General features: G+C 43.9%; 1 long non-coding RNA gene across 3 annotated transcripts; it reads left to right on the plus strand.

Moving 5' to 3' along the window:
• The first annotated feature begins 13807 nt into the window (after positions 1-13807).
• LOC138755091 (uncharacterized) lies at positions 13808-55366 on the plus strand. Of its 3 annotated transcripts, none has more exons than XR_011352021.1 (5): positions 13808-14176; positions 17315-17466; positions 18916-20031; positions 23388-23469; positions 55122-55366. It is a non-coding gene; the product is annotated as an uncharacterized lncRNA (long non-coding RNA). The 3 variants fall into 3 exon arrangements; XR_011352020.1 differs by lacking the exon at positions 55122-55366 and adding an exon at positions 23618-23790; XR_011352019.1 differs by lacking the exon at positions 55122-55366 and having other exon boundaries at positions 23388-23790.
• The last annotated feature ends 16723 nt before the right edge of the window (positions 55367-72089 follow it).

A 72089-nucleotide genomic window follows, 5' to 3' on the forward strand; every position in this document is an offset into this window, starting at 1 on the left:
ACTGCCGCCAGTGTGATATCAATAAGAACTATTTAAAGATAGTTATGTAAATAAACTAGTGTACAAGTTCAGTTACTTAAGTTGCACTGGAAAGAAAATGATAAAGAACACCAAATTTTTCTTTATCTTGAGAAGGAGGGATGTTATTTAGTCAGGATAATGTGAACTATTTTGTAACTGCGTAGGAATACACCCTTCTCACTGTAGTAACTGAGTGCACCACTGTAGGGTGTATGTATATGTATATGTGAGTGTGTGAACAGTTTCCTGAGATGGTGGAAGACATCAGTAAGTAACGTCTCTTCTGAAATTTGAATCTTGCATTTCTAAGCTATTTAATAAATCTCCCAAGTAACACCAATTTTCCACAACCATTACTTCTGCTGAAGCCTGTTTCAGGCTAACATCCACGTTCTCAACATAAAGGTTTAGCATGTTAATGTGACAACTCTGTGACCAAATCAGAGGCAGTATGAACTAGAATTAGAAAAATGTAGAGTTTTTGTAATGAATGTTTTGATAATATTTGAAGTTAACATAGAATTATATATCTTTGGTAAGGTAGTGGGGTTGGTTACAGGGGTACACACACCACAACAACACGAACAAGATCAGATTTGATGGGCCGAACGGCCTACCTCCATTCCTTTCTCTTGTGAAGTTGTTTGTTTTGAAATGTCCAATATAGCAGACAAGCCAATAATAGAATTAAAATGGTTCACCATGGATGTCAGGACAATGTGTGCTTGAAGGGAACAGTATCAGATACATTCAGCCTTGTGCTGCAAACCCCAGAACCTTTTGATTGACAGGTGCCAGGCTTTGCAAAATCAAATGTTTGAACAAGAGAGGATTTGCAAAATGGACGGAAGCTGTGCAATGTCAGGTCACATGGGAAGAAAGACATGAGAAAGAAGACTGGAGGGGTTGAGAAGAAGACCCTGTGGGACACACAGGATGAAAACAGTAATCTCTCGAAAGGGAAAGTCAGGTCTGTACTATATTCTCCTTATTAAAGGAGATATCCTGGAAAGACAGGAGTAAAACAGTAATCTCTAGAAAGAAAGGGAGACACAGTAGTGGAATAGAAAAAGGAGAGTCCCTGGGGACACACTGGTGTTAGACCCTGTGAAGCAGAGTTGAATTACAGTAACAGAATAGGTGCTGTTATGTGACTCCTAATCAAAGAGGACTATAGAAATGTGGATTTCAGAAGAGAGACCACTTCTCGACTACTCTTTTGAAGATAAAGGGGTGCAGCCTCATTAAAAGAAATCCAGAACTCTTAAGAAGCTAAGACGGAGTTGAAGATTACATTTATACCCTTTTCCACTGGGACCATGTCCCAGGAATTGAGGTATCGGGGCCACAAGACTCACACCAGCAGGTTCAGGAACAGCTGCTACCCCTCCACCATCAGACTCCTCAATAACAAACTCAATCAGGGACTCATTTAAGGACTCTTCCTTTTGCATTTTTTCTCTCTGTTGCACAGTCAGTTTGTTTACATTTCTTTATTTGTTTACATGCATACCTATTTTCTTGAGAACAGTTTGTTGCACTGCCAATGAGTGGTAATTCTGCCTCACCGGCAAGAAAAAGGATCTCAGGGTTGTATGTGGTATCATGCACGTATTCCGACAGTAAATCTGAGCTTTAAACTTCATTCAAATAAGAATCATTACAGTATGTGTACTATTGTAATTTTTCAATGTGACTACTTGTTAAAGGCAGCTAGAAACATATGGGAGTGAGTAGAGCCCCATGGATCTTGGGACATGCTTCTGCACATACACTCACACTCACATACACGTGAGCACACATGCACACCCAGATAAACAAATAAATGAAAACGCCTGGTTTAAGCAGGCCAAATTAGGAATTTTTTGAAGATGTCATATGGAATTAGTTTATGCTGAGGTCCTCAGGGTGATTTGCATCATTGCACTGGGCTAAGTAATGCAATGACAACAGATGGGCAAAACAAATTTAGATCGTGTCCTCTTTCCATCCGCTCAGAAATCAATAGGGGATTAGGCCGTTAATTCATTTTGTGTAGGATTTACTGCAAAAATAATAATGAGTTATTTAGCCAGTAAATAACCATTTCCTTAATCCTTCTCAAAGCCTTAGAAAGTAATTGTGGTGCAGTATTTTTGGATCTATGATTTTCCAGTTAGTTTCACTATCAAAGAATATTTTTCAAATTAAAAATCTGTTAGTGTTAATGATCTGAATGTCGAATCTTATGTTCATGTGGAGAAAGTGAGAAAGTTAGACCCGCTGGATGTGTACAACCTCAATAAATAATCTGAACTAGACCTTGTCAGAGTGGGCTAGTCAAATGTAATCCACAGAAGTTGAAGAAGAAATGGGTTGCCATCTAAAACTTGCATTCATTATTATATTAGTCATCTTGGTTTAAATGACAAGAATTTGACTTTGCTCCTGTATTCTTCTCTCTTGTAAAGATTATTCCAAAGATGATATTCCAACATACTGTATTAAATGAGGTAAAGCATGACAATCTGCCAACACTGTGGTTGAAGTAAAAAACACACAAAGCTGGAGAAACTCTTAAGACCAAGCAGCATTCTTTATATAGCAAAGGTAAAAGTACATCACTGACGTTTGGGGTTTGAGCCCTTCCTCAAGGTATGGAAAAATGTTGGCAGGTGTTTGAACAAAAGAGTGGGGGGGTTGGGGGTTGGGAAGGTGTAGTCGTAAAAGCTGGAGGTGATGGGTGGAGAAGGGAGGGAGGGGACAGCTAAGATCAAGGGGAGGAGGGATGACTGGGTGAAGGGGGTAAGGGAGGGAGAAGAATTGAAAAGGGGAAGGGAAGGGCAGACGAGGAAGAGGAGAGCAGGTGAGTAGAAACCATAGAAGTGGATGTTAGTGCCATCTGGATGGAGAGTGCCCAGATGGAAAATTAGATGTTGTTCCTTCAATTTATGGGTGGTCTTGGTGGGTCAGTGCATAAGGTCATGGACAGACATGTGAGGATAACACAAAACTGAAATTGTTGGGTACTGGGAGGTCTCTGTTACTGTAGCGGATGGAGCAAAGGTGCTCAGCGAAGCGATCTCCCAATCTATGCCCAGTCTCTCCGAGGTAGAGAAGGCCACAAAGGGAGCACCGGATGCAGTAAATCAGTCCTGTAGATACACAAGTGAAGTGCTGCTTCACTTGCAAGACCGAGGTGAGGGAAGAGGAGTGGGCACAAAGGAGATCTTCCTTCCCGGGACTGAGCTGGTTTGGCCTGTGTTGATCATCTGCCCCAGGGCAGTCTTAACTCCATTGGCGATGGCTTTGGACAGGATTTTGTAGTCTACATTTAGCAATGAAATAGATCTCCAATTCCTGATAACCTCCTTCTCCCCTTCTGTTTGAAGATGACGGTAATGATTCCCTTTCTCAGAGAGTATGACATGATACCTGTCTATATTTCCAGCAGGTCTGGAACATTCAATCCCACAGAGCCATGTACAACTTAGCTGGAAAGCCATTACTTCCAGGAGTCTTAGAGGACCCCAAAACCCAGAACCAATAGATATGCACCATGACAAAGGATAACTTAAGCAAAAGTTGCTTTTAATGATTTTTGAACATGAAAATAGAATCAAACTTTAACTTATCTCTATTGACTCACTTAACCTACTTAACCCCCTTCTAATTCTAAGCGCATGTGTGTGTAATGTGTGTGTAAGTTCAGCAAAGTTCTTTGGCTCACAGTCCAATCTCACAGGTTGTGGGCAATTCTTGTGCTGTGCACAGAAGTTAACATTAATAAAGTTCACCAGGCTTTGGTGCTTAAAAGGCAAATAGTTACCACTTAGGAGAAAGACTTTTCTCATTCCAGGACAGCCACTCCAGTGTCTTGTTGATGAAACTTGCCCCCTTCAGGGTTCTCCAGATGATAACCTCTTTCTTTCAGGTCATCACAGAGTTCCTTTCTATTTCACCTATTCCAAGGGAAACATCAGACAGCCAGTCCTCTCCCTTTGACCAGGCCGTCTTCCAAAGCTTGCCAGCTTGTCCCTTTGGGACTGATGTCTGTTTCTCTCTCTCTCTTACCCCTCCTCTCTGAGAACAAAGCCTCTTTTTTTTCTGCTCTCTGCCTGATAAGATCACATGACCTTCCAGACAATAAATGCTCTTTTCCAGATAAAGCTGCTACTGCCTGTTGTTACATTTGTTGCCTTTTGCAAACAGTCCATCCTGAGTCTCTGAGCACTCTTGCAAAAGCTCCTGCAAAAATTCTGTTTGAAAGTGTTTGTGTGTGATCTGCTCTAACAAACCTTTCCCAATTTACCTCCCAAACAGCTCTATATACTCTGTAACAGACCCAAAGGAATGGATGGGGTCCGTCAATTCCCCCAGAGTAATTGGCTGATCCAGGAATTCCTGCTTGCTGTCGTTTAAAACCTCTTTGATAGACAACTGGAAGTTTTGGGAAGCCTTTCTGTCTGTAGCCTCAGTGTCATATTGACTGCCATAAAGAGATCTGCTGATCCTCTGAATGCCCATTTACGAGGATTTGACTGAGCTGTCCTCTTCCTTAAGGCCGTGGGTCACACAGAGCTCCCCCAGTGAACCTTTTGGAATAAGTATGAGCACATCTCATCCTGCTCCACTGCGCGGACTCTGGATCGGAAGATGATCTTGGAGTACTCAGAAGTGAATAGCCTTGGAGTTCCCCCACCCCCCCTCACATCCACTCCTGTCGATTGTAGAAGAATGAGTTGCTGCAGGTCAGTCTGGAGTCAGCTCAGTTCCTGCTATCTCTGGCTCGCTCTCTGAACACTGTTGATGTTCTCCTTGGTCATTTCCCATCAGGTGACTGCGGAGTCAAAGAAGGGTTTCATGGTTCTCCAACCTTCTTTACTCCATCATTATGCTGAGTTGGTGAAAGTTGCGGTGGTGCAGGACATGATCAATTTAATCCCCATTTCAGTGAATTAATTTATAGCCTATCATTTTCAAATCTTATACAGATCTATTTTGGATGGTTTTTAGATTTAGAGTTAGATTTCAGAATTTAAAAAATATTATTAACATAATGCCAAAATTTTTTAGAGAATTTTCTCATGGATCCACCTATTCCCATCTCTCGTGCAATGGTGAAGTGGCCGAGACAGGCTGGGGTGATGACACAGCTGGCTGCTTTTGCTTGATCGATCTCCTCACAGAATGGTTCCCTATATTGCAAGTGATCAAGTTGCTTTTCAAATTGCATGGCAATTCTGATGAGAAAACGTCCCGAGATCAAATAGATAAATTTTGACCTCACCTCTGTTTTGTATACCATAATCCTGTCAGCTATACTCAAAGATTCTCTCTTTACCATACCTTTGGTATAGTTCTGTGGGTCCTCATGGTCTATCTTTGTAGATCAGCCATGATCTAAATGAATGGTGGTGCTGACTCGATGGACTGAATGGCCTACTCCAGTACCTATTGTCTATAGGTTCTAAATATCACAGATTACCTGAAGGACGCATACTTGGAAATCTACTCTATTTTTATTTTTCGAATGCATTTTTAGAGCTCCTTCTCCACGTAAATTGAAACAACTGAAGAATACTACTGAGCTGTATGATATGGTGAAGTCACCTGAACCCACTAAGTATAACTATCCCTGTTGTGCATTTGCCCAATAATAAGAACTGTTATTCTTGCTTGATAGGCTCTTTGTAACCAGGCTCAAATCCAACTCATTAATTTCAATGTTCTAACAATCATCTAAATTTACCAACAACATCTATATTGCCAGAAGTAAATCTCAAAAATCTGTAGATGCCATGGTTGAAGTAAAAACACGAAATGCTGGAGAAACTCAGCAGGTCAAACAGGGTCCTTTATGTAGCAGAGTTAAAAAAAAATACATAATCAACATTTTGGGCAAAGTATCCTTACCTTTGCTTCATAAAGGACCCTCTTTGACCTGCTGTGCTTCTCCAGCATTTCATGTTTCTGTGTATATATTGCCGATCAGTGAAGTGACCAGACTCCTAGCATTTTTAAGCTAAATTTCCCGATTTAGATGTTCTTTTACTGCATTATTTGGGCTAAAATCGGGCCTCCCGCCCTCTTTCACACACAGCAAACTAACAAATAAAATGGAAGCCGAGCAAATCCTCTAAAATCAGCAACTGGGAGTCACTTAGGCAAATTAAATAGCAGTGGGAAGGTAAAGCCAGCCTGCTTACTCAATAAAATTGCTATAAAATTTGAAACGGCAATTTGATCGGCTGCAAATGGGGAGACATTCTGCAAACAAAAGAGGTGCACAATTTATGGAACAGATGGCTGTGCTGTCGTCCCTGAACTGTCTGAAAACTTCGCGATTGTGAAGGTGGGTCAAAGCAGGCAACTCAAGTCAAGCATCCGTGCACCGCACTGAGAATTGTGACATTTATAATCATCCAGATCCCCCCAGTTTATTAGTTAACTCCTCTGCTTAATCCAACTCATAGTCCTTTACCATAAGTTAATGATTTACTGTGAGTGTTGCCTCAGATGTTTCTGAAGCATACTTCCAGGATCAATGTTACAGTATGCTAAGCATGCAGTAAAAGGTAGAAATAGATGATATTTGAAATAGGTAAATCTTGTAGCGGGTGATTTAAGAATGAATATTTTTCGAATGTAATTTCTCTTCCATAAATAATACAACCTTAATGCTTCTTTAAAAGCAATCAGAATAACATCTGGCATTTTGTCTTCCTTGCACCACTGCGGATAACATTCTCATTTCTATTACCATTTTAACTCTGGCATAACTGCTATCCACCTCATCAAATTCCGGTAAAAATATATTTTTGGGTCATATTCTCAGCATTTGTCAAGTCGAGTTTATTGTCCTCTGATTGTACAAGTACGACCTGATGAAATGGAGTTCTCCAGTCCTCAGTGCAAAACACCAGACACACCACCATATAACACTCATACAGACAAACAGTATACATCCAGAGCAAGCATTTCATCTATACAAATAAATATTGTTTCATGAATACAAGAGCCTCAGATGGTTAGTGGGAGCAGTTCCTTTGGTCATTCAGCATTCTCACTGCCCATGGGAAGAAGCTGTTCCTCAGCCTGGTGGTGCTGGCTCTGATCCTCCTCTCTCTCTCTCTTTCCTGAAGGGAGCAGCTGAGAGATGCTGTGTGCGGGGTGGAAGGGGTCCTCAATGATTCTGCGTGCCCTCTTCAGAGAATGATCCCGATGGATCGCGTTGGTGGGGGAGGGGAGACCCCAGTGATCCTCCTTCAAATTTTATGGTCCTGAGGGTTGACTGCCGATCCATTTCTCTGCAGAAATGACCAATAGTTAATCTGAACATTTGTGAGGATTTATGTAAAACTCTCATTGCCCCACCCTCAATCACACATAAGGGGTACTCCAAGAAATGAGTGTAATGTTTAAATAGATTGAATGCTAAAATGCATTGCACATAGGTTTTACTCAAGGGTCGTGAATTAAGTGTAATCTTAACCTCTGTGGTCAGGTTCTCCCAGTCTTCTTTAGCAAGAGTAATACTGTTTCTTTGACCATTTTTCCTGTCATGTTTTTGTAACTAATATTTAAAATGTCTACTCCAATTGCAGTCCCCCATTTTGATCTCCTTCTGAGACTGAAAAAGAAGCAAAGACTTTTGATATTCCAACGGTACCCAGAGCCAGATTTACCTGCAGAAATGTTCAGCTCTTGGACTATCAGGGGAGCAATGAACCAAGCTGTGTTGCTCACAAGCCCATCATTGTCTGGAGAATTTCTAATTGGCTGCAGTGAGCAGATTAACTCTCTCATGATCCAAATGTTCACAGGTTCCTTTTATTGTCATGTAATAATTCATTAAAAATGTAATGTTCATGGTATACGTCAACTTTTGTCTGCTGTAAGGCAAACAAGGAGTGCCATGAGCATTGCCTGGTGCTCCTAACAATAGGAGAAAGAGAATCAAAAGAGAGTCCTTTCAGAGACACCGGGTGCTCGTGGATTTGCATCCAGCGCACCCGGAGCCTCTGCATCTGCACAGTCTCCTATTCAAACTATTGGCAACCCGAGCTCCCGATCCAAATCTCCAATACGATCAGGCTCATCGGCTTCTGAGGCCCTTCAGGTGCCCTTCTTGCCCTGGTTCATGAACCAACAGCCCGTAAACTGCAGCCTGCGTGAATCCTTCGACCATCCCGCAGGGACCTCTCTTTCCTTCTCAACGAGAAGTTGTTTTCCCCACTTTGGGTCCCCTGTGCCGGTCCGCTGTTCCCCCGGAGTTCGCAACTCCTCATGGCTCGCTGCCCAGCATTGTACATTGCGACACGGAAGTCACGTCGAGAGAGCAGTCGCATGCTGAGTCGTTTCACGATGATGGACTCAGCACCGAGTCCAGAACTTGCATTTGAATGTGCTGAGACATTCCACTTTCAGCTTTGGCTGGAGCCAGCAACATGTCCCTATTCATTTTCATATGTTGATCTACCTGGATTGAAAAGATAAGTGCAGTGGCTATGTTATATTCTTTATCTTACTTAAGTTTGTTTTTATTTTTATTTAATTTCACTCACAAAGTATTTTATGTAAATGTTTTTAAACCTGTTTTTTTTACCAACATAAATCCTTCTGAACTGTTGTTTGTAAATGCTTCCAATTATTACCCATCAGAAGCCGACCCTAGGGGAGGCATTTTTGATTCATGGGAGAGCATGAAGTGTAGCTGTGGGAGTAGTGTGGGCCAGCAGGCAGCAAGATCACACAATCCTGGCCATTGACACAGAATCATTCAGCCCTTTGCCCCAACCTGCCCATGCCAACCAAAATGTCCCATCCACGCTAGTCTCACCTGCCTGTGTTTGGGCCCTCTCAACCCATCCTATCCAAGTATATGTCCAAATGTTTCTCAAAGGTTGCAATAGTACCTGCCTCGACCACCTCCTCCGCTGACCTTCTCCACACTCTCACTGCCCTCTGTGTATATGAAAAAAAGGTTCCCATTGAATCTCTCCCCTCACCTTCAACCTATGGCCTCTGGTTCTTAATTCCCCCTACATTAACCAGATCTATTCCTCTTATTGTCTTTGTAGGTCTTGCTACTCGAAGGCCAATGTGGTCGTTATGTTGTTTTGTGAACTCTGAGCTCCAGGCAACGGCCCCCTGTGAGGATGATACAAGTAATGGTTGTCATGGTTTCGACACCGTTGAGCTGCATGGTATCATAAATAACATTAATTCTCATCAGTCCTTTTGGATTTTAGTAGCTATAATCCAAAGTGCAAACATGACTGCTGTGGCAGCTCACACCAGAGGAGACATAATTTGTCTTTCAAAACATTGGATGGTGTCATGCCTGTGGTGTTAACTAAACCATTGCAAGAGGAGGAGAAAGTAACTCATTCCCAGCAGAACATATAAAAAGGCAAATTTTCCCCTTGCCCTCACCCACCAGCCTTTGTATCCAACATATTATCACTGCCATTTACACCAGCTGACATATATTCCCTCTCCACCTTCCACAAGGACTGCTCCCTCCATGACGCCCCCCATCTACTCCTCCCTTCCCTACTGATCACTCCCTTGGCACTTACCCCTGTGATTGCAGATTCTCCATTTGCCCCCACACCTCCTCCCTCACCCCCATTCAGAGCCCCAGGTGAAGCAACACTTGTGAATTTGCAGGGGTCATCTGCTGCATCCAGTGATTCCAATGTGGTCTCCACTACATTGGAGAGACTGGTTGCAGACTGGGAAATCGCTTCATTGACCACCCAGCTCAGTCCGCAGCAATAGCGTGGACCTCCAATTTCAATTCCCCGCCTACTTCACTTGCTGAAATGTCTGTTCATAGTCTCATGCACTGCCGGACTGAGACCACCAGCAAAGTGGAGAAATAACACCTCATATTCCATTAGGGCACCCTCCTACCTGATGGCATAAACATCGACTTCTCCAGTTATTCCTCCTTCCTCTCTCTCTCTCTCTCTCTCTCTCTCTCTCTCTCTCTCTCTCTCTCTCTCTCTCTAGGCACTTTCAAGCAGGGAAAACACCCATCTGTTTAGGTGGAGGTTCTTTGCCCTTAGGGTTAAAGATGTACCTCTCTGAATGCGCTGTAGCTGGATCCAAGGTGCCGATTCGAACCCTTCTCAGGGAAGGATAATCAGTGGAGTGCAGCGCTCCACCGCCTGACCTGAATGTACAACCGCTGCAAGCGGCTGGTTAGGGGTGGGCTGATTATGCCGTCAGTCTGAGACCAATCTCCCCACTCTTCCTCCAAGGCAGGGATGGCGGGCGGGACTCAGCGGGGTCATGGGAGCTGTCAGGGGGTGGCCGGTGCAAGGTGTGACAGCCATACTGGGCCACTTTGGCCTTTGGGGCCATTCTCTGCGGCTCAAAACATGGCAGAACTATGGCTGTCGTCCCTACCCATAATCCCCCATGCAGCTGGAACTGTTCTGGGAACCACAGAGCAATTCCATCTGTGGGGAATTATGAGTAGGGAAGGCGACCATTGCTCTGCCGCGTATTTATGACAGGTGGTGCTACGGCATCAGTCGCCCCACCTCCTTCAGCTCCGGAGGGCACTATGAGGCGCCTCTGGATATGAATGGGACGCTGGAGCAGCCTTTTAGGGCCGCTGTCTGAAAGGTAAGTTTTTAGTTTTCGGTTCGTTCTTGTAGCTGGCCTCCAGGTGGAGGCCTGACATAAAATGGCCTTCTCTCTCTCTCTCTCCCTCTCTCTCTCTCTCTCTCTCTCTCTCTGTCTCTGTCTCTCTCTCTCTCTCTCTCTCTCTTTCCCTCTCTTCCCTTTTCCCTTTGTCTCCTCTCATAGACCCAAAACCAATTCTCGTCATTCCTTTCTCCTGTCTTGTCATATCCATTTAATACCTTGGTCTGTTGATCTGTGCCCCCTTCCCATTTCTTGCCTTTTTCCTCAGCCTTCTCGACAGATGCCCGTCTCTTGTTTTTACTCATACATTGAAGGGCTCAGGCCAGAAACGTCAGTAATTTTTATATACCTCCCATGGACGCTGCGAGACCGGCTGATTTCCTCCAGTATCTCTGTTTTCACCAATGAGAATATCTTCCTATTGAACTTTACAGCACCCAGGGAGGTGATCTTGCTCACATGTTTTGTCTCATGTTTCTGTAAATTTGTTATCCTCAAATACTGTATCTCTCTAAGTCTCCCTTGAAGTTATTTAAGAAATTAGCTTAGAGAATCTTTCAAGGCTGAGCCATTTCTGCATGCAGGAAGAATTATTTTGCAGTCCTTGGAATGTGACTTCATTTGACATGCCCTCTCTGGGCTAGGAGAGAAATCCATGAAATTATCTGGAACCAGAACCAAATACCACTACATATCAATAATTTGTTTGGGGCTGCAGTGCAATTCCACTTCCATATGCTTTTTTAGTAAGGCTGGTGTGTGTATACTTTGTGTTGGGTCACTTGACTGGATCTGCGTTCATCGACCATTTGGCACATTGAATCAATTAACATAGGAATTTGATTCCTCCACTAATTTTCCCTATAACCTATTCTCCCTACATTTCCATGTTTCATCAGTCAATTGCACATTGGAACCAATAAAGCTTCTCACTTGCATGAGATGTAAGTAACAATCTGCCACTTGGAGGAAATATACTGGGAGAATGCATGATAAGCAACCAATGGACGATGCATGGACAGGATGGGTCTTGAGGAATATGGGTCAAACACAAGTAGGGGGAGTGGGACATTTTGGTCTTAGTGGGTGGATCAAGCTGAAAGGCTGGTTTGCATGCTTTATGTGCCTATAATCCCATACAGACAGCACCCAAGGTCAGGATTGCTGGCTGTCAGCAAAAGTAATTTCTGGGTGGGCTTGAACAGCTGAATGAATGAATTGACTGCACCACAATCAGATTTGCACACCTCCAGCTGCAGAGAAGTCAAGCCCATTTGTGTTCCTGGCCTGATTCAGTCAATAACACTTCTGCCTGAGTCTAAAAGTTGTGGGAATTCGTTTTGTTCCAGTGATCTGAAAATGTGTATTCTCTGCTGTCATTTTCGTGAAACTGCAAGGGATGACACTGGAAGAATTATTTTTAATGTTTCAAATTTAGTGATACAGCACAGAGACAGGTGCTCTCCAGACCATGAGCCCATATTGCCCAAACACCCCACTGTGACTAATTAACCTACGACCCCACACATCTTTAGAACATGGAAGGAAACCCGAGCTCCCGGTAGAAACCCAGGCAGGCACAGGGAGAAGGTATAGTGATGGATTCGAACCCGGGTGACTGGAGCTTTAATATCATTCCGCTATCCACTCCGCTAGCCATCTTTCAATAGGCCAAAGCTCTCTTATTCCTTCCACATAGAAGCAAACAATCTCAACTCAGAAGTGAAGGAAAGTAGGTTTGTTTGAAACATTCCCACTAAAACACTATGCATTCCTTGCAAAAAAGGCTATTGAGTTTATGCCAGTCATAATCCCATTAATCCCACTACCTCACTTATTTCTCCGTATTCTCTCTCCGATGCCCTTTTAACTGCCTCTTCTCTCTCCTACCACTTGGTTGCTCTGTGGGCAATTGTCTGCAGTGGTGAATTAGCCTACTAAACAGCACATCACTGGGATGTGCGAATAAACCGGAACACCCAGGGTAAACCTCTTGGTCTCAGGGACAAAGGATAGCACTGGAGGTCATGTTTGAACTTGGGCAACCTGACTAGCGAGGCAACAGGTCTATCCACCATGCTTCTGGATCAGATCTAAGCATTGAGGTTAGGGTTATTAAACCATTCCAACTATACCATGATCAACATATTATAATATTTGGCATGGTTGGCATAGCGGTCAGCACAATGCCTTTACGGTGCCAGGGACTGGGACTGGACCGGGGTTCAAATCCCCCACTGTCTGTATGGGTTCTCCCCGTGTCTGCATGGATTTTCCCCAAGGGGCCCTGGTTTCCTCCAACCCTCCAAAAACGTACTGGGCTGTATGTTAATTCGGTGTAAAATTGGTGGCACAGACTCACAGGGCCGAATTGGCCTGTTAGAGTGCTGTATATCTAATTTAAAAAAAATTAACAATGAGGGACTGTTTCACAGTCAGGAGTAATGAGTGAGATGTGTGCCCTTATTGTATGTGAGAGATCCCATGACAACATTTCAGCAGATGGACTGGGAAGCTAGGGCAGTGGAAGTTATTTTCCACAGATCTTGGTCATTATGTTCATCAATACTTCGTTTACAGCTATTTTCCAGAATGAATCCAGTAAATATGTAGCTATTTGATTATCTGTAAGCACCGTGGAACATCCCGGTCGCATGAAAGGTAAAAAATATAAATACAAATCTTTACATTTTTCTTTCACAAGTATTATATACAGAAGGGTAGCAAGGTTAGCACATCAGTTAATGCAACACTAATACAGCGCCAGCAACTCGGGTTCGAATCTAGCGCTGTCTGTAACAAGTTTGTTCGTTCTCCTCGCATCAGTGTGGGCTTTCTCTGGGTGCTCCGGATTCCTCCCATACTTCAAAATATACAGGGATTGTAGGTTAATTGGGTTATTAACTGGGGTCCTTAGTTTTGCTAATGTTGAGTGTGTGGTGGCGCACATCCTCAGGGCGAACCGGCCCTGCTTGTATCACCACATGGCGGGGCAGCCATGGGGAAATGGTTTCTCTCTGACTCCAGCATCACTTCCAGCGTGCACCCTGGACAGTGATTATGATGTCACAATGCATCAGGTGACTGAGCTCCTGCTGCCCTTATAGGGGCGTGCTGAATTTGAATAAGAACAGTCATTAACAACCCTCTCCGTGGTGGTTGTGTTTCTTCCATTGCTCACACCACCACTGTGGTGACCCTGACGAGCCCAGACGTTTTCCTGGACTCAAAACACCATGGATTCAGCAGAGGTTAATGCTGTCAAAATGTGATCCAGGGCAAACATAAACCCAACTGAAACAGCAGGAGCTAATTATTTAGGAGTGGACATACCTCGAACTGATTCTGCTCCAGATCGTAGCAACATTCCACAAGTTAGCACTGTTTCTCCTGGAGTTGAGCAAATGGATTTCTTGACCTATGCAATAGAATTACCAAGAGAGAATCGAAGTGAAATGATGGTGCATTTGGGCGGCACGGTTAGTGTAGCGGTTAGTGCAATGCTAGCAACCCGGTAAGTAGTTTGTAAGTTCTCCCTGTGGGCTGCGTGGGTTTCCTCCGGGTACTCAGGTTTCCTCCCACCATTCAAAATGTTCTGGGGTCGTAGATCAATTCGGTGTAATTGGGTGGCATGGGCTTGTGGGCCAGTGGGACTGTTATCCTGCTGCATGCCTATGTCTGAAATCGAGCAATCAAGGATCAACTGGACGGACTCTTTGCTTAGCTGTTCCGCAGAAGAGCCCCTGCAGCAGGAATTCTGCCACGCTCACCAACGTAAGCATCTCCCAAAGGCATTTAGTGCTGGTAGTGTGAGCAATAAAAATAACGATGAATTTATATGAAAGCCATGAGATATGTATGCAATGACACAACTGTAGGCTTCCTGTTTGCCTTTAATGATGATGAGAATAACTAGTGAGGAAAATGTGGACAATCTCTCCTCCCTTTGCTAAACTGTTCATCACCTTGAACGTGAGCAAGATAGAGGAGACAGGTTCAAAATAACTAATTTTGCCAAACAATAATATAAAAACTGAAAAGAAATCACCCGCCAGCTGAAATAAAAATAATATCAGAAAAATTCAATCTCTGGTTTATTGCCAAGCCTGCTTGATTTCCCCCATCAATCTTTAAATTAATTTTTAAAATTCAGTTTAAATTTCAGTTTAGACAGACAGCCCTTTTGGCCCATGAGCCCCTGCTGCCCAATTACATCCAAATGACCCTACAACCCACCCAATACGTTTTGAATGGTGGGAGGAAACCGGAGCCCCTGGGGTAAACTCACGCAGACACAGGGAGAACGTACAAGCTCCTCAGAGACAGTGTGGGATTCGAACCCCTGTCCTGATCGCTGGCGCTCTAAAAGCATTGCACGAACCACTACGCTAACCATAACATCCGACCAGGAACACAGAAGGCTGTAGACAGCAGCAAACAGAGCCAGGACCACCATGGGCATGGACCTCCCATCCATTGCAGACATCTATGTAAGGTGCTGTCACAGGAAGGTGCTACAGAAGCCTGAACTCCAGCATCTAGGTTCCATAGAACATTACAGCACAGAAAACAGGTCCTATGCCCCTTCCAGTCTGTGCCGAACTATTAAACTGTCTAGTCCCACTGACCTGCATCCAGTCCATAGCCCTCCATACCCCTCCCATCCATACACCTGTCCAAATACCTCTTAAATGTTAAAATTGAGCTCACATTCACCATTTCAGCTGCCAGCTTGTTCCTTCTTTGGCTTGGCTTCGCGGACGAAGATTTATGGAGGAGGTAAAAAAGTCCACGTCAGCTGCAGGCTCGTTTGTGGCTGACCAGTCCGATGCGGGACAGGCAGACACGATTGCAGCGGTTGCAAGGGAAAATTGGTTGGTTGGGGTTGGGTGTTGGGTTTTTCCTCCTTTGCCTTTTGTCAGTGAGGTGGGCTCTGCGGTCTTCTTCAAAGGAGGCTGCTGCCCGCCAAACTGTGAGGCGCCAAGATGCATGGTTTGAGGCGTTATCAGCCCACTGGCGGTGGTCAATGTGGCAGGCACCAAGAGATTTCTTTAGGCAGTCCTTGTACCTTTTCTTTGGTGCACCTCTGTCACGGTGGCCAGTGGAGAGCTCGCCATATAATACGATCTTGGGAAGGCGATGGTCCTCCATTCTGGAGACGTGACCCATCCAGCGCAGCTGGATCTTCAGCAGCGTGGACTCGATGCTGTCGACCTCTGCCATCTCGAGTACCTCGACGTTAGGGGTGTGAGCGCTCCAATGGATGTTGAGGATGGAGCGGAGACAACGCTGGTGGAAGCGTTCTAGGAGCCGTAGGTGGTGCCGGTAGAGGACCCATGATTCGGAGCCGAACAGGAGTGTGGGTATGACAACGGCTCTGTATACGCTTATCTTTGTGAGGTTTTTCAGTTGGTTGTTTTTCCAGACTCTTTTGTGTAGTCTTCCAAAGGCGCTATTTGCCTTGGCGAGTCTGTTGTCTATCTCATTGTCGATCCTTGCATCTGATGAAATGGTGCAGCCGAGATAGGTAAACTGGTTGACCGTTTTGAGTTTTGTGTGCCCGATGGAGATGTGGGGGGGCTGGTAGTCATGGTGGGGAGCTGGCTGATGGAGGACCTCAGTTTTCTTCAGGCTGACTTCCAGGCCAAACATTTTGGCAGTTTCCGCAAAGCAGGACGTCAAGCGCTGAAGAGCTGGCTCTGAATGGGCAACTAAAGCGGCATCATCTGCAAAGAGTAGTTCACGGACAACTCTCTGTGCGGAGAAGTTCCCCAAAGTGTTCTTCCTAAGTTTTTCTCGGTTCACCCTTAAACCATATCCTCTGGTTTGTATCTCATCTTACCTCAGTGGAAAAAGCCTACTCGCATTTAATCTGTCTACACCCCTCATAGCTCTATAAAATCTCCCCTCATTCTTCTAAGCTTCAGGGAATAAAGTCTGAACTTGTTTAACCTTTCCCCATAACTCAGTTGCTCAAGTGCACTGGGAAGTATACTAACGGTTGGACATGGCCCGGTTGGCAATTCAAGTGACCAGAAATGCAGAAGGCTGCACACAGTAACAAACTTAGCCAGGTCCATCATCCCATCTCCTATCTATGGAAGACACCTATGAGAGGTGCTGCCAGAGGAAGAAATAACGGAATCCCGAAGTCCAGCATCTCTAAGTTCAAGAATAGTTTTCATCCAATGGTTGTCAGGCTCTTCAAACTCTCCTTACGACCTGAACCATGAACTACTCCAAGTCCACAAACTGATCAGTCGGCATTATTGAAACACTGTAAATGAATATTTGTTATCTGTGATGTGAAACAAGAATGTCCGCAGACGCTGTGATGGTAGTTTACACAAAATTGCTGGAGAAACCCAGCAGGTCACATCGTGTTCTTTATATAGCAAAGATACACAGCCAATGTTTTGGGCCTGATACCATGCTCATACCTTGAGGAAGGGTTCAGTTTATGTATCTTCATCTTTGTTGTATATAGATCACTGCATGACCTGCAGAGTTTCTCCAGCAATTTTGTGTAAACTGCTGTATATTTTCATGTAATTGTCAAATTTCTTGGACCACTTTTTGGGGCAAAAAAGAGGGGGGATTGACTTTTACGTGGGTTAAACTTTTGACCTCATGAACATTTGTGTCATTCAAGGTGTCATGAGCTCGGATGGCTGGGGCAGCGTGGTCTGGGCGCCAGTAGTTCTGATGGTGGACGGCTGGGATGAGAATCCGCAGTTGGGAGTTTGGATGGGCAAGTGCCGGGGTGAAGATCCATGGTTGGGAGCTTGATGGGTGGGCGCTGAGGTGAGGATCTGCAGTTGGGAGTTCAGATGTGTCCACGGACGGAAGTTCAGATGGGTGGGCAGTGGGGGTGAGGATCCATGGTTGGGAGTTCAGATGAGCAGGCAGTGGGGGGAGAGGGGATCTGCAGTTGGGAGTTCAGATGGGTAGGCAATGGGGTGAGGGGGGAGAGGATCTGCAGTTGGGAGTTCAGATGGGCAGGCAATGGGAAAGGGGGAGAGGATCTATGGTTGGGAGTTCAAATGGGCAAGCAATGGGGAGGGGGGAGAGGATCTACAGTTAGGAATTAAGATGGGCGGGCAGTAGGGAGGGGGATGAGGATCTATGGTTGGGAATTTGGATGGACAGGCAGTGGGGGGGGGGAGAGTGAGGAGCCATGGTTGGGAGTTCAGGTGGGTGGGGATTGGGGGGGTGATCCATGGTTGGTTCAGATGGGCGGGCAGTGGGGAGGGGGGGAGAGGATCTACTGTTGGGAGTTCAGATGGGTAGGCAGTGGGGTGAGGGGGGAGAGGATTTGCAGTTGGAAGTTCAGATGGACAGGCAGTGAGAAGGGGGGGAGAGGATCTACGGTTGGGAGTTCAGATGGGCTGGCAGTGGGGAGGGGGGAGAGAATCTACAGTTAGGAATTAAGATGGGTGGGCAGTGGAGAGGTGGGTGAGGATCTACAGTTAGGAAAGGTGGGCAGGCAGTGGGGGGGGAGGAGTGAGGAGCCATGGTTGGGAGTTCAGATGGCTGGGGAGTGGGGGGGGGTGAGGATCCATGGTTGGGAGTTCAGATGGGTGGGCAATGGGAAGGGGGGTGTGAAGATCCATGGTTGGGAGTTCCGATGGGTGGGTAGTGGGTGGGGGGGGTAAGGATCCATGGTTGGGAATTCAGATGGGCAGGTAGTGGGGAGGGAGGGTGAGGATCCATGGTTGGGAGTTCAGATGGGTGGGCAGTGGGGAGGGGGTCGGTGAGGATTCATGGTTGGGAGTTCAGATAGGTGGGCAGTGGTAGGGGGGGCTGCAGATCCATGGTTGGGAGTTCAGATGGGCGGATAGTGGGGAGGGAGGGAGAGAATCCATGGTTGGGAGTTCAGATGGGTGGGCAGTGTGGAGGGGGGTGAGGATCCATGGTTGGGAGTTCAGATGGGCAGGTAGTGGGGAGGGAATGTGAGGATCCATGGTTGGGAGTTCAGATGGGCGGGCAATGGCGAGGTGGGGTGAGGATCCATGGTTGGGAGTTCAGATGGTTGGGCAGTGAGAAGGGGGGGAATGAGGATCCATGGTTGGGAGTTCAGGTGGGCGGGCAGTGGGGAGGGTGGGTGAGGATCCATGGTTTCGAGTTGAGATGGGCTGGCAGTGGGGAGGGGGGAGAGGATCTGCGGTTGGGAGTTCAGATGGGCAGGCAGTGGGGGCATTTAAATGCAAAGGCATTTAAAAATGTTGTTGTGAATTTTTTTGTCAACTACAGAGCACCAAAATACATCCAGCTGATTGGAAACATGCTTCAAGCAGACAAAACCATGAAGAGCAACATGTCTCTGAAAATTAATTTTTCTGCATTTGAACTTGGACTTCTTCCCTGCTGATCTTGGTGCAGTCAGTGACGAACACGGTGAAAGGTTTCTCCAGGACATTGCGACCATGGAAAAGCAGTATCAGGGCAACTGGTGTCCGACCGACTATTTTTTGGGACTGACACAAGAGGTTCAGATGCTGAATACAAACAAAAATCAGTGGAAAAACTCTTTTAGGTCATTTAATCACATCTTCATGTGATTAAATATGCTAAATTCAATAAAAGTTACCATAACGTTTCTTCAACTTTCCATGTGATACAAGAAATCTGAATTTATCTGTGTTCAGCTTGAAGTTGTCTATCATAATCCTCAATTTTATTTCAGGAAGCAAACCTTTTGAAAAATTCTTGTCTAGTGCATTATCAGAAGGCAGTGCATGGGAGCGCATGGAAGATCCACAGACAGCTGTGCGACACTGGCGTCACGAGGCGCATGTGACAAAGGATCAAGACCATCACAGATCAAAAGTCAACATTGCGAATTACAGTCAATGACCCCCCACTTACAGACAGACTGAACATCTTCTATGCACAATTCAATGAGAAGAACAGCTTGACGCCAAAGAAAGTTCCCTGTCCCCCTCAAGAATGGGCCCTCAACATAGTTGCAGTCGAGGTGAGGAGATTCCTATCCAAGACGAACCCACGTAAGGCAGTGGGACCAGACAACATACCGAAGGACTGCGCAGACCAATTGATGGAGGTCTTTACGGACATCCTCTGCACGTTACTGCAGCAGTCCGTTGTTCCCAGGGTTTCAAGACAACCACCATGATCCGGTACCAAAGATGACAGTAACAGGCTTGAATAACTTCCACCTTGTGGAACTGACCTCAACTATTATGAAACGTCTTGAGCGTCTGGTGGTGACACATATCTTAGCGCACCTCCGAGAGACAATGGATCCATTTCAAATTACCTAGTAGCAAATATACCACTGTCGACAGTGGTATGATAACTAGATAACTTGTTGAATGTTGCTACGATCTGGAGCAGAATCAGTTCGAGGTATGTCCACTCCTAAGTGTAAATAATTAGCTCCTGCTGTTTCAGTTGGGTTTATGTTTGCCCTGGGTCAGATTTTCCATGCACAAAACGTCCCCAGGGGATGACAAAATTAATTGGCAGCAAGAGTGTCTGAAAAATTGCAGCTCATATTTATTCAGAGAGCAACTCTGTATTATCGACCCAGGTGTGACGGGCCCAGAGGACCCCAAACCCCAGCAGCAATAGATATGCACCACGAAAAAGGGTTACTTAAACAAAAGTTGCTTTCAATTATTTTTGAACATGAAAATTGAATCAAACTTTAACTTATCACTGTTGACTTAACTAACCTAACATAACCCCCTTTTAATTCTAAGCACACGTGTATGTAATGTGTGTGTAAGTTCAGCAAAGTTCTTTGGTTCATAGTCCAATCTCACTGGTTGCAGGCAATTCTTGTACTGTGCACAGAAATTAACACTGATAAAGTGCACCAGGCTTTGGAGCTTAACAGGTAAATGGTTACCACTCAGAATGGTTCTTGTTGGTCTTCAGAGAGAGAGTTTTTCTTGTTCCAGGACATACACAACTTGTCCCCTTCAGGGTTCTCCAGATGATAACCTCTTTCTTTCAGGTCAGCATAGAGTTCCTTTCTGTTTCACCTATTCCAAGGGAAACACTGGACAGCCAGTCCTCTCCTTGGGCCAGGCTGTCTTCCAAAGCTTGCCAGCTTGTCCCTCTGGAACCAATGTCTGTGTGTCTCCCCTCTCTCTGAGAACAAAGCTTGCTTTTTTTCCTGCACTCTGCCTGCAAAGATCACATGACCTTCCTGACAGCAAGTTCTGTTTTCCAGGCAAAGCTGCCCTGCCTGTTGTTACATTTGTTGCCCTTTTTGCAAATAACAGTCCATCATGAGTCCGAGTACTCGCTCCTGCAAAAATTCTGTGTTTTAAAGTGTTTGTGTGTGATCTGCTTTAACAAACCTTTCCCAATTTATCTTCCAAACACCTCTATATACTTGGTCATAGCTGAACAACCAAAGCAATTCTCACACTAACCATCCAAGACCCTAATCTTTGCTAAGCAATATCTATCTATCTATCTATCTATCTATCTATCCATCTATCCATCTATCCATCTATCCATCCATCTATCTATCTATCTATCTATCTATCTATCTATCTATTTATCTGTTTATCTATTGATGTGTCATTTTCCTGCACATGAATTGTTTGTCTGTATGTGTGCTACGTCTGGCTGTGTGCCTACATGTTTTTCATCAAGGATTGAAGCACGCTGTTCCATCAGATTGCACTTATGAAATCAAGTAATAATAAACTTGAACTTGGATTATTTGAACCATTGATGAGGATTGTAAATCACTGATCCTTGCACACTGTGGTGTCACCCCCTGCCTCTTCAAATAATGAGACATTTCATACTTGTTCTCTGTTTTCTGTCTTTCGAAGAAACCTTAATCCATACTATATTACTCTTTATCTTCTGAGCCTTGATCCTCTGCATCAACTTATTCTATGACACCTTATTAAATGCCTTCTGAAAATCTAGCTGCAGACGTCCATTGCTTTCTCACTATCTATTCTGTTGGTTACACACTCAAATACCACTGATAGATTTGTCAAAGATGAGCTTCTTTCATTAAACTGTGTGGATTCTGCCAAATCATACTGTCATTTTCTTGAGGTTTATTCAGCTGTTGTCAGAATTACTTGCCAATCCTCTAGCTCTTTGAGATTTCACTTATCTTGCCAATTATTTTCCAAGAACCATCATATTTCAACAGAAATAGGGATTAGGGATTGCCTTTGTTTTTCGAATAGTGCATCCTTGGAGGGGGGGGAGGGGGTGAGGGGGGGGGGGGAAAGACTGTTTTTCTCCGAACTCCTTTCTTTCTGTACATTTTTCATTTTATTTGTTATTTTGTTAGGCTGAGGCCCTCACTGACAAGGTGACCACTTATTTTCATCCCTAATTTCCTTTCCCAGCCAAGGTACGCCCAGATGTCTGTTCCAGAATTTAGACCTAGCCACATTGAAGGAACAGTGAAATACATGCATTTCTTTGTTACAATAGTTTGCAACACGGAGAGAGGAATTAGTAAGTGGTGATATTCCAAAGCACAAGTCCTTCTTGGTAGAGTCATTGAGTCATAAAGTGTAGAAGCAGGCCCTTTGGCCCAACTTGTACATGCTGACCAAAATTGATCATCCCATTTGCCTGAGTTTAGAATGAAACACGAAAGTCTGCAGGTGCAGTGATTGAAGTTAAAGACTCGATGCTGGAGAAATTTTGGAGCTTAAATAGTGGACTTTATATAGCAGTATAGTAGAGACTGGATGCAGACTGGGAGATTGCTTCACAGAGCATCTTCACTCTTTCTGTATTAGTGACCAGCCATTTCAATTCTGTTTTGAACAGGGCAATACTCTGAATTCTCTACCCAAACCCAAATATTGTCTGCCTGTAATATTTCCATACTTTTTAACTTGTGTATTGGGGAGGGTTGTGGGTGTCACATGACAGCACTGTCCTCTACCTGGTCGGAGAACACACCAGCTGCCACTCAAGGTTCCGCCCCACCCATTGGTCCCATGAAAATTACCTGGACATTCCAGCCTGTCTGTACTTGGCCTTGGGCTATTGGCTGTTGCGATTGGATTTAGCTCCCCCATTTGTCTCTGCTAACAAACTGGGCTGGGCCATCCAGCTCTATAAAGGTGTCATGTGTTCTTTGTTCTTTCTCTTTGCCAGTTTGGGGCCATCCTGCTTCACTCCAGGCCTAGAAATGTGGAAAGGTGCTGGGGAAACTGTTGGCAAGATGTGCACTATTTAAAAGGGTTGGGGCTGTTTAATTAGTGTCCCTTGTAGCATAGAGCCGTGCCTGCACTGGAGGGGCATTGTAGTGATTTTTCCTTGATCATTGTATGTACCAGTTCAGTGTGTGTTGCATCTGTTACCATTTCCCACACTTGCCTTCTGTAAATAAAATCCTTCCCTACCAAAACTGTGTGTCCAGAGTCTGAAGGTGAACATCCATCTTGAGCCATTTGTTCAATATACTTTGGCTTGGGGTTAGTATGGGTTCTTTTTACCGTATTATGAAATGTCTGGACTTGCATCTTCATGGATTCTGATTAAAACATAGACTGCACTTAGTTTATAAAATATTAAGCTGTTAAACATATTCAGGCAACATAAATAGAGTGACGCATTGAAGAATAAAAATATGTCCTAGGTTAGAGTCAACAATTTCCCCTTTAGCTCCCAAAGACTATTCAATTTCAGTCAAAGTTTTTATGACACTTTCAGGGGACTTGATTGCCAATTTAAATTTTATATTTTGTTGTGTAATTTAGATGCCAGCTGCTGCGCTCAGAAACCAGTTCAGGAATCTAATGTTTGATGCACAACATTAATCACGATTGAATGAAAGTCATTGTAAGTATTAATTTGCTGCATCTTTTCCTGCCTAATGTTAATCTTCAAGGATGTAATGTGCTGGAAGAAAAGAAGTTGCTTCAATATTTGAATCTAGTCAATGTCAAGTAAACACCCAGCAATGTGATCGCCCTTCTCTCAATCCCAGGTTCTTCTTGTTTGGCCTCATCGTATGCTCTCTAAGTACGACCGTGATGCTCCAATTCCTCTTTCCCATCCCATTCCATTACATCTGAAGCTCCGATGGTGCTGAAAATCAAGTGGTGACTTCAGTCTTTCCCATGTTCCCACACACCTTGATGAAGGGCTCAAGCCTGAAATGTTGATGTATCTTCACGTTTGCTACATAAAGGCACTGTATGACCTGCTGAGTTTCTCCAGCATTTGTTTTTTTTTACTCCTTTCCACAATCTGTTATTGAAATATCATACTTCCATGTTCTCTCACTCGAGTACTCCACTCCAATCCACTTCTTCCTTAGTGCCTGCAACCCTTGACATCTCTATGCCAAGCATGGGCACCGCCACCTTGGATACGGGGCTCCAAGGATTTGATGGATGAACAGATCTCCACCAACCCCTTTTTTTCTACCTGCACAGGAGACTATTGGGCAGGATGGCCTGGCAGTAGGCGCCTGTGGAGAAGCGTGGGAAAGGTGTGATCCCACTCCTTATCCCATGCCTGCAACAGAGTAACGATCAGTTGATTTTTAAGGAAATCGAGGGGAAAATGGAGTGTGTGCTGGGAAGTGATATTCTTCAGCTGGGTGGAGCAGCCAATGGCTACTTCCTGCTTCTGATACCTGTAATATATGCACAGGGTAAATTCATTGTTGCTGCACGCCAACATGGATGGTTCCATTAAAGACCATGAGCCAGAGGCAAATGATGTGAATGACTTTTACATGAGCCACACCGATTTCCATTGGGATCACAGGATCAGAAAATATTCTTCAGAATCAAAATTTATTGTCACGAACAAGTCACAAAATTTGTTGCTTTGTGGGAGCATCACCGTGCAAACACACAGATAGACTACAACAATAAAATGACAAAGTAAGGCAGTGTCATGGGAAAACTCACAATTTCTAATGCAGCAATTCAGTTCAGGTGCAGTTAATTGATAAAAATCAATCATGAGACCAAATTCCACTCAACACAATGTAATTATTGTAATTATCTGCACAATTAATTGAGGATTATTCACAGTTCAGATAATTATTAAAGCGAGCATGTAGATTTCAGTGAGAAATGCATGCTTGAAGAAAACCCAAGGAAGAAATTACTCAACATTTCAAAACAAAACACATTATTCAATGATATATACAAGTATGGCATTTCCTGCAGTTACAGGGGTAGGTACCAAGGGGGCAATGAGTGGGAAGGGATAAGTGGACAAGGGAGATATGGACAGAGTAGTCATTTGCACCCACACCCCCTTCCTGACCTTCATTCAGGGCCTCAACACACCTTCCATTCGAAGCAAAAGTTGTGAATCTGCAGGGGTCATCTACCGTATCCGGTGCCCCCATACGTCAGAGAGACTGGACGCGGGCTGGGAGACTGCTTTGCTGAGCGTCTTTGCTCTATACGCTGCAATAGTGGAGACCACCTAGTGTCCAACTATTTCATTTCCGTGCCGATGTGTCTGTCCATGCTCGCGCGTACTGCCAAAAACGAGGACACCAGCAAATGGTAGGGCAAAACATCTAATGGGCACTTTCGAACCAGATGATTACTCTGGTTTCAGTTAGACCATTCCCCTGTCTCTCTATTCCTATCTCTCTGTCTTTCGTCCAGCTCCCCAACCCCTTCCCTCTCCATTCAAATAACTAGCCTATTATTTCTCAACATTTTTTTTCTTTTCTGCCCTCCCACCCATATCTATCTATGACCTCTTGCCTGTTGTCCTACGCTCCTCCCCCTGCCCATTTACATCTTCTCCACTCTTCTTTTTATTCACGTGCCTATCTGATTTGTTTTTTTGCTTTTACCTTGACAAAGGGATCAGCCAATAAATATTGGTTTCACATCTGTGCCTCCTGTGGACGCAGCAGGACCTGCTGAATTTCTCCAGCACCTTTGTATTAAAGGATTTCAGATGTTGAGAAAATAGAGGATTGCTGGGAAACTAATCTGACACCAGCCATAGGTTTCAAATGGCCGGTCATCATTTCATATGGGAAGTTAGACAGGAAAGTCTGCAGACGTTGGGATTGTAGTGTAATACACAAAGGTTCTGGAGAAACTCAGCAGGTCACGTACCATCTGTAATCACAGCACCTATGGCATTGGGATAACAAGGTGTAGGATTAGGGTTTTTCATCCCACTTATCAAGTATATGTTCTGGTACCTTCTTCCCTATTTTATCTAGCTCTATCTTGGTCCAATCTGGTTTTTCCCTTGTTTGATAAAAATCTGATAATAATCTTAATTGTGCTTCTCTATGATAATTTTTAAAGTTTGGTAGCTGCAAACCACCTTGTTTGTACCACTCTGTTAATTTATCTAGCGCTATCCTCGGTTTCCCCCCTTTCCATAAGAATAACAATTCCCTTCCAATTCTAAGCTCACATGTATGTAACGTGTGTGTAAGCTCAGAAAATTTATTTGATCCATAGTTCAATCTCACTTTTCACTCCTCCAAGTTCACCTTGTTGTATGCGAGATCAAGGAGCTTGGCTGTTTCAAGAAACTTCTGAAGATTGGCATCACGGTCCTGCAGTTTGTGGCTGCAGATAGTGAAGTTATCGAGGTATGGGAAAGTGGCTAGCAACTCGTACCGATCCACCATGCGGTCCATCTCCAATTGGAAGACCGAGACGCCATTTGTCACACTGAAGAGGACCCACATGAAGTGGTAGAGGTGGTCATCTGCCTTGTATGCTGTTTTCTGGCAGTCCTCTGGGTGGATATGGACTGGTGGTTGATGGTTGAAAAGACCTGATACTGGGCAATTTCGTTTTCCATGTCGGTGATGTGTGGGAGAGGGCATGCATCCAATTGCACGTATCTGTTAATGGTCTGACTGTAGTCGATGACCATCCTATCCTTTTCTCCATTCTGTACTAGCACTGCTTGCGCTCTTCATGGACTGGTGCTGGCTTCAATGATCCCCCTCCTTGAGAAAGCACTCTACCTCTGCCCGAAGGAAGGCCCTGTCCCTTGCACTGTACCGCCTAACTTTAGTGATGACAGGCTTTCAGTCGGGAGTGAGGTTGGCAAATAACGAGGGGGGGGGTAACTTTAAGTGTGGAGAGCCTGCAGGTCATGTATGGTGAATGGTTGGGTTGTTGGCTGTATATGATGGGGGTTGTAGGGGGTGGGTGGTGCGCACCCATAAATTGTCAATGCAATGAGAGGTAGATGAGGCCCATTAAACTCTATCATCACAGTTATCTGAAAATCCTATCCCAATAGCACAGAGATGCAACATTAGCATCCGTCTAAGGTCTTCGTATTCAGTACCCCACACGGTTCGACTCACGACTCAGAAGCCCCGGACGACTGCTGTGTTTGACTTGGATGCTAAGGAGACCTTCTGGTTCACCAGCAATTCTGTAAGGGAAAGGCGCCGCACTGTGTCTGGGTGTATGAAGCCCTCCATGCTCCCACCATCAAATAAGCAGCTCATCTCCTGGCCATTTACCTGAATATCCATCATCAACCTGGTGAGTCGATATGAGCTGTCTTGGTCGAGTGTGCTGGAGGCCAGTATCGGGTTGCTGCACATTGCTGCTGTGGAAGACTGGTGTCTGAGATGGCAGCCCCCCATGGCCCGCATGTGATGCTGCTGGGTCCTGAAGATGGCACCCAATATGGCGGCCCCCACGGATCACATCAGGGTGCTGCTGACCCCAGGTGATGACGGTGTCCAGGTCAGTGGCCCCCACGATCTGCATGTGGCGCTGCTAGGAAGAGGTTTCAACTTGCACAATGGCATGGTGGCCCTTCTTCCCATAGCTGGAGCAGGTTGAATCCTTTGCTGGGCAGCATTTCCTCTAATTATTGCCTAGGCCACAGAAGTAGCACCTTGGGTGCTCTCGTGGCTGTGGTCAGGTTGCCACAGGAACAAAAGTGACGGGAGATGGTTGTGGAGCACCACTTCGACGGTAGTCATTAGCGGAGCAAAGGGAGTGGTGGCGTGTCCCAAGATGGTAGCACCCAGGGTAACCACAAGGAGGCCGCATTGTTGGTCGAGTAAGCCTTCATGTTCTGGAGAGCCACCTCCAGCATACCTGCCAGCTCAACTGCTCTCTGCAGACTGAGGTCCCCTTGTTCTAAGCGTTTCTGTTGGATGTTGTTTGACCTGATCCCCGTTACATAGGCATCTTGGATCAGGTCCTCTGTGGCACACATGGACTTGCATTCACTGTCCCTGCCGAGTGCTTCCAGGGCCTGAAGCTATTCAGTGTTGGACTCGCTGGGTCATTGTTTGTGGATCACTAGAAGGTGTCTGGTGTAGATGAAATTGATGTACTGACCTTTGAGTATGTTCATGGCTTCCTGCTACATTGTGGCATTGCTGATCATGAAGTACATCAGGGTGCTGACCTGGGAGTGCAGCACTTGTAGCTTATCGGTCTCTGATCACTCAGTAGTAGAGGAAGCCTGCAGGAATGCTTCAAAACAGCGCAGCCAGAGCTCAAAGCTGGTGGATGCCTCAGGTGATTGAGCGTCGATCTCCAGCTTTTCTGGCTTCAGGATCTGCTCCGTTGTGTAAAAAAAAACTTAAGTGAATAAAATCGATGCACCATCAATTACTCAAAAAACTGTTGTTGAGAAACCAATAGGCTTTATTCACTTAAGAACAAAGGCACATCCTGTTTGACTATCCTGCACTGAGGAGGGGGATGTGGAACAGTTACCTTTATGCAGGAGCCTGTGGAGAGGGACCACAGGTACAATCAGCCAATGGGTGTGTCCGACCAGACAATTATATGCAACAGTAGTTTACCACAGTCCACCTTTAAAAAAGTTTGATCTGAAGGTAAAGTTCCTGTAATTTCTTCCATAAACATTTTCCTTTATAACCTGAACTGTATCTTATTTGATTGGCTGAATGTTTTGTTTTGAGTCTTTTTCTTCTTTCTTTGGCTTGGCTTTGCGGACAAATATATATGGAGGGGTAATGTCCACGTCAGCTGCAGGCTTGTTTGTGGCTGACAAGTCCGATGTGGGACAGGCAGACACGGTTGCAGCGGTTGCAAGGGAAAATTGGTGGGTTGGGGTTGGGTGTTGGGTTTTTCCTCCTTTGTCTTTTGATAGTGAGGTGGGCTCTGCGGTCTTCTTCAAAGGAGGTTGTTGCCCGCTGAACTGTGAGGCGCCAAGATGCACGATTTGAGGCGATATCAGCCCACTGGTGATGGTCAATGTGGCAGGCACCAAGAGCTTTCTTTAGGCAGTCCTTGTACCTCTTCTTTGATGCACCTCTGTCTCGGTGGCCAGTGGAGAGCTCGCCATATAACACGATCTTGGGAAGGCGATGGTCTTCCATTCTGGAGACGTGACCTACCCAGTGCAGTTTGATCTTCAGCAGCGTGGATTCGATGCTGTCGGCCTCTGCCATCTTGAGTACTTCGATGTTGGAGATGAAGTCGCTCCAATGAATGTTGAGGATGGAGCGGAGACAACGCTGGTGGAAGCGTTCGAGGAGCCGTAGGTGATGCCGGTAAAGGACCCATGATTCGGAGCCAAACAGTACAATCAAACAAAAAACCTGAACAACTCCAAACAAACAGAAGTTGGCCAGTATATATATCTATGGTCTGCTAGTGACTTGGCATAAGCAGAGGTGAACACTGATAGACCCAAATCTTAATGCTTGAACTTTCATGCTGTCATCTCCCACATTGCCAGCATTTGAAGTACGTTTTGGCACACAGCTAAGTGTGCTGTGAAGGCCAGTGCTGGAGGTTGTAAAATTAAACAAAATGGAATTGGTCTATGCCTGAAGGAGATGACCACACCTTGTAGTGTTTTTTTTAATTATTTCCATCTTTTAAGAATAATGGAAATGGAAGGAAGGGCACAAAATATTTTCCCCATTTGCTCAAACTTAATTTCTGTAAGGTAAAACTGCAGGGAATTTAATGATTCACCCATACAAGATTTTGGTTAACCCCACTTGGAGAAGTGGTTCAAGGGGAGGTATGGGAGCTCCATCAACTATGGCAGAGGTGAAGCCAAATTTCCTGCAGAAGGATTTTTCAGAAATCCTAGAGTAGAAAGTGCCATCTTCAGAAAAGGTACAGGAGAAATAGAGAGAAGGGAATAGTGTCATTAATGGAGACATGGTGTAATGAGGTGTAGTTGAAATATCTAAGAAAGTCCATACCTTTGACAATGGATATCATTGGATAGTTTCTTTCTGGATATGGAGCCAGAAGTGTCAGAACATAAGAAATAGGAGCAGGAGTTGGCCATCTGGCCCATTGAACCAGCTCTGCCATTCAATAAGTTCAAGGCTGATCTGATCATTGACTCAATTCCATCTTGCTGCCTTTTCCCCATATCCCTTAATTCCTTTTTTAATGTAAAAATCTATCTAACCTAAATATGTTTAATGACATAGCCTCAACTGCTTCCCTGGGTAGATTGACTACTCTCTGGGAAGAGGTTTTCCTCATCTCCATCTTAAATCTACTCCCCTGATTCTGGTCTCACCAACCAGTGAAAACAATTTTCCTGCCTCTATCTTATTTATCCCTTTCATAATTTTATGTTTCTATAAGATCTCCTCTCATTTTTCTGAATTCAAGTGAGTATAATCCCTGACAATTTAATCTCTCCTCATAGGTCAACCCACTAATCTCCAGGATCAACCTGGTGACCCTACTCTGGACTGCCTTCAAGGCCAATATATCCTTCCTCAAGTATGGAGACTAGAACTATACACAGTACTCCAGGTGCAGCTTCACCAGTACCTTGTATAGTTGCAGCATGACCTCCTTGCTCTTGAATTCAATTCCTCTAGCGATGAAGGCCAACATTCCATTTGCCTTCTTAAGTCAACTTTTTGCGATTCACGCACGAGCACTTCCCAAGTCCTTCTGCACTACGGCATGTTGCAGTTCTTTCCCATTTAAATAATAAGCAGCTCTTCTATTTTTTGTACCAGTGGATGATCTCGCATTTACTAACATTGTACTCCATCTGCCAGACCTTTCCCACTCTCTTAACTTAACTCTATCCTTCTGCAGCCTCTCCACATCCTCTGTAAAATTTGCTTTTCCTCTCAATTTAGTATCACCCGCAAACTTGGCTACATGACACTCTGTCCCCAATCCCAAATCATCAATGTAAATGATGAACAGCTGCGGGTCCAGCACCGACCCCTGCAGCCCCCCACTTACCACCATCTGCCAATCAGAAAAACACCCATTTATCCCAATTCTCTGCCTTCTGTCAGTTAACCAATCCTCAATCCATGCCAATATACTTCCCCCTACTCCATTCATCTGTATCTTATTGATAAATCTCTTGTGTGGCACCTTATCAAATGCCTTCTGGAAATCCAAATATACAACATCAACCTGTTCCCCTCTATCTACTGCACCCATTAATTCTCAAATAACTCCATCAAATTTGTCAAACAAGTCCTGCACTTTCTGAACCCATGCTGCATTTACCTGATGGAACTCCTTCATTCTAAATGTCTTGCTGTTTCATCAAGCATATTCCCGACTACAGACCTTAAGCTAACTGGCCGATAGTTACCTGTCTTCTGACTACATCCCTTTTTAAAAAGTGGTGTGATATTTGCTGTCTCCCAATCTGCTGGGACCTGCCCAGAATCTAGAAAACTTTGGTAAATGATGACGAGTGCATTGACTATAACTCCCGTCATTTCCTTCAGTATCCTGGGATGCATCCCATCAGGACCATCAGGCCACTTTCAGGCCCATTAGTTTGCTCATCACCATCTCTTTTGAAACAATTATTTTATCGAGGCCCTCACCTCCCGTCACATCCCTAACACCACTGTTTGGCATTCTGGACATGTCTTCCACCATCAAAACCGACACAAAATACCTGTTCAATGCCTTGGCCATTTCCTCATTACTCAATATCAATTTCCCTCCCTCATCTTCCAACGGACCTATGTTGACTCTAGCCACCCTCTTCCGTTTTATATATTTATACATTTTTTTTACTATATTCTTATATTTTGTGCTAATTTACCTTCATAATCCTTCTTCTTCCCTTTCCTTATTTCTTGTTTAATTGTCCTTTGTTGCCTTTTAAACAGTGGAGGGAGGGGGGGAGTCCATGTGAATGAGGGCAGGGAGGAGGTTGATGATAAAGGTAATAAAATTGACAATTTCTGCAGGAGACCATGCCAATACAGCAGAGAAAGATTTTAGGAGGGGTACTAGATGAGGTTTGATATAGGGACTATTCCAGGCAGCCAACAAAAAGACATCCAATGCAAGAGGCCAAGGCTGCACCTTTGATTTGCAGCAAGGGGGAAAAATTGAAAAGGAAGTTTTTGAGGTTGATGCACTGCATGAGGACTGAGAGCACAGAAAGCGGAAAGGGGATGGGTGAGGAAGGAGCTGGTATATGGGCTTTGGTGAAGGAGCCTTGGGGTAGGGAGGGGAGAAAAAGGCTGAGGGTGGTCAGTTGACACAAAATACAAAAAAATGGCAGAACTAGTCATGTGGGGGTGGTAGGGTTACGAGAGAGGGGGAGAGACAGGAGGATGATAAGTTGTCCTTTATCCCATAGAAATTTATATACTCAACCATTCATCACTCAAATGCTGGCTCAAGTATTGGACTGTGGGAAATGTGACGAATCTTTGAGAAAGGGGCTGCAGTTCTTGTCAAGTTAAACTCTTTCTGGGCTCAGGGCAGGTTTGACTTAAAAGAGGTCATCATTAAGTCATTTTCATGTCCATAGATCCCTCAAGGTTGCCACACAATTAATTGGAAGTTACATTTTACTTAAAATCATAAATGCTGTAATTATAAATGAACAAGTTAAACCAATGGTTTTCAAACTGCCCCCTGAACTCCCATTCCACTTTAAGTAATCCCTATGCCATAAGTGCTCTGTGATTGGTAAGGGATTGCTTAAGGTGGTGTTGGACGCTACCAATTACCCCAATAATTACGGAGACAAAGACTGAGGGGAGTGATAGGCTTTATTATACAAGAGACTGCTGGCCCGAGTCCAGGCTAGGGAAAATGAGGAGAGGGAGAGAAGGCTCCACCTTTATGGCCTGGGTCACATGGGGGAGACCAGGGAGGAGTCAAGGACAAGATGTCACCAGGAGGGTGGGCTAGCCAGTACACACAACCTTATCACCACATTTTTAAAATAGAACCCACTGGGAACACACAGAGAACTGGGGGTAGCGAACAACAATAACAATAAAGGTTGACGGAAAATGGACGCTCCCTCCGACTAGAGGTTTAGTCTCATGGGCGACCTCCTTCTGCTGAACCGCCAAGGGACCGGCATGTCCATGCAGCGCTCCTCCGGAGAGGGGGCTGTCGGGGGAGAGTCCACGGCAGAAACCGTCGGGGTCGGGGTGCTGGTGGGGGACTCCCGGGTTATTGGGGGGCGGTTCTGCTGCCTCTGGGTGGGGGGGGGAAGTCTGCAAGGAAGGCAGCGAATCAGGTGGATCTGACTCCAGGGTCGTGCTTTGGTGCAGCACGATCAGATCTCGCCAGGACTTGTATCTCGTGGCCATCTGGTACCTCACAAATGCATATTGGGGGTTGGCATGTATGAGCTGCACTGCTTCCACCAGTGGGTCCACCTTATGGCCCCTGACATGCCTCCATAGTAAAGCCGGCCCTGGGGTTGCCAACCAGGGAGGGATGGATGAACCATTTGCCAATCTCCTAGGGAAAGCAAAGAGGCGTTCATGCGGAGTGGTGTTAATAGCAGTGCATAGCAACGACCGGATGGCATGGAGAACCTCAGGCAGAATGTCCTGCCAGCGGGAAACTGGCATATTTTTGGGCTTGAGGGCCAGGAGCACCACCTTCCAGCTGGTGCCATTCTCCCTTTCCACCTGGCCATTACCCCTGGGGTTATAGCTGGTGGTCCTGCTGATGGCTATGCCTCTGGCCAGGAAGTACTGTTGCAGCTCCTCACTCACGAACGAGGTCCCCCGGTCACTATGAATATAGTCGGAGTACCTGAACAGGGTGAAGATGCTGCACAGTGCCTTGATAACTGTCACCGAGGTCATATCTGAGCAGGGGATAGCAAAGGGGAACCTGGAGAATTTGTTCACCACCATCAGGAAGTAGGCGTTCCTATTTGAGGTTGGGAGGGGGCCCTTGAAATCAAAGGGGCATGTGGCCTTAATGAGGTGTGCCTTTTCTGGCTGGTAGAACTGTGGCTTACACTCGGCGCAGATCTGGCATCGTCTGATCGTGGACCAGAGGAGTGGTACAGCCTCGTGACTCTGGGATGGCACAGATTATTGTGTAGGGTCTGGAGACGGTTGAGATGCACATCCCTCAGGATAGGGTGTCCGGGGTTGGGGGATCATTGAGTTTACCCAGCCGATACAAGATATCATAATTATAGGTGGACAACTCAATAATCCACCTCAGAATCTTATCGTTTTTGATCTTACCCTACTGTCTAGCTCTGAACATGAAGGACACTGCCCTCTGGTCAGTCAGCAGGGTAAACCTCCTACCAGCCAGGTAGTGTTGCCAGTGGCGCACCGCCTCAACGATTTCTTGTGCTTCCTTCTCAACGGAGGAGTGCACAAGTTCAGGACCATGCAGGGTGCGGAAGAAAAATGCTACAAGTCTGCCTGCCTGGTTAAGTGTGGCAGCCAATGTGAAGTTGGAGGCATTGCTCTTCTCCTGGAAGGGGACGGATTCATGCACAGCATGCATCGTGGCCTTTGCGATGTCTCCTCAGATCTGATGAAACACAGCCTGTGCTTCCACCGATAATGGGAAGGTTGTGGATTTAATCAGGGGGTGGGCTTTATCAGCGTAATTGGGCACCCATTGTGCATAGTAGGAAAACTGCCTCAGGCACCTCTTCAGCACCTTTAGGGTGTTTGGGACTGGGAGCTCCATTAGTGGTCGCATGCAGTCAGGGTCCGGGGCGATGTCACCATGTGCCACGACACATCCAAGAAGGGCCAGGAGATCTGTATTAAAAATGCACTTGTCCTTATTGTATGTCAAGTTGAGGAAATTGGCCGTACACAAGAACTTGGCGAGATTAGCATCGTGGTCCTGCTGATCGTGGCCGCAGATTGTGACATTGTCAAGATATGGGAATGTTGCCGTCAGCTTGTGCTCCTCCACTTTCCGGTCCATAACCCTCTGAAAAGCAGAGACATCGTTAGTCACACCAAAAGGCACCCGCAGGAAGTGGAATAGTTTGCCTTCGGCCTTGAATCCTGTGAAGATTCCATCGCTCGGACAGAGGGGAAGTTGATAGTAAGCCGACTTGAGGTCAATGGTTGAAAAAACTCCGTATTGCATGACCTTATTGACCAAGTCGGCTATCTGGGATAGCGGGAACGCGTCCAACTGGGTGAAGCGGTTGATGTTTGACTGTAGTCGATTACCATCTGGAGCTTGCCCGCCCTTCTGACCACGAGGACCTGCGCCCTCCAGGGACTGGTGCTAGGGGCTATGATCCCCTCCACCAGGAGTCACTGAACCTCTGCCTGGATGAAATGCATATCCTCCGTGCTAGAGTGCCTATGCTTGGTGGCGATCAATTTGCAGTGAGGTTCACGAATAGTGACAGAGGGGCCACTCATAAGGTGGTGAGACCACATGTCGATGCCGGAGACCGGGTGCTTGTTTGGGGGTGGGAGTCCGAGAGCTGGGAGTTATGGACGGTCAGCGCCATACCAAGCTGGTCATTGGCCTGACAGGAAGGGAGAGTCTGCGCACCACATCGGGGTGAATAAAACTTTCAGTACTGCCGCAATTGAAAAGGCAGTTCGTCTTTTGTCCATTCACCTCAATCTGCATCATCGGGTTCGAGATTGGGTGAGGGCTGGCTTGGTTCAGCGTTACTGATGCCAGGACAGGCATTTCTCCATCGTCGTCGTCGGTGGGAGGCCTGCCCAAGATGGCCTCCTCCATGTTGACTATGCAGTACTCATTGGAGAAGGAGGAGGAAGTGGAGTCGTGGTGGGTGGAGGTGATGTCAGCAGCGCAGTAGGCCGTGGTGTAGAGGTTGGGAGCAGTAGCCGATAAGATGGCACCCCACTCACCATGCATGCTGTCAGCAACGGAAGCTCCTCCGGCATACACGCAGCATTGCTCCCGGACAGGGGTCGGGACCTGCAGACCTTTAGATAATGGCCATTCTTCCCGCAGCCCGAGCACGTGGCTCCTCTTGTAGGTCAGAGGCATCTCGTGTGCCTAGCCTGCCCGCAGAAGTGGCATCTTGATGATGTAGACAGCATTATTGCTGCCACGGTCAGGTCGGTAACGCCCAATGCTGGTTCCCAGGATAACGGCCCTCGTGGCGGAACGTACACGGTTGACCTGCTTCTGCCCACGATTGGCCCCATGTGGCGCTGGGCCGAGACTAAAGTCCTGATCAGATTGATTGCCTTTTTAAGCGGGAGTCGGTCCTCCTTGAGGAGTAATTGCCGGATATAATCCGACCTCAATCATGACACAGGCATCTCGGATCAGATCTTCCACACACTGGGTCAACGATATCGTGGCCGTGGGTTTCCCAAACAGTCTTTTCCCAGTGTGACCAAGGATCAGATGAACTCTTCAGTGAGCTCACCAGGCTGTTGTATTCGGGAGACCAGCAGATAATGGGAGTAGACCTTGTTCACTTTCGACTTGTACAGCACCCGCAGCTCAGCCATCACCTCGTCATAGATCGCGCCGCTTTGGATGTCCAGGAAGGCCCTCTGGCTGATTCATGCCTGCAGGATCTTCAACTTCTTTTCATCGGAGTTGACCACCTCAGCAGCGGCATCGAGGAAATTATTAAAGCAGTTCACCCACTGTTTGAAGAGTACCGATACACCAGGGACTTGGAGGTCTACCTCTAGCCGTTTGGGGCGCAGCAACTTCTCCATTACCAGAGACCTTCAAATTCTTGTATAATAAATTGTTGGGTGCTACCAGTTGTCCCAATAATTACGGAGACGGGGAATGATAGGCTTTATTATACAAGAGACTGCTGGCCCGGGTCCAGGCTAGGGAAAATGAGGAGAGGGAGAGAGGGCTCGACCTTTGTGGCCTGGGTCACATGGGGGAGACCAGGGAGGAGTCAAGGACAGGATGTCACCAGGAGGGTGGGCCAGCCAGTACACATAACCATATCACCACAGGTGGTATGTGGGTGGGAAGGGAAGGTTGAGAATCACTCCTCTAGATCCAATTGTTACTGAAATATTTTGCCTGAGAAAAATTGTCATTGATCCATTTCCTTTGGAATTATGAACCTGTGCACATAATGAGTCAATGAGGGATGATTAAAACAGTGGTTTTCAAACTTTTTCTTTTCATTCACATACCACCTTAAGCTTCAGAGGATCACCTTTGATCCTGACCTTGGATACTGTCTACATGGAGTTTTCATGTTCTCCATATGTGTGTTCTCTGTTTGGGCAACCCCTGGTATTTGATTTTCTCCCATCAGGCTAAAGTGTGCTAATTGATCACTGACTAATGCAAATTGATTTAGATGGATGGCAGAAAAATTGGTGTGTGGGTATGTGCGCAAGCACAGGGCCAACGCTACCATGAGGCCAACTACGCAGCTGCCTAGGGTGCAGACCTCAAAGGGGTGCTTTTGAAGAGAGATTCCAACAAATCTGCATCATGAATGACATGCATGACACGCAGAGGGAGAAAGTGGTAGGTCGCATGTCGAACATCACTGCTTTTTTTTAATAAAAACTTTATTTATTCATTCAAACAACAAATAAAATATGACATATACAGCAATTAAATATGAACATTTTTTATATATATATAAAAAAAAGATAAAAAAAAGAAAAGATCCCCCCCTTCAGCCAACTCTCCTAAGGAGAGCCATAAAAAAAGAAAAAAGAAAGAATATTAAAACAAAGATTAAATATACATATTAAAATCCAATCAATATAAATTGAAATGTAAATATTCTGAGTATAACAACCACTTATTAATAAAAAATTATAATTATCATGCAAAACATACATAATTTTTTCCATTATTAAACAATATTTCATCTCATTATGCCATCTATTAATATCAATCATATTTGTATCTTTCCACATACTAGCAATACATTTTTTCGCTACGGATAAAGCTAAATATACAAAAGCAAGCTGAAACTTATCTAATCCCAAGCCTTTCAGAGGTTGCAAACTACCCAATAAAAATACTGTTGGATCTAAAACTATTTTAATCTTATACAGATATTCTAAAAATGATTGAATTTTCTTCCAAAAAGATTGTATATGTATACATGACCAAACAGCATGAAAAAAAGTTCCAACCATATCATCACATCTAAAACACAAATCTGATTCATTAAAACCATATTTTTTTAATTTTTCAGGAGTCAAATTTAATTGATGTAAAAATTGTAATTAATCATTGCATAACGTGCATTTATCAATCTAGTTACACAATCATAACAAATACCTAACCAATCATCTTCAGAAAAAGTAAAACCAATATCCGCTTCCCATTTAATTTTAGATCTATCCCAACCCTTTTTATCCATACCATCCTGTAATATTTGATCTTCTTTGGCTTGGCTTCGCGGACGAAGATTTATGGAGGGGGTAAAAAGTCCACGTCAGCTGCAGGCTCGTTTGTGGCTGACAAGTCCGATGCGGGACAGGCAGACACGGTTGCAGCGGTTGTAGGGGAAAATTGGTTGGTTGGGGTTGGGTGTTGGGTTTTTCCTCCTTTGCCTTTTGTCAGTGAGGTATTTGATACATAAATGAAATATAACCCTTCTCTGGTACCTTCATGAGAGAAGTCTCAAATTTAGTCATTTTAGGTAAAATCATATTTCTACTAAACATATATTTTACCAAAGATCGAATTTGATAATAAAGAAATAAAGAATTCTTATCAATACCAAAATCTTCCCTCATCTGATATTAAAAAATAAAAACTTACCCTCTTGAAAACAATCTCCCAAATTTCCCACACCTTTAAATCTCCAATGCAATAAACTTTGATTATGTATTGAAACAGAAATAAGTTGATTATTATACAACGGAGACAAAGCCAATAATTTACCCCTAGAGCCTATCATTTTATTTTTCTTTATCCATAACTTCATTAAATGTTTTAGTTTAGGCACATTATATTGTTGTAACAAATTCATATTCCACCTAAACAAAAACTGATGTATTTCAAATTCAGAAATACTTGCCATCTCAATTTTAGCCCAACTAGGAGGCTGTACCAAATCCATTAATGAACTAATAAATTAAGTTGGGCTGCCTCATAATAATTTTGAAAATGTGGTAAACATAATCCCCCTAACTCATATTTCCAAGTTAATTTATTCAAAGCTACTCTCGAAAATTTACCCCTCCATAAAAACTCCCTAACCATTTTATTTAAATCTCGAAAAAAATTTTTATCAAGTAAATATGTAATAGATTGAAACAAATATTGTATACACGAAAAGATATTCATCTTAATTGTATTTATCCTTCCCATTAAATTAATAGGTAAATCTTTCCATTTTAATATATAAAGATTGATAATTAACATTCAAAATTATACCCAGATATTTAATTCGATCAATCCGAACATCACTGCTCAGCCCTGTCACCCCACCCCCCCTCACCCCACCCCCCCCCCACAAGCTCAGCCCAATCAGCACCCCTTCGCACTCAGCCTGGCCTAGGGTGCAAAATAGTCTGGCACCAGTTGGGTGGAAGTGTGTGTTTTGGGTAAGTGGTGTGTGTGCGTGTGTGCGGGCACATTTAGGGTGGTGGGAAGGATACAAGCAGAAAGCTGGGAAGTCTCGATGAGTCCTTGAGGTGGTGAGCAGGCCTGATGGGCCAGAACGCTCTTTCTCGCTGCATGACTCTGCGACCAATGCAAACAACATAGTGCTGGCTCAGCGCAGCTCAAGGGTGAAAGAGAGAAAGAGCAAGTTGGGTGTCACTTTCTAAATACAGGTATAGTATGTGCAGACGCATTGAAGTTCTTGCTTCAGCCAACAGGCATGCAAGTTTCAATAATTACAAATTGAATTACCATAGTATACCAAGATTGAAAATGAGAAAACAAATATAAAAATAAGAATACATAAATAAATATTCACGTTCACAATTAGTGGAAGGAATGGTTAGTGCCACCCTATTGCCTCACCAGTGACCCAGGTTCACGTCTGGCTCTGTGAGTAAGGAGTTTGTATGTTATCCTCATATCTGTGTCGTTTCCACCCAGCCTTCAAAAACATAAGCAGTTTATTGGTGTATTTTGGGGGCACAGGCTCATGAACCGGAAGAGCCTGTTACCATGGTGTATCTTTAAATTTAAAATTTAAATTAAAGATGGTGCAGAATGATCCTTACAGTGGTCCTGGTGTAGTTTATGGGTAAGGTAGTATGGAGTGGTTCAAGAGCCTAATAACTTATCGAAAGAAAAGGCATTCTTGATACTTGAGTTGCCCTTTTCAAAAGTACATTTAGACTTCCCTATATTCAGGATCTCTACATTCTGACCGAAGATAGCCGCGAAAAGTGATATTCACCAGGGTGATGGGGGGGGAGGGGGGTGGCCTTCATGATGTTGGCTGCCTTCCTGAGACTGCCCTCGTGTCTTCATTGGATGGAAGGTCAGTGTCTGTGATGGATGTGGCTTGATTTGACTCTTTTTGCAGCCTCCTGTGTTCCTGGGTAATGGAACCAAGTGGTGACGTGCTTGTAGGTGTTTAATAGACGGCATGCTAAAATTGTTAAGTTACCCACAGAGCTAACTTTGCCTGGCTGTGATTTCTCACTGTGATCAGTTTTGAATTTTGAGGAGAAGCGTGCACTGAAAACGTGGGGTGCCACAGTGTGCTGTATGTCTAAATTTAAAAAAAAACAAGGGAGAGCAGCCCAAAAACCACATTTTGGCACGCCCTGCTTTCAGAGTCTGTGTCATGGTATCACAATAATACTTTTAACCACATTATTGTGGTAAGAGACGACATTATTGACCTATTGTATAACCATGTAACAAGTACAGCACAGAAACAGGCCAACTTGGCCCTTCTAGTCCATGCCGAACACTTTCTCCCACCTAACTTCACTGACATAAGTCAACCCATAACCCTCCATTGCTTTACAGTCCAATACATATCCAACTTCTTGCATGCTAATATCAAGCCTGCCTCCGCCACACACCCACCACTCTCTGAATAAAGAAGTTCCCCCTCATTGTTTTCTCTAAACCTTTGCCCTCTCTCAATTTCTGTCCTCTAATTTGTATCTCCCTTTTTTTTTAAAAAAGGAAAAAGCCTCTCCACGTCAACTCTCTCTATACCCCTAATAATTTTGAATACCTCAATCAAATCCCCTCTCAACCTTCTACCCTCCAAAGAATAAAGACCTAACTTATTTAACCTTCCCCTATAATTTAGACACTGTAACCCTGGCAACATTCTGGTAAATTTTCTCTGTACTCTCTCCAATTTGTTGATATTTTTCTTATACTTTGGTGAACAAAAGTGTACACAATACTCCAAGTTTGACCTCACCAATGCCTGTACAATTTTAACATAACATCCTATAATCAATGGTCTGATGTATAAAGCCAACATATCATAAACTTTCTTCACCACCTTATCCACATGCGGCTTCACCTTCAGGGACTATTATTCCTAAATCCCTCTGTCCCTCTGCACTCTTCAATGCCCTACCATTCACCATCTATGTCCTACTTTGATTAGCCCTACCGAAATGTAACACCTCACACTTATCCGCATTAAACTCCATCTGCCATCTATCAGCCCACTTTTCTAACCAGCCTAAATCCCTCTGCAAGCTTTGGAACCCATCCACAGCTCCATCTATCTTAGTACCATCCACATACTTACTAATCCAATTTACCAGCTGCATTAAGGATCTTTTAAGAGTGTGTTCACTTGGAAAAGCAGGGAGGAGTCAACATGGTTTTCTGCAAGGGAGATCACATCTCACAAATCCCAGAAAATATTTTGAGGAGATGATCAGATGGGGGCATCAAACTTTATTCTTTTTGCTAGCTTTAAACAAAAGGAGGAAAAATTGGGTTTCATTTGACTTTGCAACAATCTTGTCTCAGAAAAAAAACTTTTGTGATGAAATTATGCCTGAAATGATGATTTTCAATATTTCCCACTGGAGTATTATAAGGAAAAAGATGATAGATTTCACCACTAATATCAGACCTATGTAACAGTGATGCTTTTGGGGAGAGGAAGCCATAAATTTCAGCAACTTAAAACTCTCTGTCAAATCCTTACCTCAACACTCGTTTAATTATAAGATCGAGCCTTTTCTACTGTTAAAAATAAATGTTTTCATTTAGATCCATGGTGTGATAGTACAGATTCTATCACCAATGTGTATATGTAAATATTGTGGTATAGGATGTTTGTGATTGGCTGAGAGTGTAGCCACACATAGTGGCGGTCTTAGAGGGTTGCTCCTAGCCAGACCCAGATCATTCTGGACTGGTTGACCTACATGTGATACACTCCAGTCTTCTAGTTAATAAAAGCCTTGGTTTGGATCAACAAGCCTTTGATTCTTTCGATGTGCACTACAATTTTATTAACTAGAAAGTTTTCAAGGGATGGAGCGTATGCTGTGACCGGAAAGTCCCAACATTGACCCGCAATCGGCTACAGATCCGAATAACTTTAAGCACTGGGTGAGGTGTTTCGAAGCTTACCTTCAACTCTCTGACACTGCTGTGGTGGAGGACAGCCATCAACTACTAATATTGATGTCTATGGTGTCCCTGAGGGTCTATGAGAGCATCCAGGATGCAGCCACTTACGCCTTAGCCATGAAGGTGCTGAAAGGACTCTATGAGCGACTAGTAAACAGGGTCTACGCCCGGTACAAACTAGCGACCAGGAGGCAACTGCCAGTGAGTCCTGTAGAGCTTATCTCCAAGCATTAAGGGCACTGGGCAGAATCTGTGCCTGCACAGACAGAACTGCTGCTGAGACCACTGATGATCTCATTTGGGATGCTTATGTGGCTGGGGTCCGATCGTATGAGGTGAGGCAGCCCCTGCATGGGGGAGAAAACCTAAGGGATGCGACCTGGATTGCAGAGACAATGGAGGCTGCGGTCTTAAGTATTGGCACTTACTCTCAGGGCAGGACCCCACGCTATGAAGTGAGTAGGATGCCCTCCCTCAACTCTACTACCCCACGGCCCACCGACAGCCAGTTGGCCGCTGCTACACTGCCTGATGAGACCCCTAAGTGCTACTTCTGCAGGAGGGACAAGCACAGCAGGTCCCAGTGTGCAGCGAGGAGAGCCAGGTGTCAGAAGTGCCTTAAAAATGGCCACTTTGCTGTAGTCTGTTGCTCCAAAATGGCTGCAGTCAAATGCAGTACCTTGTGTGAGCCCCAACCATCGCCCTCCCATTCAAACATCTCTTCTCCAGAGCTCTTGTGCAATGAGAGCAAGGGCTCCATCACGCGGCAGCGCCTGACACAACGGAGCAGGCGCCGAGCGCGGAAGGTACACTCCACCCTCGCCACGATGACATTGGCATGATTGGACCTCCCACACGGAGCAACAACTGCCCAGGCCCCGGCCCCGACTTCAGCGACTGCTGCCACCAACCTGAGAACTGCTGCCATCACTACCGCCACCACCAATGCTGCCGACCTGGTACCCACCATCGCTACTGCCAATGACTGCCCGACTGACCGCCCCACCGCCGACTGTAAGCAGCAAACACCCAGCACTTACCGTTGGCAGGCTGACGCCCCCAGCAGATTTCAGGCAGCAGCCCCAGCTACTCGATGCTGACAACTCCAGCCTGACTGCTTCTGTGACGTCACCACACACACTTAGTGCACTTCAGGCCTGATGTTGCGTGACGTCATCACGCAAGACTTCACTGTTCCCAGCACAGGTTGCTGCATCAGTGACCCTGGACCAGGACTGCCCCCATCCCCTCACAAAAATATTGGAACTGATTAAAGTGCATGGACACGACACTAATTGCTTATTTGACTCGGGGTCTACCGAGAGTTTTATCTGTCCAGACCCGGCCCACCGTTGCAGACTGGTCATTCTCCCCACTGACCAGAAGATTTCATTGGTGACCAGATAACATTTGACTGGGGTAAAGCGGTATTGCGTGGTGACCCTGAAAGTCCAGGGCATCACATTTACCGATTTTTAAACTGTTAGTCCTCCCTCAACTGTGCGCACCCGTATTGCTGGGACTGGATTTTCAGTGCCAGTTCTGAACTGTTTCCCTGCACTATGGGGGGGGCCCCATGCCCCACTCTCTGTCTGTAACCACTCCATCCTGGAGGCCTCCTGCTAATGACAGCCCAAGCCACCCACTCCCACACCCCAGCCCCCCACTTGTAGTCTCTCCACCCTCTGGGTCGCTCCTCCAGCACTCTTCGCAAACCTCACCCCTGGCTGGAAACCAGTGGCCACCAAAAGCCGACAGTATAGTTATGAAGAAAGGAAATTCATCAGAAGTGAGGTGTGCAGACTGCTGGACGAGGACATTATTGAAACCAGCTCAAGTCCCTGGAGGGACCAGGTGGTGTTTGTTAAAAACGGGGAGAAGCCGTGGACGGTGGTTGACTACAGCCAGACGGTCAACTGCTTCACGCTTCTGGATGCGTACCCCCTCCCACGGATCACGGATGTGGTGAATCAGATCGCCCAATACCATGTGTTCTCCACCATTGACTTGCATTCGGCCTATCACCAACTCCCGATCCGCCAAGAAGACAGACATTTCACAGCCTTTGAAACGAACAGGCGGCTGTATTAATTCCTCTAGGGTCATAAATGGTGTTGCGGTTTTCCAGCGGGAAATGGACCGGATGGTGGACCAGAATGAGCTAACAGCTACTTTTCCGTATCTGGACAATGTCACCATCTGCGGCCATGACATGCAGGATTATGATGCAAACCTTGAGAAATTTTTTCAGACTGCGATTCGGCTGAACTTTAACCTACAATTTCGACAAGTGTGTCTTCTGGACACTGATTGCATGCATCCCCTCATAGACTTGCCACCTCCCCACACCCAAAAGGCACTCAGACGCTGCCTGGGTTTATTTTCAAACACCCAATGGGTTCCACACTATGCCGACAAGGCACAGCCACTTATCAAGACCACCTCCTTCCCCCTGTCAACTGAAGCCAGAGTGGCCTTCGACTGCATCAAGTCAGACATCACCGCTGCAACGCTGCACGCCATCGACGAGTCCATTCCGTTCCAAGTAGAGAGTAATGCATCCGATTTTGCACTGGCGGCCACTTTGAAGCAGGCCTGCCAGCTGGTAGCCTTCTTCTCCAGGACCCTCCAGGGCCTCTGTTGAGAAGGGGGCCCAGGTCATAGTCGAAGCAGTACGACGTTGGAGGCACTACCTTACTGGCAGGTGCTTTACACTGCTGACCAACCAACGCGTGGTCTCTTTCATGTTTAGCAGCACCCAGTGAAGTCAGATCAAGAAAGACAAGATCGCTAGGTAGAGAATCGAACCCTCCACCTTCAATTACGACATACTGTACTGGCCTGGTAAGCTCAATGACCCACCAGATGCACCCTCCAGAGGGAATTGCGCCAACATACAACTGGACAGGCTGCAGAGACTCCACGAGGAGCTCTGTCATCTGGGGGTCACTAGGTTCGCGCACTTCGTTAAGGGTCGCATCCTGCCCTATACGGTCGAAGAGATTCGCTCCATGACCCAAGCCTGCCCGGTGTGCGTTGAGTGCAAGCCCCTTTTCTTCTGTCCGGAGAACACCCACGTCATCAAAGCCACCCGACCATTTGAACGTCTAAGCATGGACTTCAAGGGGCCCCTACCGTCGACCAACTGTAACACCTAAATTCTTACGGTGATCGATGAGTATTCTCGGTTCCCGTTCACTGTGCCCTGCTCGGACATGACCGCCTACTCAGTCATAGAGGCCTTGCACAGCATCTTTGCCATCTTCGGGTACCCCAGTTACATCCACAGTGACTAGGGGGGTCCTCGTTTATGAGCTCTGAGCTGTGGCAGTACCTCCTGGAGCATGGTATTGCTTTGAGCAGGACCACCAGCTATAACCCACGTGGTAATGGGCAGGTTGAAAGAGAGAATGCTACCGTCTGGAAAGCGGTTACGCTTTCTCTCCAGTCCAAAAGCCTCCCCACCGCTCGCTGGCAGGACGTGCTCACTAGTGCCCTACACTCCATCTGCTCCCTCCTATGCACCATGACCAATGCCACTCCCCATGAAAGGATGTTCTCTTTCCCGAGGAAATCCGAATTGGGAACAACCACGCCTGTCGTCCTGCGACGCCACATCCGATACTCAAAGAACGACTCTTTGGTTGACTGAGTGACGCTGCTCCATGCGAACCCACATTATGCATACATTGAGTACCCGGACAGGTGGGAGGACACAGTCTCGGTAAGGGACCTAGCCCAAGCCGGATCGGACCCGATATTGCTCCCCTAGGTCACGTGCTTGAACAGAGGGATCAGCACCACCCGACCAGCTCAGGCCAGCCTGTCGACAACACCATTGGGAAATTGAAGGAGGCAGTGGCCGCACCCAACGAGCCCCAGTGACATGACTCCAGCGACCCCAATCCCAGCACCACGGCGGTCACGCCAGATGATCAGGGCTCCCGACCGTTACAGCCCCTAACCTCCCACCAGTTATTCCCCCCACATTTTTTTTACAGCCCTTCATTCACCCCAGGGTCAGTTCTCAAAGAAGGGGTGAATGTGATAGTACAGATTCTATCACCAATGTGTATATGTATATATTGTAGTATAGGATGGCCGTGATTGGCTGAGAGCATAGCCATGCCTACTGGCAGGTCTTAAAGGGTTGCTCCTAGCCAGACCCATTCTGGACTGGTCGACCTACATGTGATACGCTCCAATCTTCTAGTTAATAAAGGCCTTGGTTTGGATCAACAAGCTTTTGATTCTTTCGACATGCACTACACATAGGAAATGGAGATTTGCTGGTTCCTATCACCTGCAATACACCTTATCACCTCCCCACCGTTGGTCCCCCTACCCCTTCCTGAAGTTAGTGCTGTGGTTTTTGCCCACCCAGATGGTTTTCTCCTGATTGAGGGCCAGCTGAACTTCACACCCAACAAGATAACACTGATTGCATTGGAGTAGATGGGCCTGCACATTGCATCTTACTGCCACTTGTCCTGACTGCTCTAATGGCTATTGTCAAAGGCTTCTTTAATAGCTATTTTTAAATGTCCCTGACAGTCAGATAGATTCAGAAATCAGTCAATAGTTGTTTTATTAAAACACGGATTAAAAGTTAAACACAAACAACTGATTATAAACTTTAAAGGTGAAGAAAAATAAGCCAAACCTTGATTTTTGACCATAGAACTGTCAATCCCACTTGCTTGGGCTTGGTCAAAGGTGGGTAGGTAAATGCATGTCAATGGAATTAATGCGAGTTGAGTCACAGGGCATTTTCTCAGGTGCATTAAACCTCCCACTTGTTTGTTACTGTTCACTCGGTGAAGAATGAACACAGATGAGCTACAAATGATGAAGAGATGATGGCAAGCAATAAAGCCCAATGTGGGTAGCTAAGTCCTGATGTTCCAAGCAGCATAATGTGGACAAAGCTGGTCTTGCCTGTGCCTTCCATAGATTCATAATCGATTAACTAAGCAGCCACAAAAGCTGGTTTGGAGAGGTTGATTGCTAAGTGACTCCAAATGTGATGTATAGCCCTACCTTGGAAATAGTGTATGTCATCATTCTTTTGTCGCTGCTGGGTTTAAATCCTGTTACCAGCCCTCTGAGAGTGCCTATCCAGACACACTTTGACAGTTCCAAACTCAGCTCAACTGAAAGGTAATAAATTAATGACTTGCATTGAATTATTAATTTAAATTTAAAAAAAACCAATAGACACACAGCACAGTAACAGGCACTACTGGCCCAAGAGCCTGTACTTCCCAATTAAACTCAATTAATGTACAAGCCCCTATAAGTTTTCAAAGGGTAGGAGAAACCAGGGCATCCAGAGGACATCCACCAGAATCGCAGGCGTACAGTGAACTGAGATTCACTGGTGGTATTATACTGATGGCTGGCTCTGCCCCCATATAACCCTGGTTTTCTGCCTAAAACCCTGAGCCCTTCTGATGACCACTGTTAGACCCTACCCTCAGTTATAAGCTAGTAAGTGCGTATGTTCTCCTTCCAGTCGTGAGAGATTTTATTCACACTATAATAGCATTGGGTTTTCAAGGTCTAGGACATTTTGGTGCTCGCACTGTGGTGTCGGATATTTTGGGTCCCACAATTTGGCACCAGACATTTTGGCGTCCATAGTTTAGTGCTGGGCATTTTCGCCTGCCTGCCCCACTCACCATCTGCTGGGCAACTCCATCCCATCACACTGCCTGACTGCCTAGCATTGCAGTAACTCCCTCCCCCCAGGAAACTGCTCCTCTGGTAAACAAGGGGTTTTCATAGCTTAGTGTTAAAATTAGATTATTAAAAAGTTGGGGAACGATCAAAAACAAGGATTTTTGGTAAATTTATAATGATATATTTATTATGTTTAATTATATATAATTGAATTTAAAATTATTAAAAATTAAAAACTCGTTAAAACAATCCAGTTGTCATGAAAAATATTAATTAAATTATTCAAATACTTGCCATTGATCCAATACATTAGAGGTCTCCAAAATGGTCAATATCGACCCTAGGGGTTGATGGGACTATCCAAGGAGTTGAAAAATGCAAGGGGTTTGAGAGGGGGGGTGGTGGATAAACACTGGGGGGGGGTCAATTGAATTTTTGGGGTTGAAAGAATAGAAGAGTCTGAAGTCCCTGCTCCTGCCCTAGGTTCCTGAGGCGACTTCTTCAATGCAGATGACACTGCACCTGACGTTGAAAATGGCGTTGTTGTCACCAAAGATATGGTCTCAGCTCCATTTGGTATCTTCCTGGCCAGAAACAAAGGTTTTTTTTACTGTTATTGTAATCACTTGGTTAATTTACAGATTTGTTATTTGGTTGTTGCTCATACATCATAACCCTCTATCTTTCTTTCACCTATGTGCCTTTCTAAGAGTCTCGTAAATGTCCCTATATTGTTCCAGCCTCCATAACCACCTAGCAAAGCATTCCAGACACCCACAACTCTTTGAGTTTAAAAAAAAAACTTTACCCCTGAGGTCTTCCCTAAACTTTCCTTCCTTCAGTTTGCACAGATGACCTTTGGTCTTTGCTACTCCTATCTGGGAAAAAAGATGTTGACTGTTTACCTTATCTATGTCTCATAATCTTGTAGACCTCTATTAAGTCTCCTTCTAGGTCCCAAAAAGAAAATCCTAGCACTGCTAATCTTGCCTCACAAGTCCTATTTTCCAATCCAGGCAACCTCCTGGTAAATCTCCTCTGAATCCTTCATATTCATCTTCAGGCTCTTGTACCTCCTTCCAAATGGTAGCAGTGTGAAGAGGGCATGGGCTGGGTGGTACGGGTCCATAATGATAGAGGCTGCATTCTTGAGAGACTGCCTTTTGTAGACATCCTTAATGAAGTGAAAACTGATGCCCATGATGGTGCTGGCCGAGTTCACAACTTGCTGTAGTCTTTTCCTGTCCTGTGCATTGGCATCTCCATACCAATCAGCGATGCAATCAGTCAGAATTCTCTCCACTGCACACCTGTAGCAATTTGCAAATGACGTATTAAATCTTTCCAAACTTCAAACAAAATATAGCCTGGTGAGCCTTCTTTATGATTGCATCAATTTGGAACATATTTGATTTTAACCATTGTTATTTTCTCTATAAATACCTCCCTCTGCTCTCACTTACCTTCAAGTGATTGTTCCTAGTGTATTTCTGTTAAATCATATCTCAACCTGGCAATTTTAATCCTGTCCCAGTTTTAAACATTCATGTCTTGTACATTTTGTCATTTTTTCCTTATCTCTGCTAACTAAATTATGATCACTGTCTACAAAATGTTCCCCTGCTGTAGACCTTCCATTTATTTGTTCAATTTCATTCCTTAAAATTAAGTTGAGCTTTGTTTTCTCTTAAATAAGGCATAGTATGCAAGCTTGAATGCATCTCAAGAATTCTGCTGTTAAATTCTGAATTTATTTCTGACCTTGTTATTTTTTTTTCCCCCACCTAAATATTTGCCATTTTATTTCATTTAACAGTTTGGGTACCTGAAATACACAATTACAATCTGGTCATTTGTTTTCATTCTTTCTGTTCCTGCAACATGGCCTAATTTTTGGTCTATCTTCTTGGCATTTCATCTCTTCTCTCACTTGCAAATGTCTATGGTTTCAGCACTGCTGTCCTTCATTGAATCACTGTTGATAAAAGAACAGAAATAGGCTATTCAACCCCTTGAGTCTCCCTACCCTTCAATCATGAGCTGATCTTTTTTCCCCACTCAGTCCCACTGCCTGGCCTTCACCCCATAATCTTTAATGCCCTGGCTAATTAAGAACCTATCAATTTCTGCCTCAAATACACCCAATGACATGGCCTCTACAATCGCTTATGGGAATAAACTTCATAGATTCAGCACCCTCTGGCTAAAGAAATTCCTATGATCTGTTCTAAGTGGACTCCTTTCAATCCTGAAGTTGGGCCTCTTGTCCTAGACTCTCCGACCATCAGAAACAACCACACTGCATCTTCCCCTGCCATTATTTAAGAAAAGAAGACTAACTAACAATAAACCTTTCATAAAGCATGGTCATCAGCTAAAGAAATTAACCAGTAAACAAAATTTTTTTTCTTTCCGGTAAAAGAAATACAGATTGCATCACAATTCCAATGCTCATTTTTTTAGGGCTTTTCAATTCAGTTCTCAGTAAATTTACTAATTATGATACTTAGTGTGCTTCATGTAGAATGCTTGGAAGCAGAAATTCCAGCAAGGCATTGCAGCTCACATAATTCAGCAATAGTTTATTGTCTCTCTGACCATGTGATATGCTATTAGCTACATTGGAACGTTCAGGTGCATGAGGATTTTCATGCTTTGCATATTGCTGGAGATGGATCTTTTACAAGTAAATGCAAAATTAAGCATATGCTATTAGAACTTTAATCATCTTTCATAACGAGTGAGCCAATTACAGCAAATAATTCAGATTGGAAGAATCCTGTGGAGAAGAAATTGGTTTTGACAGAAATAGTGGACAGTAGTTTCAGATCTCTGGACATGAACCTTGCAGGTGTCAGCATGACTCAGCCTATTAATTCCTGACCCATACATTCCTCATCTATCTACCACAGATATTTAGATTTTGTAGCCTAGTTCAGCAAATCCCCAAAGATGCCCAACCCTTCATAATAAGAGTCATCAACTTAATGACTCTAAGGCGGTGGTATTCAAACTTTTTCTTTTCACTTACATTCCAACTTAAGTATTCCCTATGCCATAGGTGCTCTGTGATTAGTAAGGGAATGCATAAGGTGGTATGTGGGTGAAAGAAAAAAAATTGAAAACCACTGTTTTAATCAGATCTGATTGACTCGTTATGTGCACGGTTTCACAACTCCAAAGGAAATGGGCCAATGACAATTTTTCTCAGGCAAAATATTTCAGTAACAATTGGGTCTACAGCAGGGGTTCTCAACCCTTACCCCCCCACTTACGTACCACCTTAAGTAATCCCTATGTCATAGGTGCTCTGTGATTAGCAAGGGATTACTTAAAGTGTATGTGAGTGGAAAGCAAACTGCTGCTCTAAAATAACTTCCTTTAGATGGAATTTCAGACTATTTTGACCAGGATGTGATTGGTGTCCTGTCTGGCTGTGTGTCTACACTGGATAACAAAGGTTTTTCTTCCTGAACATTTTTGGGAGTATTTTATGGATTTTGGGTTGTTGATAATGAAAATGACCTTAAAATTTCTTATCACATACTTTTTTTAAAAAAAGAGATAACTTATTTTGTGATTTCCTTTCATATTTTGTCTACTAGCATGTTGCCCACAAAGCAAGCTATTTTAGTCAGTGCAGGTATGCCTGAGCATGCACTCAGTGCAGGAGCTATGCAGATATTATCTTAGGCCTGGGCATTCTTAGTCAGGATAGATGCAGACAGGCTATAAAAACAGCTCACATATACAGATGGTATGCATTACATTGATAGAGATTGAACTCGTGTTGATGCACAGATTCTTCAGGCAATAGCATAGTGAGTGAACTTCAGGAAGATTCAATACAGTAAAAATGTCTTGTCAATGTTGAAACTGCTGCAATACATTGTTACATTTGTGGTGAGTATACATGCAATACTAAACTGAATAAATATTAATTTAATGTGTCTCCAACTTCCTACATGATACACCAAGTCTGAAATTATCTTCGGGTTCATCTGGAAGTTGTTTATCATAATTCCCAATATCTTTTCCAGGAAGCAAACATTGTTGTCCATGTTATCTGGGTTTGATTGAAAGGCCTGATGACAAAGTAGGCTTCAACAGAAGTCTGTGAACCACTTGTACAGCAATGGGGATGTTTTACACCACATCTTCTTCCCATTAGTGTTGTCCCAATTTGCAGACTGGAGTAGCAGGTCTACAGTCTATTCTACCTCACTGGCTCTACACAAAACCTCGGATCACTTTGTCAACAAAGATGCTTACATCAGGATGCTCTTTTTTGACTACATGTCAGCATTCAACACCATCATCCCCTCAAAACTAATCAGCAAGCTCTGAGACCAAGGCCCCTCTACCCCACTGTGTAATTAGATCCTAGATTTCCTCATCTCCATACCATAATCAGTGCAGATTGGCAAGGGCAACTCCTTTAAAATCTCCATCAGCAACCGAACAACATCTGGCTACTTACTAAGCCCACTGCTCAACTTGCTTTTACACCTATGATTGTGTGACTTGGTATGACAATAAAAACCATCTACAAATTTACTGTCAATATCACAGTAGTGGGCTGTTGTGGTGGTATACCACCCGTCTACTGCAGGGGGCAACCTCTGTACCTCCAGGAGTGTAAGGGGACAGGACAACACCTGGCCAGCTGCCAATCAGCCGGCCTGAATAGATCAGGTCCCACCTGGTCGGGTGTCAATCATATAAGCCTGCGCCGGCCTCCAGAGGCCTCACACTGAGTTGCTGCAGCCACAGTCAGCCTGGCTCTGTGGAGGTCTTTGTGGATTCAGTGCACCACAGCTATATACAAAGGGGCGATGAATCAGTATACAGGCTGAAAACTTGGCTGAATGGTGTACCAACCACAGCCTCACAGTCAATGTCACCCAAAACCACAGAGCTGAATGTAGAGTTTAGAAAGGGAAAAACCAAAGGTATACAATCCAGTGGTCATTAGGGTAATCAGAGGTGAAGAGGGTGAAATTCTTGGGAGTCACCATCTTAGATGACTTTTCCGAGACCAAACATATCAATGTGATTGTAAAGAAAGTACATCAGCGCCTCTATTTCCTCAGGAGTTTGCGGATATTCGGTATGACATCCGAAACCTTGGCAGTCTTCCACAGATATGCAGTGGAAAGTCTGCTGACCAGTTGCATCATGGTCTGGTATAGGGGTAACAATATCTCTGAGCACAAAATCCTGCAAAATGTCATGGTCACAGTCCAGCACATCACAGGCAAAACTCTCCTCACCATCAAGAAAATCTACATGCAATGCTACGTCAGTGAGCACCAGCAGTTATCAAGGATCCACACCACCCAGAATATGCTCTGTTCTCACTGCTGCCATCAGGAAAGAGGTATCAAGAAGACTTGTACAACCAGATTCAGGAACAGTTGCTACCCCTCCACCATCAGACTCTTAAACAACAGATTCAATCCAAAGACTCTTACTTTGGTCATTATTTATTACTGATCATTTTTTCCTGTTTGTTTACATTTTTTCTTTGTTTACATTTATCTCTTCTGTTGGTATCTTTTTCTTGAGTATAGTTTACGGTTACCGATGAGTTAAAATTCTGCCTGGCATGAAGGAAAAAAGAATTTCAGGGTTTTATATGCGCACTGACAATAAATTTGAACTTTGATGTTCTATCTTCCAGCATCACCCGAGGCATCTGATAGAAGTGGCTACTTGTTTTAAGATGATGGCTTATTTAATTAGCAGCTGACCTGATGCCATTGGACCCTGTGGAGAGATTCATTGCAAGTCGGCATGGCCTGCTTAAAAGATGGCATGGGGTTATTACTGATTGAATGAAGACCAGCAGTGCTGGTCATGGAGCTTTGATGTAGGAGGAGAGATGAGATGCTGGAAAGATGCATAAAATAATGGCCAGAGGGTGGACCAACAAGGATTCATGGTTGGTTGCTTGAGTTATATTAGACATTCACAAAGTCAAATGAAATGATGGTACGAAATATATTTAGGTAGTGTAAAATTAGCAAGACTACAAAAGTTGGGAATTTTACCAGGGACGTTAAGAGTATAAAAGGTTGAAGTTTATTGTCACAATCAGAGATCAATTTAGAGTACAAAGTTCAGATTTATTGTCAGAGGACATGCATGACATCTCATGGAACCCTGAGATACTATTTCCTGCAGGCCAGGCAGAAGAGAAAAATGTAAACAAAAATCTCATCTGAGATAGTGACTTTCAGGAATTTATATTTACTCGCCCTCTCCACCTTTGATCCCTCAATGATCACTGGATCGTCCACCTCTAGTTAAAGTCCATAATCAGCTCCGTGGTTTTGGTGACATTGAATGCAAGGTTGTTGTTGGTGCACAATTCAGCCAAGTTTTCAATCTCTCTCCTGTATGCTGACTCATTTCCTCCTCACCCTCACCCACTTTTGTTTTACACAATCCACCACTGTATATCAAGATGCAGTATAGAGGTTGTTTTGCAAACAGATCAGTAGTCCCTCATTCAAATCAAAATTGCACAGTAACTGCAACGTTTGCGAATCTGATTACGGGTGTGATGCAAAGATAGTCAAGCTTCTTTCCCCATCTTAGACTTGATTGAAAACTTGTGGCTTTACACCAGTGTTTTTCACTCCAATTTTCAGTGCAAAATATTATTTGAAAATAAATCACCTTTTTCATATTATTTTTGTTCTTCCCAATAATTATTAAACCACTGGCTAAAACTTTGAAGGCTACAGAAGCAATCAATTCCAACATTGTTTCCCCATTTTGAGCTTCAGGTCCCCAATCAGCACCATTCTGATGACAATGGGACATGAACAAGCCCTCCTGTGTTTCACTTTGGGTGGTTGGGTTGGGGGGTGGCAAAAGAATTGTTGCGGTGTGGCTGGGAGGGAGAACAGAAAGCTGGTTCAGCCACACCATGTCAAAACCATCAAGCGCACTCAATGTTTCAGTCATTCAAAAACACTGAGGAGCATTAAACAACTATTAAAACTTAAAAGCAGCATTTAAGATATTTAAAACCTACAGCAAAAGCAGTTAAAACAATGTTTAAAAGTATGTAAATTAATTGCTACTTATCACAATCCCTTACAGCTTTATCCCTCCGCTGAAGTAATTGAAAATGGAATCTTTTGTTCTGCGGTTTCGTGCCACAGCGCCATACAAAGTGGAAACTCAGCTGGTCTTGCAGTGTCCATAGGAGGCAAGGGTATATTACCAACGTTTCGGGCCAGAGCCCTCTTTCAAGGAATAAGCAAAGAGCAGGACGGTGTCAGAATAAAGACTGAAGTCTGGCCATTGCAGGAGTCCAGCCCAATAAAAGGTATTAGTTGTATATGTTGAGACGAGAGGTGAGAATTGATTATAGCTTGAGAGAGAGAGAGAGAGAGAGAGTGAGCTGGGAGAATGGCAACAGGGGGAAGAAGAGGGTATTTAACGGAAACAGGAAATGTTAATGTTAATGTCAACTGGTTGGAGAGTGCCTATACAGAAGATGAGGTGTTTGTCCTCCAATTTGTGGGTGGTCTCAGTCTGGCAGTGCATAAGACCATGGATAGACATGTTAGCAAGGCAATAAAATGGGGAGTTAAAATGGATGGCCGCTGGGAGAGCCACGCTATTGAAGTAGACAGAGCTGAGGTACTCAACAAAGCGATCTCCCAATCTGCTCCCAGTCTCTCCAATGTAGAGGAGACCACACGGGGGCACTGGACACAGCAGATGACACCTGCAGATGCACAAATGAAGTGTTGCTTCACTTGGAAGGGCTGTTTGGAGCCCCAAATAGCAGTAAGGGAGATGATGGTCACAGGAGTAGGTTGCAAAGGAGTGGAAGACTGGATGAGGAAGTCATGGAGGGAACGATTCCTGTAGAAGGTGGAGCTGGGAGGAGAGGGGAATATGTACAGGTATGTGTTGCTTAACATTCATGAAACTGGGCATTACATGAACACCATATTATTGTATATAATTAGCAAAGTATGTGGGATACTGAACATATGCTAACTTAAACTGTAATTGTTTTTTCACTTTTTAAACTTTTATGTAAACACTTTATTAGCCGATATCACACACAATTTAACAAAGGATCAGGATTATCTACATCACTGTTCTCAACTTCTTCATAGTCTTACAATGGAAGAGTTTCAGGTGAAATAACCTCCATTGATGAACTGTCACTCTGTAATGCCTGAAGGGCCTGGCTGCGGCTCTTCCTGGGGAGGTGTTGGCTTCTTCAGGAATGTGTCCAGTGTTGTTGCCTAATTTGCTTTTTCTTTTCTTCATAAATATCTTTATGTGATAGTACAGATCTATCACCAATGTATATAGTGTATATAGTTACAGTATCTAGACTGTGCTTTCAGCGATTGGCTGAGAGCTAAGCCACGCCTACTGTCTGGGCCTTAAAGGGTTGTGTCCCTAGCCAGGTCGGATCATTCCAGACTGGTCGGCCACCTGTGAAGAGCTCCTGTCTTTTGCTAATAAAAGCCTTGGTTTGGATCAACAAGTCTTTGATTCTTTTGACGAGCTCTACACTTTACATGCAGAAAAAACTGCAAGACCTTTCCTCTCTATCAATGAAAAGCATTCAGTGTTTTGGTCCATCTCTTCTGCAAGCTCTTAAGGTCTGCAAAGAATGTGGTGAACCCCTTAACAGTGAACCTCACCTGCACCTGTTCTTCTCCTTCTCCACTTTCTTTTTCCTTTGTCGCTTCTTCAGCTATTCACTCTTGCTCTAGATCCAGCAACTCTTCATTTGTTAGATCCTCAGGAACCTCCTCTCAGAGTTCTTCAATGTCATCATCTATGTCTAGGATCAGGTTGTTGTTTACCCTGTCGACAACAGCTCTGCTAATCCTTGCAATCTCATCACCTTCTTCAAATCTCTTAAAGTCATGTACATACCGCTTCAGGATTTTTTCATATCCCATTCATGGTCACATCATCCCAGGCCCTGGCAAGGGTTCTTTATGCAGTGTAAAATATTGTACTCCACCCCCCCCCCCCCCCCCACCAGAACTGCATCAGTGTCTTGCCAGTGTCATCAGTACCACCAACAGCATGAGTAGACTCGTCCTCAGGTAGTTGGCTTTGAATGCAGCAATAACCCCTTGGTCCATTGACTGGATTAAAGAGGTGGTATTTGGAGGGGGCAACACCACTTTGATGTCACCAATAATAGGGAGATGTCCTGGAGCACTGTCTACAATTAGCACAATCGTGAAAGGTATGCCTTCTTTCAAGCAGTACTTCTCCATTTTACTGGCATAGCAATTGAGAAGGGTACTCTGAAACAGCATTTATGGCATCCAGGACTTTTTAATTACTCCTGTAATAAACCAGGAAGGTGTGTTTTTTAATGTTCTCAAAAGCCCTGGAGTTTTCACTATGCCCAATAAGAAATGGCTTTCATTTATAGCGACTTAAAGCCTGGCATTGACTTGGCCTCCTGATGGATGAAGGTCCTTTCAGGCATTTGCTTCCAGAATAAGGAGGTTTCGCCAATATTAAAAATTTGCAGGGGCAAATAACCTCCCTTAACAATTAGGTTATCTAAGGTTCAAAACCAATTCTTTTGCTGCCTTCACATCAGCACTCGCAGACTCACCACTCATTTTCACATTATGCAGTGAAAAACAATGTTTTAAGCACCTGAACCACCCAGAGCCAGCACTAAACTCGATATCGTGGTCTGGTCTTGCTTTCTCTTTAAGCATCTGGAACGAGCTTTGTGCCTTAGAATCAATTGTCAATGTGCTGAAAGGGCCTTACTTTTATGTTTGGTCCATGCCATTAGCAACGTCTCCATATCTGATGTAGGTCCTTCTCACATTTTCGGTCGCCTTGCAGCTTTCAGTGGAGCCGATCGTTTAACAACTTGCAGGATATTTTTCTTTGTTTTTGAGCATCGTTGAGATGGTCGAGTGTGTTGTGACTAAATCGCAAGCAATAGCTGTTTTTCCACCTTTAGGTTGTTTAATAATCTTGTGTTTCACCCCATATCGACACTCCTCCTTTGCCTCTTGCTGCTGCTATCACTAGCACTGGTTTTTCTACATTTGGGAGCCATGATAGATAGAAAGTACAGTACCTACATACATACGCCTTTATATACAAAATACACGAGTTACATGTGTTGCATGTGGGAAGTTGTTGCATATGTTCAGCTATGTCCACTACATCTCGTTCTCCGATCGGTATTTCTAAACTATTATAACCTTATGGGACCACAGATGACGGACGTGTATGTTATCATATGTTTCCCAAATGGATATTTAGCACCACATACCTGTATCTAGTTATGGGGTCATGTCATACAAACCCAGTGTCTGAATCTAGAGACATGGAACAACTGCATAGTCCTGACAGCATTTCTGGGAAATCCACATTCTCATGGAAATGAAGAGTAGTGTGAACTGCCTCAATGACTACCTCCCAGTAGCACTAATTTCTACTGTGATGAAATCCTTTGAGAGGCTGGTCATGGCCAGAATTAACATGTACCTAAGCTAAGATCTGGACCCACTGCTCACAATCGCTCCACAGCAGTTGCAATATTGCTGGCTCTCCACTCAGCTGTGGAACACCTCAAAAACTGCAGCTCATACATATGGCTGCTCCTCATTGACAACAGCTCAGTCTTCAATACCATTAATCCCTCAGTGCTGGTCAAGAAGCTACAAACTCTAGGTCTCTGTACCCGCCCTCTACAACTGGATCCTTGACTTTCTCATCAGAAGACCACAGTCAGTACCAATTGGAAACAACATCTCCTCCTCACTGATTATCAACACAGGAGCACCCGAAGGAAGCGTGCTTAGCCCACAGGTCTACTCATTATACACTCATGACTGTGTGGCCAGGCACAATTCCAATGCTATCTGCAAGTTTGGCGATGACACCACAGTTGTCGGCAGAATCACAAACGGCAATGAGGAAGCATACAAAAGGGAAATAGATCAGCACTTTGAATGGTGTAACAACAACAACTTTGCACTCAATGCCAGCAAAACCAAGGAGATGTTTGTGGATTTCAGGAGGAAGTCAGGGGAACATGGCCCAGTCCTCATCAAGAGCTCAGTACTAGAGAGGGTCAAGAATTTGAAATTCCTGTGTGTCAACATCTCCTGGGATCTATCCTGGAGCCTCCATGTTGATTAAAGAGGCTCCAGCGGCTATTCTTTGAGAGGTGTCTGAGGAGATTCGGTATGTCATTGAAAACTTACGTGGAAAACATTCTGGGTGGTTGCATCACTGCCTGGTATGGAGGTACCTACTCTCAGGACAAGAATAAACTCCAGTGGGTTGTTAACTTGGCCTACAACAACACAGGCTTGTGACTTCACTCCATCAAGAACACCTACATGAGGCGGTGTTTTAAAGAAGCAGCCTCTATACTCAAAGACCCCCAACACCCAGGCCCTGCCCCCTTCACTCTGCTGCCACCAGGAAAAAAAGGTACAGGAGCCTAATGACGAGCACTCAGTGACACAAGGACAGCTTCTTCCCCGCTGCCATCAGATTCCTGATGGCACATCTCAGCTAATCATCTTTGCTCTTGCAACCAAATCATCCTCATTTGAACTTGTCAGAAATTGAGTAGACTTATTCATGTAAAAAGGAGCTGGGGGCTGACTGATAAAAAGAGTGAAGAACAATTGCCAGAAATATCTTAGCAGTGCTAGTCCTTATTGCCTGAGTGGATGAAAACGTGTCATTTTATCGATCAGGTTCAACTCCTGTCTTCCTGTGCTGAAATGTAAAATTGGTGTCACTTCAATTTGATTTTAATACCATCATTGTCAGGTGATGTATGATGAGTTTTTGGTCAGGCATTGAATCACGGTTCTGGGCTTATTCACTCTTCAGGCCGCTTCACAAAATTTTAACTGGGGATTGAAACTGCTGAAAATTCCTTGGCCATGCAGGCTGCAGCATTCCTGGTGACCAGATCTTCCCCCTCCCTTCATTGCCGGCACCGTCTCCTCCAAGATAATTAAGTCGCCAGGCATCCTTCTGCCACTCCAAATAGTCCCTGATGCCTCCAGCAGTGCATCATCTCCCTCCGAATGAAAGGAGGAAAGGTGACCTTGACTCCACTGTGATCTGTTGAGGTGAGCTCTAAGCATGAAGCTGGAACCCTACATGTGTTCTGAGGCATTGGTTTGATCCATCCCTTTGCACAAAGTGTTTGAGGGGGTGGGAACATGTGGGTTGTAAGTGATGAATTGTGATGTAGAGGCTGCAGCATGCTTGGTAGGCATTTGAAGTTTATTCTCTGTCCTTGATTACTCATGTGAGTCGATTGCACTTCTTCCAGCACTCGCTCTAGACATTTGGTGTCAATGACCTCCATGGTTGCCAATTTTCACTAACTTCTCATTGTATGAATTACTTTGTCATTTACTCGGGGGGGGGGGGGGAAATAGTTCTTCCTTCCTATCACCTTTATAAAACCTCTTGTCCAACATTCACAAGAAGGATTCACAAGATACAGGAGCAGAAGTATGCCCTTCGTGTCTTCTCCCCACTCTATTATGAGCTGATCCACCCTCCCACTAAGACCCACTCCACGACCTTCTCCCCATAACCCTTGGTGCCCTGACTAATCAAATACCTGTCAATCTCTGCCTTAAATACACTCAACGATCTCACTTCCACAGCCACCTGTGACAAGTTCCACAGATTCTCGACCCTCTGGCTAAAGAAATTTTTCTGCATCTCTGTTTTAAATTGATGCCCTTTTATCTTGAAATTGTGCCTTCTTGTCCTAGACCTCCCTACTATGGTAAACAATCTTGGCACATCTACTGTGTCCAGACCTTTCAGCATTTGGAGTGTCGCAATGAGGTCCCCCCCCCACCCTTATTCTTCTGTCCTCCAACGAGTACAGTCCAAGAGCTGACAGTTGCTCCTCCTATACTAACCCTTTCATTTCTGGAATCATTCTAGTCAATCTTCTCTGAACTCTTTCCTAAACCAACATGTCTTTTCTCAAATAAGGCACCCAAACTGTACATGGAAGAGTTTGTGATTTCCATGAGAACGTGGATTTCCCAGAACTGGTGTCAGGAGTGATGTCTTACCATTGGTCTATAGAGTCTCAACGTTACATCCCTGCTCTTGTATGATATTTCTCTAGAAATTAATGCTACGATCGCATTTGGCTTCTTCACCACCAACTCAACCTGAAGGTTAACCTTCAGGATATCTTGCACAAGGACTCCCAAGTCTCTTCACACCATGGAATTTTGAATTTTCAACATCTAAGTACTTGTCTGTCCGCCTATTTCTTATACCAAAGGGCATGACCGTACATTTTCCAACATTGTATTTCATTTGCCACCTCTGCCCATTCTCCAAATATATCCTTTTCTCTCTGCAGCCTTTCTGTGTCCTCAGCACCACCTACCTTACCACCTATTTTGGTATCATCTGAAAATTTAGACATAAAACCATCTATTTCATCATCCAAAACATTTGTACACGAAGTAAAAAGAAGAAACTCCAACACAGACCCCTGTGGAAAATCACTGACAACTGGTAGCCAACCAGAAAGAAATCCCTCTATTCCTACTGTTTCCTGATGATCAGCTGATGCTCTAGTATCCTTCCTGTAATTCCATGGGCTCTCATCTAGTTTAGCGGCCTTGTGTGTGGCACCTTGTCAAACACAACACCCACTGCATCTCCCATGTCTATTCCACTTGTGATCTCTTAAAAAAAATTGCAATAGATTTGTCAGGCATGATTTTCCTTTAAGGAAACCATGCTGATGTGGGCCTATCTTTTCATGCACCTCCAGGTATTCTGCAACTTCATCCTTGACAACTAACTCCGACAGTTGCCCAAACCCCATCAGGTGAATAGGTCTATAGTTTCCTTTCTGCTGCCTTCCCCTCGTTACAAAGAGGAGTGACAATTGCCATCCTCCAGTCCACTGGAGCCATTGATTCCTGGAAGATTATTACCAACATCTCCACAGCTGCCCCCTTCAGAACCAGAGGGTTCATTCCATCTGGTTCAGGAAATTTATCTACACTTAGACCATTTAGCTTCCCAAGTACCTTCGCTCTCGTGATTTTGACATCAATCATTTCTCTGAAGGCTGAACCAAAATATTAATTCAGTTCCTCTCCCATCTCCTTGTCCCCATTACAATTTCTCCAGTGTCATTTTTCTATTGGTCCTATATCTAAATTAAAGTCTGCAGACTCCATGGTTGAAGTAAAAACACAATGCTGGAAAAACTCAGCAGATCAAACTGTATATAGCAAAGAAAAAGATACAAGGCTGATATTTTGGGTTACTTTGGTCATTCTTTTACTCTTTATATATTTAAAAAAAAACTTTTAGTATCCTCTTTGATATTAGAGTAAAATCTGGCATTCAATCAACCAGAAACTCAAACTACCAGCAAAAATAAAATTGAAGAAATAAATATTTTTAAAAAATAAATAAGAATTAATAAAGTTTAAAACCAAGCTTTAAATGAAAGTTTACAATTGTAAAAAAAAAGTTAAGGTTCCCTGAAGCAGCCCACAACCCTTTGGGAGCAAACATTCTGCCAACAGATCACTTTGGTCATGTCCCGCCCACAGCAGCTGCTTGAATAAAGTTGTGTTTGAATAAAATAGTGGTGCCCGGGATGAAGAGGCGGCCGGTGCCGCTCGCCATTGGGGTGACTCTCCCGAAGGGTCTCCCTATCCCTGCCTACTAGTAAGTGTCTTTATCTTTTATGAGTATTAAATATGTTAGTAAGGCTTCATATGTAAACTTGTTGTGTAATGGATTTCTGAGAGCCTTTAATTTATTGTTAAACTATATTTTATCTAGATATGTATTCATAGTAAGTTAGTAGACTGGTGCAGGGTCGCACACAGCTCACAGTACATCTACAGAAAACCATTCAACTCAGAAAGAGTGTTCATTTTTGGAGTCGACTTGTCTTAGAAAGATAGAGCTAATGGATTTGAAGTGGGACAATAGAGTGTTTTTTTTATATCTAAAGCATCTAAGGGCTTGATAAGAACTGCTGAAGGCAGCAATCTGTTTTTAAATTAAACCATTTAAGGCAGTGGTTCTTAAACTTTTTCATTCCACTCACACCCTTTTAAGTAAGCCCTACACCATAAATGCTCTGTGATTAGTAAGGGATGGCTTAAGATGGTATGTGAGGGGGAAGGGAAGGTTGAGAACCACTGCTCTAGACTCAATTGCTACTGAAATATTTTGCTTGAGAAAAATTGTCATTGGCCTATTTCCTTTGGAGTTATGAAACCGTGCCATAACGAGTCAATTAGGTATGATTAAAATAGTGGTTTTCAAACTTTTTATTTCTACCCACAGACCACCTTAAGCAACCCCTTACTAATCACAGAGCACCTATGGCATAGGGAATACTTAAAGTGGTATGCGAGTGGAAGGAAAAAAGTTGTGAACCCCTGTCCTATATCATTCTTCATTAACCTTATGGATAATGGAGAGCCATAGAAAGATACTTCTATCATCCGTTCAATGGTTTTCACTGGAAGGGGTTATAATTCAAACAAATTTAATCAACTGGCACAATAAGTAAAACAATCTTGCTCCCTTAATAACTTTTACAGATGCATCATTGAAAGCATCCTATCAGGGTGCATCGCCCGAGGTACGGAAGCTTCTCGCTCAAGACCACAAAATACTAAAAGGTTGTGAATATGCCTCAGACACACACCCTGACCCTCCCTCCACCCCTCCATTCACTCTATCGACACCTTCAGCTGCTTGGAAAAAAATGTTTAAAAAGGCACCTTCTTTGACCCAGTCCCCTCCCATCAGGAAAAAGATTTGCAAGAGTGCAGGAGATTCACAAAACTAGATTCAAGGACAGTTTATATCCTCCCATTATTAAAATCCTGAATAAGTTCCAAAATAGTAGAGTTTTATTGTCTTACCAAGTGATCCTGGCCTGCACTTTTATACTGTGTATTCCTACTCTGAGAATTGAACTGCTCATACTAACCCTCCGAGACTCTACTAATTATGAAACAAGGTTCATTTATTTTTATATATGTACTGCATTGTTTTTCAGTGTGTGTGTTATGTCTGGATGTGTTTGTTTTTGTACCGAGTACTCGAGAACGATGTTTCTTTGGGATGCACTTGTAACATCGGATGATAATGACCTTGTATCACATTCTGTGCAAGTGCTGTTGAACTTGAACTCAACTCATTGGCAAATCTTTGTGCAATTATTTTAATTGCTCTGCTGTGTAATCAGAAGCAAACTCCCCAAGAGGTCCAAGCATTTCCTAAAGTGCATCATTTCAGATTCAGATTTATTGTCCGAGTACATGTACAACCCTGAAATTCTTTTTCCTGCGGGTGAGGCAGAATTGCCTTTGGTAGTGTAAAAACAAAATATGCATATGCAAACAAATAAAAAATTGTATAGAGAGTGCAAAAGTAAGAGTCCTTAAATGAGTCCCTGATTGGGTTTGTTGATGTTCTGATCGCAAATGGCAATAGAAAATGCAGAGGAAAGAGAAAGCATTGACATGGTGAGGTTATTTAAATTTTTAAAATAAGTTTTTAGGCATACAGCACAGTAACAGACCCATTCAGCCCACAAGCTCGTGTCGCCTAATTGACCTACAAACCTGGTACGGTTTGAGGAAACTGGAGTTGCCAGGGAAAAACCCATGCATACATGGGGAGAAGATACAAACTCCTCACAGCATGGGATAGAACAGCGGTCCTGATCACTAGCCCTGTAACAGCATTGTGCTAACCATGCCAGCCAAGCGGAAGGCAAAATATAGAACTGATGTGGAATGCAATTGTGTTGAATGAGAAAAACATTCTGGAGGGGGAAACAGAAAAAGAATACAAAGAAAATGTTTCTGACTGGAGATTTGTGGATGATAATTACCTGAGATCATGTCACCTTCCTGAAGATGGGAAAATGCTTGGTCATATTTCATATGAAGCCACATTTTCCATTTTCCTCAGTGCAGATAAAGCGTTCTCTTTACTGTTGAGTAGGAGCAGCATATGAATGGAAACACCTTTGACATATGGTAATGTGGGGATTTTCTGTTGTTACAGAGTTCTGTGTTGTGTAGTGTGGTTTTATGTTAAAAAGTGACAGGTTGCCTTTGAGAGCCAAGGTGAAGGTGGACTGTTGAAAGAGTGGGAGACAGACTGGGCATGTGCAGTAAATGATCTAAAAATTTCTGGACATGGAAGACAAACCAACACTGGGTATGGCTGTGGAATGGAAGAAGGCCCAAAACATGAATCATTGTCTGGAAGACAGTTTAGAATGTTGGGCATTTTAAAAAGGATGAACATTCTGAAGGCAGCCAGAAGGATCCGGACCAAGCCATTGTTTCTTTCTCTGCAAGCAACACAAGACAACAAGAATTTTGTGCTCTCTCTCTCTCAAAGATCTTTTGGCTTCAGTTTACCAAACAAACTGAATTTTGTTTATGATCTTTGCTTTGGTTGAAATCGAAGTTTTGTGAGTCTTGTGTGTTTTGTGTTTACGTTTTTCTGTCGGCTGGTTGGAAATATAACTTAAACTTTAATTACGTATGTTATATTTAGGCTGGGGAATTTATTAGTTTTGTACTGTTATAGGAATTTGCATAGTAACCAGTGGGCATTGTTATAAAAGGGGGGATTTTGAATTAAAGTTTGAAGGTGAATTTTTTGTTAATAAAGTAATTGTTCATCTTTCCCGTGTGATATGCCACCTTTGTGGTTGCTGGTTTGATCTTGTAACACTGTTTCTATTCAATTAGAACCTAAAATAATCAATGCTTCTTTTAAAAAAAATATTCATGTGCCACCTTCTGTGTTAACATCCTTGCCTGAACAAAATCACAAATTTGTTTACCATCATTCCTGCAGGACATTTTACGATGATAAATAACCTTTCTATTTGAATATTACGTATGTATAAATGGAATGCCCAGAAGAGAAGTTACTTTTAAAGGCATCACACTTCAGTAAAACAGATTGAACCTACTGTGGCATTGAAATACTTGGAATATATTCTTTAATTATGCCATCCATTACATGTTCCCAAAGGAACAATCATCTCCATCTCTGCTGCTTTCAAGGTGGTGAGCAGCGACCTTCGCTCCAGTGTGCTCAGCTTGGAACAACAACATTCAAACCCTTTGTGACCTAGGAGAGTGGGCTGTCCCCTAGACCAGCCCTTCTCAACTCTTCTTTTGGTTATGGCTCCCTTAGGGCTCTACTCAAAGATAACAGCCCCTCTTCCCTGTAAAGCAGTTGTTTAGTTGGTTACTTCCGTACTTCTCTCCTACAACTACATTAAAAGCAATTTGTCATTTCAGTCTGTGCCCCTCCCACCCCCAAGATATGCTGTGGCACCCTACATGGCACTGGCACCGCAATTTGTGATTGATCTTTCTAGATGAAGCCTGGCAGAGATGGGCTAAAGTCGATCCATGGTTCAACCCTCCCCGCCATCGAGAACATCTACAGGAAACATAGCACATCGAGAGTCCCCATCACCCAGCACGCTCTCCGTTCTTGCTGCTGCCATCAGGAAAGAGGTATCGGTGCCACAAGACTCACACCACCAGGCTCAGGAACAGCTGCTACCCTTGACATCAGACTCCCCAACAACAAACTCAGACACTCAGTTAAGGACTCTTGCACATTATTGATTTTTCTCTCTCTATATTGCACATTTTGCTTGCATTTCTTTATTTGTTTACATACAGACATATCTTCTTGAGTACAGTTTTTTGCATTACCAATGAGTGGTAATTCTGCCTCAATGGCAAGAAAAAGAATCTTAGGGTTGTATGTGGTTATGTGGTATCATGCATATTCTCCAACAATAAATCTGAACTTTGAATGGTGAGATAAGTTGCATGTTATAATATTTTAAAATAATGAGTTCAGACGATCAATGTGCATTTCATAGTTATTGACATCATCCAAAAATATTTACTGGATTAGTCATTTCTGATTTTGATTTTAATAGGAGCTTCACATTTTGCTTCTGGCTCCCAATCACAAAGAAGAATGTGTTACATAAAATGTTAGAATGAAGTCTGAGTTATGTGATCATTGGACCCCGGAAAAAAGATAAATCAGCAACATTTGGTTGATCATAAATTCATTTTGACGGGAGGTTTTTTTTAGCACCCTACTTTCCCCTTTATAAGAATATAGAACTCAGATCACTTTTGGCTTGAAATGTCCCCTTGAAGCGATAGCTTGCACTTTTAATGTTCTTTTGAGGCCACTCTGAATGATGTCACAGAGTGAAGCCCTGATGCAATGAGAGATTCAAACTGTTGCTGTCCTGGAGTGATGAAGACATCACACTTTTGGAACATTCAAAGCAGAAGTGTAGAGATCACTGCATGTTTCAAATGCCATTTGATTTCAGAATTGATTGAGAATGACCTACTGCCTTTCCAGATCAACCAGTTTACAATTCTTATATTTTACTTTTATTTCAGATTTGTATCATTAACTTAACTCATTATTTTGTTATCTCTGGATACTCCAAAAATAAACAAATGAAAACCCTGTATATTGTCTACAGCAGTGGTTCCCAACCTTTTTCTTTCCACTCACATACCACTTTAAGTATTCCCTATGCCATAGGTGCTCTGTGATTAATAAGGGATTGTTTCAGGTGGTCTGTGGGTGGAAAGAAAAAGTTTGAAAACCACTCTTTAAATCATTCCAAATTGATTCGTTACATGCACAGTTTCATAACTCCAAAGGAAATGGGCCAATGACAATTTTTCTCAAGCAAAATATTTCAGTAATAATTGGGTCTAGAGCAGTGATTCTCAATCTTCCCTTCCCACTCACATCCCACCTTAAGCAATCCCTTTCTAATCACAGAGCACTTATGACATAGGGAATACTTAAAGTGGTATGTGAGTGGAAAGTAAAAGGTTGGGAACCACTGGTCTATAGCATATCATACATCAAATAACTTCCTGATTTATTTAATCAGGGCGAATGAATGGAGATATGAATCTTAAAATGGAAGAGATCTGGACCAGTACGCCTCTGAAAGGTTTTCACTTGTTCATAATAAGAAATGTTGGCACAGTTAGCGTGGCGGTTATCACAGCGCCAGCATCGTACATGAAGTCACTGGAGAAACTTAGCAGGTCACAAATGGGTTCAGACCCAAAACATCGGTTACCCTTTACTTCCTACAGATGCTGTGAGACCTGCTTTTTTCACCAGCACTTTTACATTTTGCACTACATTCTCAGCACCTGCTTTAACTCCTTACAGTGCTGGTGTTACGGGCCCAGGGGACCCCAAAACCCAGCAGCAATCGATATTCACCAAGACCAATGGGTACTTCAACAAAAATTACTTTTAATTATCTTTCAACATGAAAACAGAATCACACTTTAACTTATCTCTATTGACTTAACTAACGTAACTAATTCTAAGCGCACGCGTATGTAATGTGTGTGTAAGTTCAGAAAAGTTCTTTGATTCACAGTCCAATCTCACTTCTCATTCTTCCAAGTTCTCTGGTTGCAGGCAGTTCTTATACTGTGCACAGGATTTAACATTTCTAAAGTTCACCAGGCTTTCGAGCTTAAAAGGTAAATGGTTACCACTCAGGAAGGTTCATTTCGGTTTTCAGAGAGAGATTTGTTGTACGCTGGCACCCACAACTGATTTACTTCCATCAGCTGAAGAAGCTTGCCCCCTCAGGGTTTTTCAGATGATAACCTCTTTCTTCAGGTCACCACAGAGTTCCTTTATGTTTCTCTTATTTCAAGTGAAGCATTAGACAGCCAGACCTCTCCTCTTGAATGAACCCACAAGGACTTTGACCAGACTGAACTAAGCACTCACAATCCATCTTCCAAATGGGGTTTTCCATAAGCTTGCCAGCTTGTCCAGTTCCAGTTGCTGTAGTTGCTCCAGTAGAAGTGATCTCTCACTTCTCTCTCTCTCTCTGTCTCTGTCTCTCTCTCTCTCTCTCTCTCCCTCTCTCTCTCTCTGTCTCTCTCTCTCTGTCTCTCTGTCTCTGTCTCTGTCTGTCTCTCTCTCTCTCTCACACACACACATAGAGAGAAAGGATCTTTTACTCTCTCTGCTTGTATAACCAAGAATAGCTCCAGTTAATGTGAGACTCCGACAAGATCTTTCATCTGTTGCCTTTTTGTAAACAGCAATCCATTAATGAAGTCTCTTGGGCACTGTCCAAAGCTCTTGCAAAGGCTGTGGCCCAGACATGTCTAGCAGGGATCAAAGCTCCAGTATTTTAAATAAGATCTGTTTTAAAATGTTTGCATGTGACCTACTCTAAAACCTCCCCCAATTCATCTCCCAAAAGCATATCTATATTCTGTCACAGCAGGCAATTTGTGTTTGAATCCCATGCAGTCTGAGAGGAGTTTGTACATTCTCCCCCTGACCATGTGGGGGTTTCCACCCATGTTGCAAAGCTGTACAGGGTCAGTAAGTTAATTGGTCACATGCGCATATATAGGCTCAAAGGGCCTGTTTGTATCTCTAAATTATTAATCAGAACACAAACAAGTTTTGCCCAACATTTTAGTTCCTAAAGCTCTACTGTACGGAATTAAAATGAATGGTAGAATGATCGTGCTGTTGCTTTTATATCATTTGCATCTAATGACACAAAGTAATTCAAAAGTGACTCACAATCCAGAGGTTAATCTGGACAATACACTATCCGAAAGATAACTAAAATAGTTTCATTTGTAAAGCTAATGCATCCGAGCCTTCTACAGAATTGCTAAAAATAGGAATGACGCTGTTTAGATTTGGCTGAATTAGGCATGAGGATGAATCAGATATTCTTCTGCAACACTAATAAGGAGTGTATACAAATTCTAATCATCAGTTAGAAAATTTAATAGGAAAGCACCATATATGTCAGTGTATAAGATGATCCGTGTATAAGCCCACCCCTTAAATTTCCACCTAAAATGTCGGTTTGAGCTATATTCACTGTACAAGTCTACCCCAAGTCTGGCACTTATGACCAGAGGAGTGATGCTGCTAGGTACATTTAATATACCAATTCACAGTATTTTGAAAGCAAATTAACCAATAAAGATGATAACTTTATTATATTTTAAAATAAACCACTGTCAGCTCTTTTAATGGGCCAATTAATACCTGTACAGAGGCGAAAGCAGTCATACTGGGTGGATGGACCCTATGGGGGAGCATTGAAACCTCTCTGTTAAGGTTCAGATTTTAAATGGTGCAGGGAGTACTGAGAATTTGATTTCAGAACTATTATCAATGTACATACATGACATCATACAATCCTGAGATTTTTTTCCTTCGGGCATGCAAGAATTATGATTAATTGGTAGTACACAGCATAAATGTAAATAAAAAAATACATTGAATGCAAATAAACTGACTGTGCAATGCAGAGACAATTTTAAAATATCAATAAAATGCACAAGTAAGAGTCCTTAAATGAGTCCCTGATAGAGTTTGCCATTGAGGATTCTGATATAGGAGGTGTAGCAGCTGTTCCTGAACCTGTTAGTGTGAGTCTTTCCTGATTTTTATTTTTGACTGTTAAGGTTTGCATTTTATACTTGGCGTAGAAGATGACCCCTGGTTTTGGGGTGACATTTTTAAAGTTCAAGGACCGTCTTGTACTCTAGTGTTGAGCATAAGACCACCCTGTACTGGACATCATGACGTCCATGTCATGATGTTACCCTTTCATATATATATAACCCTGTGTGGCAGTAACCAGGTTAGGCTAATAGAAGTAAAGGATGAGATAGCATCACCTCATCCGAGTCTTAATATGAGTGCATACACAACAGTGGTGAGAAGGATCGAAATGAACCCTGCACACACTCCATGCACCAACCCTGAGAAGGAAAACAACAAAAGAATGGTAGAAAACAACTACCTAATAACCCCAACAAATTTCTGCCAAAAGATCAAGGTGAAAGTACACCAAGATGGCAGGGGAAAAGTTTAGGAAATTCAATGTTGGGATAACTACGTAGAATGGTTTAATGGTATAGTCCACAATATTGTGGAAGGTCCAGTAAACCACAAATGTGCCCTCTTCATCAATATAATGGGCAGCAAAACATTTGACCTTCTTAAGACCTTACTGTCCCCAGAGGATCCAGGGATGAAGACATTCAATAAATTATGTACAGCCCCAAATAACCATTTAAGCCCCAAACCACCAGTTATGGCAGAAAGGCATTCTATAAAAGGAGACAAGGACCAGGAGAAACAGTAAGTGAATATGTGGCATCGTTGTGCAAACTAGCGGAGCACTGTCATTTCAAACAGTTTCTAAATCAGGCACTGCAAGACAGATTAGTGATGGGGCTGGCAAATCTCCAAGCAAGGCAAAAATTAGCAATTTATAAAGATGTTATGTTACAAATTGCATACAGGGCTGCCTGCAGCTCTGAAATGGCAGAAAAAAACTTGGATGTTGGTCAACCAGACCTACTGATCAGGAGGTCTTCCTCCCAACAATGCTTCCGTTGTGGGAAATACAGCCACCAACCAGAAAACTGCTTCTTCAAAAATTCTAAATGCAATCATTGCAAAACAGAAGGACATATCAAAGCTAAATGTTCGGTTCTAAAGTGCAGATGGCCTGAAAATATTGTGATGTATTGCCTGTGGAGGCTGGAGGGAGGAAGATGAGGGGATAAGGAGGATTTGATCTTTTCTCAAGCTGTGAAGAAAGTGGGTTAGAGCTGAAGTTCAGGAAGTAGAGGAGATGTGGTTGAGAGCCAACTCAGCTATGGCACAGGGGAGGCCACGATAAAGGAAACCATAAACCATCTAAAAGGCAGTGTATGGAAAACCTTGTTATCAAAGCCAACACTGCAGAGGTAAAGATGTTCTGGCTACAGAAGCACTGAGCCCCTGGTACCCTGGGAAGACGAAGGCAGTATGATGCGCTATCGAGCAGAAAAGCAGACACAAAATATGAAATCTGTTCAACAGGCTTTATTCCACACAAACTTCCACAGAGCTGGCTGTGAGAGTAGCTGTGCTGGCTCTGAGACT

Source organism: Narcine bancroftii, chromosome 2 (assembly GCF_036971445.1).
Source record: "Narcine bancroftii isolate sNarBan1 chromosome 2, sNarBan1.hap1, whole genome shotgun sequence".
Lineage (NCBI taxonomy): Eukaryota > Metazoa > Chordata > Chondrichthyes > Torpediniformes > Narcinidae > Narcine > Narcine bancroftii.